We start from the raw sequence: 72,089 nt of genomic DNA, 5'->3' as shown, positions 1-72,089 counted from the left end.
CAGGGGATGAGCTCGTTATGTTTTCACTGCAACCAATTCGGCCACAAGAAGGCCTACTGTCCGGAGTTGGTGAGGGGAGAAGTGAAGGCACATGCTCCAGATGCTTTGAGGATCTCTGATGCTTGAGAGGGCAAGGAAGAAGCCCTAGCAGTGAGGATTTGAGAATTGCAGCTTAAATCGAGAGAGGCAAAGTTTCATCAGATGCTATTGCGGGTATGTTCCATTTTTTTTATTCAAGCCTTATTATCTTTATGCTTATGGTTCGTATGCCACTTTGCATACCGAGAGCCGTGTTTAGGGGATATTCGGGTGAGCCAATTTTGGATTTAGATGTGGGAGGCATCGATCATCATCAGAAACAAGATTAAAGTAGGAAAATATCAACAATCGGTCTAATCTTTGGTGGTATCATCAAGAATTCAAGGAATTTGCAAGATGGGCATGCCGGGTTAGAATGCAGGATATGTAGGGGTTCTTCATGGTTTCAAGCCAATGATGAACGGATTTGATCATGGGTGTAATATCGGTAGTTGTCAAGTTCATACCTTCGTATTGTGATTAGTCGCAGGTTCGCATGGGAATTGCTCTAAGTGCAAGTAGACCGTGGAGTCGGTTGGGTGCCCGTTTCGATATTTGAGATGTTGTTCTTCATCATCCTATAAATCGTCGAGGGCTTGTAGTGGATTCAGTGGAAATTGCTTAAGGATCTTGAGATTTGTTTTGGTATTAGGAATAATCACCTGGTCTTGGAATGTATAAGTGCTAGGCTTGTCTGGTCAAGGAAATCTAACTATTATAAAGCTCAGGTTACCGACTGCTACCATCCATAGTAAATGAACAGTGGTAACATATCACTCTTAAGTAATTGGGAACTCTTGTTCATATAGGTTGTATCAGCCATTGGGATTGTTAGCAAAAATCGAATGGTATCTATTGGCGAACTTTGAGTACATCGATCGTTCGACGGGTGAGTTGTTAAATTGGTGATCCGTCCATTTCGATCAAGAGTTTAGTTGCTCTTGTCATCAGATATGGTTGTGAGATGGTTCGAAAATCCAACAATTATGGTATTGGTAGAGTGCAGTTGAATCCAAATGGGGGAGAACCATTTGGATTATTGGGAACAATTCTAGGTGCGAAACAAGGAGGAGTTTTATACCACAGGCACAAGTGTGGACTAATATTTGCACAAGTAATGAGGATTCAGGTTTATATTTTCCGAATATGTGAAGCATCAGTTGTAGCGCATAGAGGAGATATGATTTGATACAGGTGGAGGGATTATGTTAGAGCTTCTCTACATCTGATAAAGGCTTTGGGGTTCGAAGCATAACCCAAACACCTTATTGGGGTAAAGTTGGATGTGGGTTCGACTCATGATGATTATGGTTGGTATGGTAGATAGACGGTAACCATTGGGTTATGAGCATTCTAACACTCCTAAGTGTACATGCAATCCTAAATACCTTGGATCTATGTTTTCTCTATTATACATGCAAATAAGAATAATCCAATGTATTACCCTATCTAGCATACAATCTTTTGATACTTGGGTAATATAACAAGTTAGAATTCATACCTCTTGATGTAGCTTGACTCCATTAAGCTCGAGAGCCTAGTTCCCCAAGTGTGACACCTCAAATGGTTCACACAACATCATCAACACATGGAATAACCATGAGAAGAAGACACTTCATGCTCTAATCGGCTAGCCCTCATATATGTGTTACTAGTGCCAATTTCTTGAGCCAAATGGGTCCTTATATAGTGTGCACATTAGGGTTACACCATGTAACCCATGACTTTACCCATTCCTTATGCTCCATGGGTTTTAAACTCCATGGAGTATCCATGGGTCACCACATGGGTTAAACCCAACATAAGGAATCATGGATCATAAGCTCACATATATAAGAATGAATGATTTACACAATCAATCCCCATATATTTAATTAGTCTCTTTTGATCACTAAATTAAGTCCAAATTTATTCTTGATCAATACTAATTAAATAACATGATTTCATATTAATATATTAGAACCTATAATATATTAATATGTCACAAATGTCCTCTCCTCACAAATGGTCTATCCAAATGTTCCGATGCCATGCAACCCAATTGGACCATGCCGAGTCGGGTCAAGTACATACCAATTATAGTTATGGACTTAGACACTAATCCAATAGTCTCGTACTTGGATAAGTCTTAAGTTATTATTGAGTATGACTTCAAAACCTATCTGGCAATCGTAGCTCTCAAAATCCATTGTCGAACTCTGACCTTGTCGATGAACTCTGACCTTTGTCAATGACTATTCCATTAGATAAGGTATCATATATTCCTCCATTCTAGATATCATATGGACTGAGACATGGATTATAAATCATTCTCTCTGTCCATTTGTTGTTTCCCGATTTCCGATTTATGACTACCGACTAATTGAACAAATCACATTAGTCCTGGCTTGGCCAAGCACTTCGGGGTGTCATCACTAAATCATCGAGGGGCCCACATATATCGCTTTTATCCCAAAGGTAAAAGGAATGGATAAACTTCGACTCATATGGCTTGTTCTACTACTTGTTGAATCATACACAAAGGCACGTTTTATAACATCGAGTTACCAATGCGGTTTCGTGCAATCAATGTATAACCAACTCATAGTAACAACTCATATCTCTAGGTTTGAAGAATATAAGATATTATCGTCTCATGATCACTCGTGATAAAATCCATGTAGTGATTCCAATGAGTGTGGGTTGAATCCAATACTCGGAACTTATGATCACTCATGAGTCTTGTAGCACCACTTTGTCCAAAATCTTAGACCTCTACAAGCCAACCCATGGCATACTTGATTCATATCTACTTCCAACATATGGCCGACTGTGGATGGTTTGAATAACTTAGTCATTCAGGAAAAACGACCTAGTTGTTCTGGAAGTCAAAACATGCAAAGTGAAACACAAGAATAATCGAATCCAATATGGTCTCAGAACTTATGAATATAAATAACACATCTTTTATTTATCATCATATTGATTACCCATCATTCATTGCATACTGTTTCAAACTATCAACTTTATACTTGAATTAAAACAATATTTGTCCCATGCTCCAAGCATGTACACTATGTTTTTCTAGACACTAGTCATGCCATACACCAAGTATGCATACTAAGTTTGTCTATGATCGTTACTTTGTGAAATAGATAGATTGAACATAATTCCAATGATTCTCATTTCACACTCCCAATTCCTTACTGCAAATGCAAGAATTCCAAATTCCTACCATTTACCTAAATCTATTAGATTCTAAACTTATATGCATTGGTCCTCTTGTAATGATTATGCACAAAGTCACAAAGACTTGTCAACATACATTACATAGTATTCCAATGGAGACCAACTTCATGGAACCGAAGTTTCATATTCAAAGTTCATTGCCTTTGTACATTCTTCTTGAATTAAGTTTCCTAATCTTCCACAGATTTAATGAATAACTTCCACCTAAGGGAACATTTCCATATTCCCCTTTTGACTATTACTCTTGAACAAGAGTTGCCTCTTTTTCAGAATATGTCAATATGGTCCTTCCAAAATTAACACTATACTTCCAACTGTACCTGAGCAACCAATCTTTGGTAAACCTTAGATTGTCCTCGACAATTGTTTAATCCTTTTAGTCATATCCAATTCTAGACCTTTTCCCTTCTTGATGCCCCAGGCATTTGGAAATTTTTAGAAATGATGAATATTATAGCGCATGCAATCGATCCTATATCCGAAGCATATGGGACACGATTCATTATGTCTCACATAAAGACATGATACTAGACCAGTCCTTTTGCTACAATATTTCTATTTTCCAAGTTCTCATAATTCAAATAATGAAAAGGGATGTCGTAATCATAAATAATAGACCCATATATAGAATTTCCTTATGTTGAGCCATTCCAACACAAAATTCATATATATCCTTGACTAAAGATGATTAAAACCTCAATCTAAGCTTTTAGAATTAAAATGAAGTATAATTTCCTCTCCTTTAATTATAGAAAAACAACTTTTCAACCCCTGCAACTCCACGAATTGAAACTTTTGTTTTCTATAATTAACATTGCTAAATTGCAACCTTTATCATAATTATCATTCTCCCGCTAACATGATGATTATTAGCAATACACTCATGCTCTCACTAGCTTTGACATGTACTCAGAAATCAGCTGGACTTCTAGAAATAAATACTTTATTGACTTTCTTACCAAAGTTCAGACTTCTGATACGAGATATTTTGATAAAACTTTATCAATATCACGCACCTTTCCTTAGATAGCTCACCTGTGTGTCTAAAAAATTTTAGAACTATGAAAAAGGGATGTCGTAATCATAGTCTCAATTGTTTAGACTTTTTTCCATTCCTCACAAGTCTATGTTAGTGTGTCGGTTAACCACACATGCTCCACTAACGGCTTTGAGAATACAAATATCACACTTTCCATCTACCTAAAATCTACTTAGTGCAAGCGTTTCCTCACCATCATTTTCATGAATCGGAGTGAAACCTTATGACACTTAGATTTTATGGTGTATGTGTTCCTATCCATGTGAATTTGTCAAAACAATAATCACAAGACACGGTTAATGACAAATCCAAACTCATACGGATTGAACTTGTGCAGTCTTAACTTCTTGCCACCTGGCAGCACAAGGGCATGTCATTGCTTCCAAGTTGTTGTGCAACCAATTGAGAACTCTCAGAACTCATATGCAAAGCCAACTTTCACTGGAATGGGCACAGAAGTAGGAATATGTAAACACGATAGGTTATAAACCTCACATCATGTGCTAGTGTCAAACTACAAACTTTTATTCTTGATTAGATCTTGAAATTCTTCCACGATCTTTAAGAATCCCACTGTCCTTTTGACATATAAGGCTATCTTGCCAAATATTCAAGAGATAGTGCAGATTCTTTATCAAGACAAACACTTCACACAATTGGCCTAAGTTGGTCTTTATTTTATCCAAAACATCACAACTTACCAATTTCAAATGTACAAGAGTATGACACTTTTACTCTTACATTTGACAAGTGTTTTAAACCTTTCTTTAAGATATGTCACTCAACTTACAATCTTGGAGTATGACTCTAAGACTTGTTTTGGAACAAAGTATGACTTATCTTCTTGATTAACCATTCCAACAATTCAAGATTCCTCTTCTTATTCATAAGAATGCACTAAGATTTCCTTAGAGGACTAATTGTGATATGATTTCTAAATCATTAAGATGATCACAAAACCTGATACTAAAGCACTCTCCCATCTTTTCAGATTTAAGAAACTTTTATCCTTTTTCCTAATTTGAATCTTCTCATTCGTTCTGCCATACATCAAAACTTTTCCAATGCCTCAGAATTATACTTAAACTTGTAAGTATAACCATATTTACTAAACTTTAGTAAATCATGACGAATAGTCTTATCAAACTTTTGTGGTGGACTTGATCAATGCACAAGAATGTGTACTTGATCCATTAGTCCTTCACTTGACTCACATATACATGTGAATAAGGAATTAGTCTTAATTTTCCAAAGATGAAAATTCTCATTCATCATACTATACAACTTGCATGATTTCCAAGTTTCTATCCAACTAAAACCTTGGGTGATGAGAATCTTTCCTTATTTAGTAAATTTAGACACTACCACAAATGAAAGGAACAAATCTATTTTCCAATACTGCTATCAATGGAATCATATAAGCAACAATTTTCTACAAACGCCATTTTAAGGATACTTAGAATAAATGAAACCAAAATTTTCCTTTTATTTTAAAAACTTGGCAGAAAAACTTATCCTTACAGTGCAAAAGTATATGGAAGACTTTGTTGTTATCTATTCTTAAGCAATAAAGTAATAGCTCAAAATTCTGATCACCGAATCATGCGATCGAAATCCATTTTAGCGATCAGAATCAGCATATACTTCCTTTAAGTTTCTTTACTTTTCTTTGATTTTTAAAACATCAACATGTGACCCAGTCACATCATGTAACAAGAATCTCATTATAGAAACTTAATAGAGTTAGATAGTGGTCTTTACCTGAAGTAGAGTCAAACTTCTTAACTTGATCAACCTTATGATCTTTCAGGTAAATAGGCAGCTTCGCAATCAATGCCCCTTCCTTTGGAAAAACATATGGACTCTTTGGGAATGGTGCACTGAACTGTCTCAAACTTGCCTTTCTCTTTACCATCTGGTCAACCGAGTTGACTATGGTCAATCCATTTCCTTGGGAAGAGAAAGTTGTTCTAGATACCCTATGTTACCATTTTTAATGTCCATGGAGGTCTGGGAAGTTGATCTTCTTAATCAAATTTGCTCTGCCAATGCTCCAAGTTATTGCTGATTCAACATCACCAAGCAAATAGATAAGATCATTAAGGGTTATGCCATAGTCTATTTCATAGTAGTCCTAGAGGTAACTCACTATGTGACTTAGAAAGTGATTGAACAACAAACTTTCTTAAGACTTTGACACCCAACTCTCCCGGCTTGTCAATATGTGACTTCATCTCCAAGATGTGAGCACACATAGACCTTGCTTGCCATTAGGGCTTGAGTGACCTTGAACTTGTAGGTAAGGGAGAATAATTGGAGGAGGTGGAGGAAGTGAAGTTCCAAGAGATTTAGGAAGATCATAGATGTCTGAACCAGACATCTTTTGGGAGATATTCAAGATAGTTGATTTAAAGTCCTTAATATAACACCCAATATGAAATATTAAGGTTAGGACCCAACACAATACTTTTATAACTTGGAAGAGGGATGCCGTAATCCAAACTATAAAATATTTGAAGGTAGGCGAATGACGATTCACCAATTTCCACCATGAAAACGAAATAATTTAATTAGGTTTTACTTGGATTTGAAACTCCTAGATCTTTTGAGATTCATTGAACTTTCAATGGCATGTTTTAATCTCGAGTGTGCCCTTCAGGTTTTGTGACTAGGATGCTGAGGATCACAAAACAAGGTGTGAAGTAACCATGCAAATTACTTGGTACCCTTAATATTTACCCCTTAATCAATGTACCGGTTAACCACACGCGCTCCACCGATACTATGATAAATATTAAGTTACCCTTTGCCTACCTTGCTAAATCCAGCTAGTGTGCCGGTTAACCACACGCGCTCCACTAACCGAATTAAGCAAAGTGCAAAGTGTAATTTCATGGATTAGCACCTTATTCACATTTTCCTAAAGTAACTAAGATTGAGAATTATAAAAACATTTTAGTTACTTTATATTTATCATTAATACTATTAATGAAGGGAGAATTCTAGTCCTTGCCCTACTCGTTCGGCTAACGACCCTCCACCAGTCAAGGAAGTAGTGGGTGAGAGTCGACACCCATTAAACTGCCATTGTATTGGCGCTAACCTTATACCACCCTTATAGACCGGCTTCGTGAATGAGGTCTACTAACGGTAAGACTGACTTGCTCTTATATATATATATATATATATATATATATATATATATATATATATATATATTGTTGGGTCAAAATATGGTTTATACTTTTCTTTTCTGGGCAATTATATTTTTGTGGAATATTTTATGAGCTTACAGTCTAGTTTACGGTCAGGTCATGTTTACGGTTGAGTTTACGGCCGTAAACACCTTACGGCCGTAAACCTATTTACGGCCCATGTGTTATCCGGCCCATATTCCAAGTATAAATAGAGGTGTTAGGGTGAGGAGTAGAGATTGATGAACAGAAGAGAGTGCACGGTCTAGAGAGAAGAGTGTGTGTTAGTGTGTGTGAATCTCTTGTATCCGGATCATAATTCATATCAATACATACAAGATTCATATTATTCTTCTTCTCCTTCTCTTCTATTTGATCTGATATCATCCGTTTGATTGGGATTTCGCACCATCAAACGGATCTGATTGATAAACAGGCAAATTAGGGACTTACAATTGGTATTAGAGCCAAGTTGTATCAGTCAATTTTGTCAGATTTGGGGCATTATTTGATCTTATTTTCGAAATATTTTTGCGTTTTTGGATAGATCTCGCAAAAATAAGGGGGGTTTGTTCTTCGTGTTTTTCATAAAAAAAGGTTTTTGATCGAGTTTTGGAGCTTCAAAGTCGAAAAAATGTTGTTTTTCACGTAATCGTTGAAGGGTTTTCGGCCGGAGCGTACTGCCGGAAACAGTTCACGGCCGGCGGCGGCGTTTGCGTTTACGGCTAGGGTTCACCGGATTTTAAGGCCGATTGGAGTTCTCGGCCGGAAATAGCTTGCGGCGGCAGTTTCCGGAGTTTGCGGCTCGGTTGGGAGTATACGGCTCGGAACTTGCGCCTCGGCTAAGCAGCAGCTCGTATCAGCGCCTTTATAAAAAATCGGAAAAGGGGGGGGGGGGTGCCGGGATTCGAAACCAGGTCTCCCATTCTTCATTCCTCAACGCCTTACCAGTTGAACCAACCTGAATCTTGTTTCATTACTCACGATTTTAATTGATAAAGACTCACTTTCGCACCTACTTTCGAAAGTTTGACACTTTTAACCCCCAAAATCAATTTCTTTTATTTGTAAAACCTCATTTTCAATAATAATATATATATATATATATATATATATATATATATATATATATAATAAAAAAATAAATTAAAATATAAAAAAAATTATTTTTAACTTTTATTTTTGATTTTTTTTATTTAATATTTTGATTTTGACTTTTAGGTTTGACATTTGATTTTAAACTTTGACTTTTTCGTTTAACTTTTAAAATTTCAAATTTAACTTTTCGGTTTGACTTTTTCAAGTTTGACTTTTGAGTTTGATTTTTTTATTTGACTTTTAAGTTTTATGTTAGCTTCTAGTTGTGTTTTTTAATTGATTTTAAGGTCTACGAGGGACTTGAAAACATGAAAGAGAGTCGTCAGGATATGTTAAGACAAAATTTCAACATTTTTTATTATATCCCTGGAGAAACCCTCGAAAATCAGTTGCAGCGATTTACTACACTTATTACCTAGATGAATATAGCTGGGATCTTCTTGTCTAAATCTGAGATAAACAAAAATCTATTGAATTCACTTCCAAAATTGTGGGATATGGACGTGGCTGACATCAAGAAGACAAAAGATCTCAATCGTCTTAGTTTGGCTGATATAATTGAAGAACTTAACGCTTTGAATTGTCGAAAAACAATGAGTTCAGCAAACCTTCCGGTCAATGAAGTGTCGTGTTCTCATTCATGTGAAGTTTCATGTTCTTAATCATGTGAAGATACGATTAAATTTCTTCAGGAACAAATTGATTTATTAAAAAGGGAAGTTGAGGACCTGAGATATAAAGGATATCAACTCAGGAAAGGACAGAAACCCCTAAAGGCTGAATTAGAAGCAAAAACCAAGGACTTTAGGAAACTTCAGGAAGAGTATAGCAACAAGTGTGAAAATTATGATTATGCTAAGAGACAACTTGTTGCTGTAACTGAAGAACTTGATGCTTTAAAAATTAAGTGTGGAAAAACAGATGTCAGTTTCAAAAATTATACTGCGTCAAGTCAGACAGTCGAGTCCTTATATGAAACCCAATTAAAATTCAAAGAAAATCAAAACAAGAGTCTAGGGTATGATAGTGTTCCTCCTCCTTTCAATCATAACTACACATCCATCCCCATGACAAAGAAAGAAATTGACAGAGAGGCACATCTTTAATATGGAAAACGAGCTAGATTTGTGTCAGGAGGAGTTATTAATATTGAAGATACTAATGTTGCTACTTCATGTGCAGATAAAGTAGCAGAAGATGAGAACAAGGAGAAAACCATTGAACAAACCAACATCTCCTTGAACTCTGAATCTGTTGCTTCGAACTCAACTGCTTCTGATCAACCCGCCGTTGAAAAATACAGGACACCAATTCCAACGCAACAGAGTTCTTGTGGCAAGTGTGCATGTGGGAACAACAAGAAACAAGGCACGGATACGCCACCAGGGGCAGGAAGAAACAACTTCACAGTGAAGAAAAAGACATGTTTTCACTGTGGAACACCTGGACACATTGCCAGAAATTGTCCAAATCGCGCATACGTTCCCTACTATGCACAAGGCTGGCAGAACGCGCCAAGAGGGAGATACTTCAAAAGAAACCCCCCGAGATCACGATCAGACATTGACGACTGGAATGCCAAGAAGGCCAAAAATTCAAATCCCAAGGCCAAGAATCAAACTCCAAAGGCCAACAATCCGAATCCCAAGGGCAAGGAGGGAATGTCGGACAAGAAGTCCAATCCAAGAGATGGTCCCGTGAAGCCAAAATCAAAGTCATCTCAACGGCCGACATCATGTTCAAAAGCAAGTACTGAGACACCCATCGGATCGAAAAAGAAATGGGTTAAACCCAACTACAAATGGGTTCCGAAGGCTCAATCTCCCAAATCAACTAACGATTCTAATAATTCTATGTATTCTGTTTGTGATAAACATGACATGTCATGGGAGAGAGTAACGTGCAAGGATGACAAAGGTCGACCCAGTTTCAAAATGGAATGGGTTCCAAAGACCAATTAATCCTGCTCTGTGTCGGAGCAGCTATGGAGGCATATCATCAGACTTTGGTTTGTTGGTAGTGGCTGTTCCAGGCACATGATAAGAGACATCTCTCAACTGTACAACATTCAGACCTTTGTTGAGAGTATGTGTCCTTTTGCAGGAAAGGAAGAAAGGAAGGGATCACTCATGGGGTTAGTAGTTAACGATGTGAAGAATTTTTGGATCTATTCTGAGATTACGTGTGCTGTTCTCAAACCTTCTGGATGCAAATTCAATCAGTGACTTATGGTTTGAGTTTTCTTCTCTATACTCCTAAGGTTTTCTTAACCTGATTCGCTTTAAAGACTAATTTTTGTTTTAGGATAGTTTAAATTTGCGCATTAACTTTTGTTTCTCTCCTATGCACACATTTAGGGGGAGAAATAAAAACAAAATAAAAAAATTTTAAAAATCCAAAAACATTAGAAAATCAGAAAATAAAAAAAAACAAAAATGTTGGTTATGAAGTGTGCTTGAGGGAGATGTTTTGGGAAGTGATATTATCAAGTGATAACAGGCAACCTGAGTCTGCGTAACGTACCCGAAGTTGAAGGGTCTATGCTCTGGTTTGATGCGTCGGTAGGCACGAAAAATTTTAAATGGACATGACTAGGAAGAGTTGAACTTAGGAAATTTATAGACTTGACAAATCTTGACCCAGTTAGATTCGTTCAGCCTGACAATACGACGCTCGGATAGGTTGAGCAGGGAGATATATATGGGAATCTACTCGTCACATTAATTGAGCTCGTACTTGGAACCGTGGTTTAACTTTTCCTCGATGTGCAGATTCTGTCCTTAATTCCGGTTGGATGGGGCGACTGGTAAATTCCGATAAATTAGGTCTGTAGAATATCATTTTCTTTCTTTCCGTCTGTTAGTCATATGTTGTCTCCTTTGCGTGACCTCCAATCCGACCTGGTACACAACATATGCAACTCTATTTCTCTACAGGTTATATATGTGAAATACTTCTTATCTGTTAGCCATATGTTGTCTCATTTGCGTGACTTCTAATCCAACCTGGTACACAACATATGCAACCTTCTTCCTCTCAACCCCTCTAAAGTAATAAGTAATAGAATTCTGAATCTATCCTCTCTCTGAATGGTTGTCTGCTCACCCGGTGTAAGAAGTACTCTGGAAGTTCTTGATGGCTGGGGCATATCAGGAAGCGGGAAACACGTTCCAGTACAATTAAAATTGAACACTCAAAGATTGTCTATAGATCTCGCCGCTCAATTTAGGTGGACAACAATATCCCTGGTCGTCATCAGATGAATGATCCTTAAGATATAGTATCTAAGGAATTAGGATCAGATATAATTGTCAGGAACTTAAGTTCACCTTGTCTTGTAACAAATAGTATGTCCTAAATAAGTCATAATTTTTCGTGTTTAAGTGGACAACAATACCGACGATCGACTAGACAAAGACGTGAAGATAGAAGGTACCAACAAGTGGATAAAGGCTTTCTAAAAACTTTGATCCCAAATCACTCATAAAGTTAGATATCAATTTTTATTTTTGTTAAATTTGTCACAGTTTCTTCTAATTTAAATATTAGGGGAGGATTAAAAATTAAAAATAATGAAAATAAAAAAAATCAGAAAAATTCAAAAATCAAAGAAAAATCAAAAAAATTAAAAATCCAAAAATAGTGTTATTTCTGTTTTATTTCTTGTTCAGAAAAATCAAAAATCCAAAAATATTTTTTTTTCTGTTTTAATTTGTGTGCTAAGTTTTCTTTTAGTTTTGTTTTGTCTTGAAAAGTGATTTCAGGTATAGATAAGATTCATGGAGTTTGTGTTGAAGATTTCTGAGCCAAGGCTTCATCTGTGACCATCGAAGAATTCGCATTCAAAGGAGCAAGAAATGAAGATTATTCTTTCGACATTTAATCCTTCAACCCCAGAAGCAAGGTGAAGCTGCAATTGAAGATTACGTGACAGATTGCATTGAAGTCTCCTCAATCAGTCTGCTGCTATCCTAAACCTGTTGAAGTGATCTAGAAGTTTAGTTCTCTCTGATGTTCTCTCTGAAGATTCTCAAGCTGTAAGCGGTATCTTTCAAGAATCAGTATGTCAAGCCTTCTCACCCAACGTGCGTTCAATGCCAAATTCTGAAGAAAAGCCCAACCGCTCAAGATGAAGTCATTCATTGAAGATTCATCAAGTTCATCTTGAAGTCGTGAAGAATTTGAAGATTAATGCTGAAGCCAAGTTCACAATGAAGATTATCAAGAAGAGCCAGCTACTTTTTAGGGGGAGCTTGTTGGGTCATTAAGAAAAGAAAGCTATAAACCAAGGGGGAGATTGTTGGGTCAAAATATGGTTTATACTTTGCTTTTCTGGGAAATTATACTTTTGTGTAATATTTTATGAGCTTACAGTCTAGTTTACGGTCAGGTCATGTTTACGGTTGAGTTTAGGGCCGTAAACCCATTTACGGCCCATGTGTTATCCGACCCATATTCCAAGTATAAATAGAGGTGTTAGGGTAAGGAGTAGAAATTGATGAACAGAAGAGAGTGCACGGTCTAGAGAGAAGAGTGTGTGTTAGTGTGTGTGAATCTCTTGTATCCGGATCATAATTCATATCAATACATACAAGATTCATATGATTCTTCTTCTCCTTCTCTTCTATTTGATCTGACATCATCCGTTTGATTGGGATTCCGCACCATCAAACGGATTTGATTGATAAACAGGCAAATTAGGGACTTACATATATACATATATATATATATATATATATATATATATATATATATATATATATATATATATATATATATATATATTATTAACTTATAATATATAAAGTATAAGGGTTGAATTTTAACTTTTAAAATTCTAAGGGCTTAACTTGGAATTAAAGTATTCATAAGGGAAAACTTTTTCAAATTCCAAAACTTGAGGGCAAGTTTTGAAACTATTCAAAACTATTCAATTCCATAACTTATGTGTTTAAAGTAGTTTTAATCCAAAATCTCTTCAAGTTCCATAATTTGAGGACAAGTTATGGAAGACTTTAAACTATTAAAAGAATGTGACTTTTATTTATTCATAACCTATGGAAATATATATGAGTTTGATGAATCTTAAATGTGACTTTTTCAAATAACTTGAGGACAAGTTACAAAAACATATTTTAGAATCAACTCTTAGATTAATTTGGATTGAAAACAACAATTTCACATAACTTTTCTATTAATCTAAGCAACTCATAAGAACAAGATAATTCAAATCAAACTTTTTCATGTAATTAGCCTAATCCTTAAACTAATACAAAACATGAATCTATTGACAATTATCTTTGAAATTGGATTAGAATGAACATTACCACATTAAAAACAAGTTTATAGGTTCAAAAACAGCTTAGGGTAATGATTCTAGTCCAATTCCAGCCATAAAAGTTGAAAATATGTTGTCTGGGGCCCTACTTGTTGAGTGTATGAACCTACTCAACGAGTAGGATGAATTTCTTCATGGACTCGGCGAGTCAATCAGTGGACTCGATGATTCCAGTGCCCAGACAGCCCAAAAATTGATTTTTTCAGCATTTTGCTGCACTTTGCATCAAGTATAATTGAAAACAAGCCTAGGCTCTGATACCACTGTTGGGTTATGAGCATTCTAACACTCGTAAGTGTACATGCAACCCTAAATACCTTGGATATATGTTTTCTCTATTATACATGCAAATATGAATATTCCAAGGTATTACCCTATCTAGCATACAATCTTTTGATACTTGGGTAATATAACAAGTTAGAATTCATACCTCTTAATGTATCTTGACTCCATGAAGCTCGAGAGCCTAGTGCCTCAAGTGTGACACCGCAAATGGTTCACACAACATCACCACCACATGGAATAACCATGAGAAGAAGACAGTTCATGCTTTAATCAGCTAGCCCTCATATATGTGTTACTAGTGCCAATTTCTTGAGCCAAATGGGTCCTTATATAGTGTGCACATTAGGGTTACACCATGTAACCCATGACTTTACCCATTCCTTATGCTCCATGGGTTTTAACCTCCATGGAGTATCCATGGTTCACCACATGGGTTAAACCCAACATAAGGAATCATGGATCATAAGCCCACATATATAAGAATGAATGATTTACACAATCAATCCCCATATATTCAATTAGTCTCTTTTGATCACTAAATTAAGTCCAAATTTATTCTTGATCAATACTAATTAAATAACATGATTTCATATTAATATATTAGAACTTATAATATATTAATATGTCACAAATGTCCTCTCCTCACAAACGGTCTATCCAAATGTTCCGATGTCATGCATCCCAAATGGACCATGTCGAGTCGGGTCAAATACATACCAATTATAGTTATGGACTTAGACACTAATCCAACAGTAAGACCATGGGTTTGGTCCATGACAGTTATGGAAGTGTTGTAAGACTGCGGGGGCAACCGTAGCATTCACAAGGTTGATAGGCAGTTGTGGGAGTGTTGTAAGGCTATGGGGTAGCCGTAGCATTCACAAGGTTGGTAGGATGATATAGGAGTGTTGTAAGGCTATGGGGTAGCCGTAGCATACATAAGGGTGATATGATGTCAAGGAAGTGTTTTAAGCCTGCGAGGGGATTGTAACATTCAATGAATGAGGTAGGCCATTGTGGGAGTGGTTGTTGGACCGAGGAAAGATCAGCACATGCCCAGGTTAAGGCGGACAATATTGATGGAGGACCATTCCTTGATTAGTATGAGGATTATTGGATCTGAGGCAATATGGGGCCTGTACAACACTCGATTAGGTGAGACCTGTGGGCGAGGCCCGTTCGATTGTGCAAGACTGAGTGGGACCCATGGGCGAGGCTCGTTTAGTTATGATAGTGTGGGTGAGACCCGACAGAAATTGGTTGGAATAAGGTATTGGATTACGTTTAGAATGTGATGACTCTGTGGTCAGTGATTGGTATCCATGTGGTGTTTAGGCTAGGGTAGCCCTTATTAGTTAGACTCTTAGTCGGAGCCTTGTAGTGGGACTAGGTGTGAGACTGTCAGTCTCCGCAGTAGATTAAGGATTTTATATTTTATTTTAGTGGAAGGTCGTCATGGAATCATAAGATTTAAGATAGAATGCTAGTGTAAATATTTGGATTCCAGGATGTGAGTTATGTTCTCAGTTGACACAAGGGGTTAAGACTCGCGTTGGGAGTCGCCTTTGTTTATAATGAAGATCTTTTCGACAGTAATGTATGGTTAGAATTTTGTCGGCCAGAAGTGTCAGCTAGATGATTTAGGACCAGAAGGATTTTTTTCAGTTCAGATTGCAGAGATAGGTCCTATTGATAGTAATTTGGAATGGTTTTGTATGTTGGTAAGTCCGATAAGGTTTTAGATTCATGGATTTGAGCTGAGTAGTGATGGTTATCTATTATTTGTTAAGGTTATGGGGAGCAAGCATTCGTTCATCGTCAGTATGTGAGTTCTGCTAAGGATGGGTTCGATTTTTGGAAGGTCATCGTATGTTGGGGTCGACTTTCATTAGGGATATGGAAGAATTGGTCAGATCTTCTGATTTCCTGGAGAGTATCAAGGAGTTGTAACACCCTGTTTCAAATCGTTTCATAATTCGGGGTCGTGACCCGAAAACCAAGTATCATAAGGCTTCGGGATTTAGGGAAAGAGATGTTTAGACCCAATTAGAAGTGGGTAATGTAGATTATGTGATCCAAAAGTTTGGTTTGTGCTTTGGAGCCTAATGGAATAATGGTAAAAGTGATTCTTTAGGCCTTTTCTTTGAATTAAGGATTTTAGTTTGATGTATTTTAAGTCAAAAGTAATTAGTTAGGGTTGTATAGCTCCTCAATACCTTTTCGTGGATATAAAGATCGTCGAAACCGGTGTTGGAACGAAGAAGTTATGACCGTTAGAAGTTAGGAAGGTTTTGGACTTAGTCTAGTACGCTGGGCATACATGAAGTACGTTGGGTATACTAGGGCATCCTTTTGGATTAGGTGTCTAAGTCCATAACTATAATTGGTATGTACTTGAACCGAGAGTAGCATGGTACATTTTGGGTTGCATTCACCAGAACAATCTGATAGGATGGATATTTTAGAAAGAGGAATTATATTATTTAATTAGTATTGCTCAAGAATTAATTTAGTGATCAAAAGAGACTAATTAAATATATAGGGGCTGATTGTGTAAATCAAAGATACATATTGGTTGGGCTAATAATCCGTGATTGATTAGTAATGGGCTAAGCTTATGTAAGTATCCATATAGTGTTAACCCATTACAAGCCCAAGTGTAAGAATTGGGGTTTACACATAACCCTTGGAATTCTACACTATATATATGTAACCCCTTGGCTGGATTTTGGACACACTAGTGATCTTAGAGATACTATAGTCGAATTATTGAGTGCCTCTAACCTCTCTCTTAAGTTCTCCAATTATTGGTGGTGTTTTGTGAACCATTTGAGGCATCATACTTGAGGTGCTAAGCTCTTAAAGGCCAAGTAATTCAAGCTACGACAAGAGGTAACCTTCTAACTAGTTTTTATGATTCATATGTCAAATTGCATGCTAGTTAGGATTCATGCTTTGGAATTTTTTTTATTGTATGTATAACTAGAGAAAACTTAGATCCAAAGCCTTAGGGTTGTATGTGCACCATATGAGTGTTATAATGCTCAAAACCCATCACATCCCTGGACACTGGGTGTACCAGAAGTACGTTGGGTATACGTGATCAATGTCCAAACCCTATTTTTGTGGTTTGAGCCCTATTTAAGCTCCTTAACTTCCCCAAACTCATTCCATTCTCAACATCCACCTCTCTAACATCCTCCATTGAAAACCCTAACCCTAGTTTGATCCTTTTGAGCAAAATAATGTGTTCTTGGTGCATATTGGAGAAGAAGGAGCACTCTGGAAAAGTGTTGGTTTCATCGGAGCTTGTAGATCCAGACTTTGTTCACCTTGATATTTCTTCTAGAGGTATAAAGTTTGAATCTTGACGATGCATTTGTTTGATCTAGCCACTGTTGTAAAAATCCCGACTAGGTCCCGATTAAACTCCGATAAATCCCTAGGCGCTACTCGACCGATTAGAGGGCGCCTAGCGATTAATCCTTGCATACATAATGAGTGAAACATTATAAAACGATGAAATTTAAACATTTTGAAGAAGTTTCATCTCAATGGAAATTATTTGAGGCTTGATTGGTGTTGTATTAATCATATTAACCTATTTTTTTTAGCATATTAGTGGTATTTACGAACTTTGATATGATATTAGTCATATTTACTTTTATTAAATTCAACAAATTAGCAATTAATGGTACCCGATTAATTTCAGCCTAGCCGATTAATCTCTTGACCCCAGTTCACCAACTAGCTAACGTCGAACGTTTTTTGCAACCTTGGATCTAGCTAATGTTGGGTGTTATGAGCTCTTGGTCACTTTAGTGCATAAAGTTTAGATCTTGAAAGTTTGTGACCTTATTATGGATAAAGTTGGAAATTTTATCCATCTAAACATCATATTGATTTAGATCTAAAGGTTGGAGACTTGGACTTAATGGATTAAATTGAAAAGATGTATTTTTGGTCCCTTTAAGACTTAAAGACCAGATCTTGGTTGTTTGGACCATTCTAATGGATAAAGTTGGAAACTTTATCCATTATGGAATTTCTAGGAACCATAAAAGTATGATCTTGGTCCTTTTATTCCTTCCATGCATGAGTTAGTGGTCTTTTGATGAAGTTACAGATTTAGGACTTTGGTTTGGACACCATTAATCCATGCAAATTCATAAAGTCAAGAACTTTATGACTTAGGACATCCCATAAGAATCAGATCTAGAAGTTATGCATGTTGTCTTAAGGAATGAAGAGGTTTGGAGTTGATTTTTGGGCTTCAACGTGGTACGTTGGGCGTACCAAGATGGTACGCGGGGAGTACACACTTAAATGGCTTTTAGGTCATTTTGGGTTTGGGCCTCGTTTTGTTGGGATAAGTATAGGAAGGGTAAAATAGTCTTTTACCCATTGTTATGAGGACATATGAATTAGACCTTGGATTATGGGAAATTATCCTAATTATTAGTTAAGGATAGTTTGGATGTGTTCAGTGTAAAGAACCCGGTACTAGGAGCACGTGTGTGTTCGGTTATCTTGGATTGAGGTGAGTCGCCTCTCAGTGTTTGGCGGGTCGAAGGCACCAATGTCGGCCCATAGATTATTGTTATTTGTATCCTAGCTGTCAGTGGGAATTCTGGATGTGTTGTATGTATACTAGGGGGGCCTGATGTGTGTGTTGGGCGGGGCCCATCACATGTTACTGACATATCTGTACCGCGCGGGGACCGATGAATGTCGGTTAGTGCCTGATGTATGTTTGATATGTATAATATATGGTATTTTGGGGAACTCACTAAGGTTTGTGCTTATGACTTATGTTTATGGTTTTAGGTACTCCCGGTCTGAAATGGAAGGGCCTGATTTGATCGCGGCGCATCCATCCATGTTTCCGCAACTTTATAATTTTGGGATTGTACTATGATTACTGTTTTTATTCTGATATAACTTTGAATGATTGAAAAGGATAATTGGTGTTTCTAATTGAATTAAAAATGAAAATTTTACGTTATAATTTTTGGGATGTTACATAAGTGATCATTTTGACATTATGAAGTAGATAAGCTCTTAATAGGATAAGACAAGTATTAAGAAACTTGTATATGTATATGAATAACCCTAAGAGAAAAGAAGATGGATCAAGATGCTATTGGGGGTTTTCAGGTTACCATTAATTTGTACATGCAGAATTTCACTTAACTCTTAACAGTATAAGCAACCTAAACTGGATGTATGTCTTTTCTCAATTAATAGCAACATACTTATGAAACAAAAACTAAAAACCTTATGAAATCAAATTTCATGAATAGAAACACATACCTTTTGCTTGATTTGAAACAAGCTAACTAAAAGTTGTGTAGTATCCTTGAAAAACTAGCTTTAGAAGTATGGCTGCCTCTAATGCGTCATACCCAAAACTCAAAAACCCTATGATTGAAGGAGAGAGGGAAATAGAGAGAGAGAGCGAGAGAGAGAGAGAGAGTGTGTGTGTGTGTGTTAACGTATCCCTTTAGGAATATGTCAAAGATAATGGGACAATTATCTAAAGAACGACCTAGCTGACGGTCGTTACCTGATGTAAGTACTAGGCCCGGGCCTCGCCCTTCCGGCCTCGTACTTAGGCCCTGACGTTCTGATGCCAATGCCCAAAACATACCAAAACAATACCAACCACTCCCAAAGCGACAAGTGTAGCTCTCAGAGCGCTGCTCTTGTGTGGTTCTGCACTAATAGCAGATAACTGCTAATGGTGCATAATCCGCCAATAGGACGCCCCCATGTCCTAACGACCCAGATAAGACAAAAAGTATTGTTGGGGACATGCTCCCCCGACGACAGGTATACAAGAGATCCTTCTTCTCCAGAAGAAGGGTCGCCCTTTCTTTCTTTCTTTTTTTTTCTCTCTCTCTCTCTCTATATATATATATATATCAATCAAAACCCTAATTCTCTCATATATAAAGTGACTAGACCGTCAGAGTCTCGTTCCGGAACCTCCTTCCACACGACGAATTAATGGGTATTATACAAAACATATAACCCTATGTGTGCTTGCAACCCTAAAAAATTGATTTATGTTTTCTCTAATTGAACATATAACTTGAACAACAAAATAGAAAAACCCTTGATACTAGCATATTTTCGAAATACACAAAATAAGGGTTAAAGGAATCATACCTTAATTGTTATGTAGTAATAACTGTTGGGTTTTGAGCATTCTAACACTCCTAAGTGTACATGCAACCCTAAATACCTTGGATCTATGTTTTCTCTATTATACATACAAATAAGAACTTCCAAGGTATTATCCTAATCTAGCATACAAACACAATGACTATAGCAAGATAGAATACATACCTCTTTGGAGAAGAAAGTCTTCATGAAGCTAGAGTGCCTAGTGCCCCAAGTGTGACACCTCAAATGGAATCACAATCATCAAAACACTTGGAATGACTTGAGAGAATTCTACACTCATCAAAATCGGCTAGCCCTCTCTAGAATCATCTAGTCGCCAATTTTGCCAAGAATAATATCTTTATATAGTGTTACAATTAGGGCAAACCCTAATTGTCATGACTTTCCATTTCCTTGGATCCATGGGTACAAATACACCATGGAGCATCCATGGACCATCCTATGGGTTTTAGCCCAACTTGATTATCCATGGAGCATTAGCCCACTATACAAGTATGGATGATTTACACAATCAACCCATATATTTAATTAGTCTTCTTTTGATCACTTAATTAATCCTAGATTAATTCTTGATCAATACTAATTAAATAATCTTATTATTCTTATTATTAATATACTAGAACTTATAATATATTAATAACCATGAGTGTCTTATTTCTCTCATCCAAGTGCATGATGGTATGCAACCCAAATGGACCATGCCGGGTCGGGTCAGGTCTTACCAAATATAGTTATGGACTTAGACATTAATCCAACAGTCTCCCACTTGGATAAGTCTAAAACTATTATTGCGTATGACTTCAGGAACCAACTGGCAATCGCAGCTCTCAAAAGCTTCCGTCGAACTCTGACCTTGTAGATGAACTCTGACCTTTGTCAGTGACTTGTCCATTAGATAAGGGATCATATATTCCTCCATTCTAGATATCATATGGATTGAGACATGGATTATAATCATTCTCTCTGTCCATTTGTTGTTTCCCGATTTCCGATTTATGACGACTGACTAATTGAACAAATCAAATCAGTCCTGGCCCGGCCGAGCACTTCCATTTGTCATCATCAAATCATCGAGGGGCCCACAGATATCGCTTTTATCCCGAAGGTAAAAGGAACGGATAAACTTCGACTCATATGGCTTGTTCTACTACTTGTTGAATCATACACAAAGGCACGTTTTATAGCACCGAGTTACCAAATGCGTTTTCGTGCTATCAATGTACTATCAACTCATAGTAACAACTCATATCTCTAGGTTTGAAGAATATAAGATATTATCGTCTCATGATCACTCGTGATAAAATCCATGAAGTGATTCCAATGAGCGCGGGTTGAATCCAATACTCAGAACTTATGAGCACTCATGATTGTTGTAGCCTTGTCCAACACCTTAGACCTCTACAACCCATCATGACAGTCTTAATTCATATCTACTTCCAACATATGACCGACTGTGGATAGTTTGAATAACTTAGTCATTCCGGAAGAATAACCCAGTTTATTCGGGAAGTCAAAACATGCAAAATGAAACACAATAATAATTGAATCCAATATGGTATCAACCCTTTGAACATAAATAAAACACCTTTTATTTATCACCATATGATTACACATTATTCATTGTATACTGTTTCAGCTATCAACTTTATTCTTGAATTTAAAACAACAGTTGTCCCATGCTCCAAGCATGTACACTATGTTTTCTTAAACACTAGTCATGCCATACACCAAGTATGCATACTATGTTTGTCTATGATCTTTACTTTGTGAACTAGATCAGTTGAACATAACTTCAATGATTCTCTTTTCACACTCCCAAATCCTTACTGCAAATGCAAGAATTCCAAATTCATGCCATTTACTGGAATCTGTCAGATTCTAAACTTATATGCATTGATCCTCTTGTAATGATTATGCACAAAGTCATAAAGACTTGGCAACAATCATTACAGAGTATTCCAAAGGAGATCAACTCCTTGGAAACATTCTTCTTGCATTAAGTTTCCTTAATCTTACACAGATTGAAAATTCTAACTTTGAAACATTTCCAGATTCCATTTTGACTATCACTTCTGAACAAGAGTTGCCTCCTTACAGATTATGTCAATATGGTCCTTCCAGAATTATCACTATACTTCCAACTGTCCTTGAGCAACCAATCTTTGGTAAACCTTAGATTGTCCTCGACAATTGTTTAATCCTTTTAGTCATATCCAGTTCTAAACCTTTTCCCTTCTTAATGCCCCAGGCATTTGGAAAATTTTAGAACGGATGATTATAGCACATGTAATCGATCCTATATCCGAAGCATATGGGACACGATTCATGATGTCTTACATAAAGACTAAACCAGTCTTTTGCTATAATATTTCCATTTCAATTTGCCAAGTTCTCATAATTCAGATTATGAAAAGGGATGCCGTAATCATAATGGAATTTTAGAACGCAAATAATGGACCCATATACAGAATTTCCTTATGTTGAGCCATTCCAACATGAAATTCATATATATCCTTGACTAAATGATTAAAACCTCACGATCTAACCTTATAGATTTGAGATGAAGCATAATTTCCTCTCCCTTAATTATAGCAAAACAACTTTTCTCAATTGAAATTTTTTGTTTTCTATAATTAACATTGCTAACTTGCAATACTTATCATAATTATCATGCTCCCACTAACATGATGATTATTAGCATAACACTTATGCTCCCACTAGCTTTGACATGTACTCAGAAATCAGCTGGACTTCTAGAAATCAATACTTCATTGACTTTCTTACCAAAGTTCAGATTTCTGATGCTAGATTGTTTTGATAAAACTTTATCAAAATCATACACCTTCCCTTAGATAGCACACTTGTGTGTCTAAACAATTATGAAGAGGTATGCCGTAATCATAATGGTTAGACCTTTTTGCCACTTCTCACAAGTCCAGGTTAGTGTGCCGGTTAACCACACGCGCTCCACTAACGACTTTGAGAATGCAAATATCACAATTGCTATCTAGCTAAAATCTACTTAGTGAAAGTGTTTCCTCACCATCATTTTCATGAATCGGAGAGAAACCTTATGACACTTAGATTTACTGGTGTATGTGTTCTTATCCATGTGAATTGTCAAAATCATAGTCACAAGACAAGGATAATGACAAATCCAAACTCATATGGACTGAACTCAATCTTAATTTCTTGCCACCTGGCAGCTCAAGGGCCTACCATTGCTTCCAAGTTGTTGTGCAACAAATTGAGAACTCTAAGAACTCATATGCAAAACCAACTTTAACTGGAATGGGCACAGAATATGTCAACACAATAGATTATAAACCTCAAATTGTGTGCTAGAGAAGAACTTTAGGTTTTATTCTCGATTAGTTCTTGAGACCTTCAAGACCTTAAAGACTCCCACTGTCCTCTTGACCTATAAGACTCCCTTGTCAAACATCCAAGAGACAGTGTGGATTCTAATCAAGACAAACACTTCACACAATTGGCCTAAGTTGGTCTTTGTTTTATCCAAAACATCACAACTTACCAATTTCAAATGTACAAGAGTAGAAAACTTTTACTCTTACATTTGACAAGTGTTTTAAACCTTCTTTTGAGACATGTCACTCAAGTTACAATCTTGGAGTATGACTCTAAGACTTGTATTGGAACGAAGTATGACTCATCTTCTTGATTTAACCATTTCAACAATTCAAGTTCCTCTTCTTAGTCATAAGAATGCACTAAGATTTCCTTAGAGAACTAATTTTGATATGGTTTCTTAATCATTAAGATGATCACAAAACTGATACTAAAGTACTCTCCCATCTTTTCAGATTTGAGAAACTTTTATCCTTCTGCCTTATTTGATTCTTCTTATCGATCTTTTGTGGTGGACTTAATCAGTGCACAAGAATGTGTACTCGATCCCTTAGTCCTTTACTTGACTCACACATCCATGTGAACAAGTAATTAGTCTTAATTTTTCCAAAACTTGAAAGTTCTCATTCATCATGCTATACAACTTGCATGATTCCAAGTTCCGGTCCACTTGAAACTTGGGTGATGAGAATCTTTCCTTATTTGGTAAATTTAGACATTACCACAAATGAAAGAATCAATTTCATATTTCCACTCTTGCTGTTAATGGAATCTTATAAGCAACAATTTTCTTTCCAAATGCCATTGTAAGGATATTTTAAAATAAATAAAATCAAAAATTTTCTTTTTATTTTAAAACTTTGCGGAAAAACTTATCCTTACAATCCATATGAAAACTTGTTGTTATCTATTCCTAAGCAATATCTCATAACTCCTAAGAAGTAGCTCACGAATCCGATTTTTCAAGCTACGCGATAGAAATCCATCTACGCGATCAGATTCAGCATATTCTTTCTTTAAGTTTCTTCACTTTTCTTTGATTCTTAAACATCACCATGTGACCCAGTCACATCATGTATCAAGAATCTCAGAATAGAAACTTAACAGAGTTAGATAGTGGATTTTACCTGAAGTAGAGTCAAACTTATTGACTTTAACATCCTTAGGTAAATTTGACAGCTTCGCAACCAATGCCCTTTCTTTGGCAATACAAACATATGGACCCTTTGATAATGGTACACGGGACTATCACAGACTTAGCTTTTCTCTTTACCATTTGGTCAACCGAGTTGACTATGGCCGATCCCTATCCACTAGGAAGAGAATGCTTTATTGGATAACCAATGTCATCATTATCAATGTCCATAAAGTTTTAGGAAGTTGATCTTAGCAAATAGATAAGATCATTAAGGGTCTTGTCATAGTCTGTTTCATCGGTGTCCCAAAGGAACTCACTATGTGACTTAGAAAGTGATTGAACCACCAACTTTCTCAAGACTTTGACACCCAACTCTCCCGGCTTGTCAATATGTGACTACATCTCCAAGATGTGATCACACCTAGACCTTGCCTTGCCAATAGGGCTTGAGTGACATTAAACTTTTCAAGAACTTGTGGGTTAGGGAGAATAATTGGAGGAGGAGAAAGAAGTATGATATCTATGGGACATCATCTTCATTATGAAACCTTGTTTCACTAGATTTGGGAAGATCATAAGTGTCTAAACCAGACATCTTTTGGGAGATATTCAAGATAGTTGATCTTAAGTCCTTAATATGACACCCAATATGAAATATTAAGGCTAGGACCCAACAAACTATTTTATAACTTAGAAGAGGTATGCCGTAATCCAAGCTATAAAATATTTGAAGGTAGGTGAATGACGATTCACCAATTTCCACCAAGATAAACGAAATGTATAATTAGGTTTTAATTGGTTTTGAAACTCCTAGATCTTTGAGATTCATTGAACTTTTCAAAGGCATGTTTCAATCTCGAGTGTGCCCTTCAGGTTTTGTGACTGGGATGCCGAGGATCACAAAACAAGGTGTGAAGTAACCATGCAAATCACTTGGTACCCTTAATAAATTACCCCTCAATCGATGTGCCGGTTAACCACACACGCTCCATCGATACTATGATAAATATTAAGTCACCCTTTACCTACCTTGTTAAGTCCAAGTTAGTGTGCCGGTTAACCACACACGCTCCACTAACGACTTAGACAAAGTGTAAAGTGTAATTTCATGGATTAGCACCTTATTCACATTTTTCCTAAGTAACTAAGATTGGGTATTATTAAGAGTTTAGTTACTTAGTATTATCATTAATACTTTTAATGAAGGGAGAATTCTAGTCCTGTCAAACCCGTTCGGCTAACGACCCTCCACCAGTCAAGCAAGCGGTGGGTGAGAGTGGACACCCATTAAGTTGCCATTTTATAGGCAACAACCTTATACCCACCTTATAGACCGGCTTCGTGAATGAGGCGTACTAGCGGTAAGACTGACTTTACTCTTATACATATATATATTATTAACTTATAATATTATAAAGTATAAGGGTTGAATTTTAACTCTTTAAAATTCTAAGGGCTAACTTGGAATTAAAGTATTCATAAGAGAAAACTTTACAAATTCCAAAACTTGAGGGCAAGTTTTGAAACTATTCAAAACTAATTAATTCCATAACTTATGTGTTTAAAGTAGTTTTAATCCAAAAACTCTTCAAGTTCCATAACTTGAGGACAAGTTATGGAAGACTTTAAACTAATAAAAGAACTAACTTTTTCTTTATTTTATAACTTATGGATTTAATTATGGTTACATATTTTTTCTTTAATGAAGTGACTCTTGAACTTCCATAACTTGAGGACAAGTTATGGAGTCATAAAAATTATTCAATGACACAAGACTCTTCATTTTTGTAACCATTGCCAACTTTTATGAGTTTTATGAGTCTTTAATGTGACTCTTCATGTAACTTGAGGACAAGTTACACAAACACATTTTATACTCAACTCTTAGATTAAAATGGATTGAAAACAACTATTTCACTCAACATTTCTATTAATCTAAGCAACTCATAAGAACAAGATAATTCAAATCAAACTTTTTCATGTAATTAGTCTAAACCTTAAACTAATACAAAACATGAATCTATTGACAATTATCTTTGAAAATGGATTAGCATGAACATTACCACACCAAAAACAAGTTTATAAGTTCAAAAACAACTTAGGGTAATGTTCCTAGTCCATTTCAAGCCAAAAACCTCGAATATATGCTGTCTGGGGCTCCTACTCGGCGAGTGGCATCAACCAACTCGGCGAGTTGGATGCATTTTGCCTTGGACTCGGCGAGTCCATTCATGGACTCGGCGAGTCGGCAGGGCAGACAGCATCAAAACTCGATTTTCCAGCTTCTTTTGCAAGTATAACAAGAAAACAAGCCTAGGCTCTGATACCACTGTTGGGTTTTGAGCATTCTAACACTCCTAAGTGTACATGCAACCCTAAATACCTTGGATCTATGTTTTCTCTATTATACATACAAATAAGAACTTCCAAGGTATTATCCTAATCTAGCATACAAACACAATGACTATAGCAAGATAGAATACATACCTCTTTGGAGAAGAAAGTCTTCATGAAGCTAGAGTGCCTAGTGCCCCAAGTGTGACACCTCAAATGGAATCACAATCATCAAAACACTTGGAATGACTTGAGAGAATTCTACACTCATCAAAATCGGCTAGCCCTCTCTAGAATCATCTAGTCGCCAATTTTGCCAAGAATAATATCTTTATATAGTGTTACAATTAGGGCAAACCCTAATTGTCATGACTTTCCATTTCCTTGGATCCATGGGTACAAATACACCATGGAGCATCCATGGACCATCCTATGGGTTTTAGCCCAACTTGATTATCCATGGAGCATTAGCCCACTATACAAGTATGGATGATTTACACAATCAACCCATATATTTAATTAGTCTTCTTTTGATCACTTAATTAATCCTAGATTAATTCTTGATCAATACTAATTAAATAATCTTATTATTCTTATTATTAATATACTAGAACTTATAATATATTAATAACCATGAGTGTCTTATTTCTCTCATCCAAGTGCATGATGGTATGCAACCCAAATGGACCATGCCGGGTCGGGTCAAGTCTTACCAAATATAGTTATGGACTTAGACATTAATCCAACAATAACAATCCAAATACTTATGTTGATGAAGCTTTGAGAGCAAGCGTTACAAATGTCACGCCTCTAGTGGTTCACACCCAACACTAGCAATGGATAATGATTGAGAAGGAGGATAGGGGCTTCAAAATTTCGGCTAGCTCTTTAAGGGAATGAGTGGCCGAAAATTGAAGGGTTTAGGCTGCTTATATAGTACAGTTAGGAAACCCTATATAAACCCCAATTCAAGATAATCTTAAACCAGACACTTATCCATCTTCCTGTTTATCCACCAAAGACCATTCTAGAAACCCTTAGGCCACAAGAAACTGTCCAAGGCCTATGGAGGGTTCTACATTGCCTCTTGCTTAATTATTAAACAATTGCACTTCAGTCCATGCACTTTTAGTTAATTCCTTCAATCCCAAAATTAATTCCAAATAATTTCTGATTAAATATTAATTAAATATTATAATTTCTAATTAATATATTATTTTCATAATATAATAATAAATCGTTTATTTTAATTTATTAATCAAATAATAAATCAAACTCTTTCTCCAAAATCATCATGTCTAGTTGCTAGTTTTGAGGGCAACCCAAAATGACTGTACTATTATCAATTTAAGTATACACCAATTATAGTTATAGGCTTAGATACCCAATCCAACACGACTAACGTCAACTCTTTCTTTGTTGTGATTGTCAGGCTTAACTCAAGTGAAACCACCACAAATGATGTTAAGCTCGAAGACATATAACAACATAGAGAGAATTTTCAGAATTCACTTGTGTGTTAGGAGTGGCCGAAAATTACAAGGGGTTATCTCATTTATATAACTACATGATTATCCCAGAAACCTAGATTTGAACTTAAAATAATTATATTTCAAATTAGTAATTATCTAGTTTTCTTTTATCAGTTGAAGTTTCTAGAAGCTCGATCAAGAGCCTCCAAAACCGTCCAAGGCTAGGAGGATTCTAGATCATCTCTTTTGTTCAATTATTGAACAATTGCAGCTCAGCCATTGCAAATTTCATTAATTCTATTTAACCAAAAAAATATTTTTTTCATAGATCTGAAACCACTACCATCGCTTTTTCGTCTTCGTCTTTCTAGATTTGAGGTGGTTTACGTTTTGAAAACCCTAGCTCCAAACAGCTTTGCAAATCTCCGTTTTCCCATTCTCACTGCCTTCTCCGAAGCTGTCGAACGACTACCAAAACAGATCGAGAGATATCCGTCATCCTTCATCTCCACCTGGAAAAATGGAAAAGAACTCTTGCATTATATGACATCACCGGAGAAGGAAACTCGTGTAGGGAAGGACAAAATTGAGCCACAATTTGTCGGAAACGTGAGCCACAATTCGTCGACGATGATGCAAGGGGCATCCAGACTTATAAATATGTGCAAACTATTTGGAAACCACCATCGCCGTCTGCCAGAAATCGAGCTGGAAAAGGACAACTTGAGAAAGAGGGTGAGTACTGTAGTGTCGAACATATCTAGAAATATCCAACGAGGGTTTTCAGATCGAAGGCGTTCCAACGAAGAGGTACATGTCGTCTTTCAGATATTCCAACGATGATGATGGCGGTTTTCTGGTGAAAATGGTGGCGGTTTCCAGTGATGACGGTGGTTTCCGACAGTAGGGGTGGTTTCCAGCGAAGTATGTGTGTGTGTGTGTGTGTGTGTGAGAGAGAGAGAGAGAGAGAGAGAGAGAGAGAGAGAGAGAGATGGATGGGTGGGGTGGGGTTTGGGTGGGTTTATTAGGAGTAAATTTATTTTTATTTTCTTGTTATTTTTTTAATTCTAAAAATCAGAAAAAGAAATAACAAAAAAATGATATTAATAAGGTCAAATCTATCATTTTGAAAAAAAATCAAAATAGATTAGACAAAAAACATAACAAAATGAAAGTTTTAGACCACGATATTGGTCTAAATCTTTTTGGACAAAAATGACAATTTTCGATATACCACATATTCATTATTGCATTTTTGTTTTTAAATAAAGGACATCTTCGGAAAACTTCTCATATTTCACCCTAATTTACGAAAAATTCAAAACTAAAATTTGTTTACGAACAAGTCGTAATTATTGGTAAAAATGACGATTTGACCATTTTTTCGGTTAATCAGTTTCAATAATGAGACTTTAATGAAATTATAGTAAAATAATGAGACTTTAACAAAACCGGGTAAATATTGAAACCGATAAAATTAAAAAAAAATGATCAAATCGTTATATTTACTGGTAATTAAATTTTTTTATAAATAAATTAAAATAAAATATTAAGATTTTTATCGTACAATTCCTTTGGATAATTAAGATTTTTATCAAACATTTCTCTTTGGATAATTAGCAAAATTATTGAGAAGAGACGCCCACCTTATCGATCTAAACAGGTGTAAGTACGCTTATGTGGTTCATAGCGAGCTCGACTCCCCACATATAAAACCCCTTTTTCTCACTAACATTTAACAGCAGCACTCATCTCATCATCTCACCAACAAATCCAAAACGCACAACCAAAGCAACAACGATGGCGAGCAGCAAACCAACGGAAATCGGCAGCTCCAAAATGTTTGAAGGTTTCAATAAACGATACAAGCATCAATCCCCGACCCTCGGTTGCTCCATGAACTTCCACATCTATTTCCCTCCCTCAACTTCTCCTGATCAAAGATTCCCTGTAAATCTACTTCGCCATATAAGTCAACAACTCGTTGATCCTTATTTTGTTTACATGCTTACATTTTAAAAGTGTTTTAGGTTGTTTACTGCTTATCATTTTATGACATTTGTTATTAGATCGCTGTTTTACTGTTTTGGTTTAGGGTTTTCGATCGTTGGGTTTGTGCCGTTTAGTCATTTTGATCTTAGTTGTTTTTAGATGTTTGGGAAAACAAGAAGTATAATCACTAGGGCTAATAAGCATAGAGGGATGAAAAGGGGATCTATGTTAATATACAAATCCATGCAAGAAAACATATATGTCTGCCTTTAACCACATACACATACATCAACAAATAAGACAAGAGAATACATATTGTTATTTTTAATAAATTTCATCACAAATTTCTTTCCTTGTTTGGGTAAAAGGGTTCTAACAGACTTCAATATTTGGTTATGGTTTAGGTACTATACTGGCTCTCTGGTCTTACTTGCAATGATGAAAACTTCATTATCAAGTCAGGTGCTCAGCGAGTTGCATCAACTGAAGGCATTGCTTTGATTGTTCCAGATACATCTCCAAGTAATTCACCCATTTTTTTTATTTGAAACCTTTTTCATATATCTGGTTTTTACTTAAGATCATGGAAATTACTAGCTCTCTATGTTCTGATATAGGAGGCCTAAATGTGGAGGGGGAAGCAGACAGCTATGATTTTGGTGTTGGTATGTTACAGGAAATCAAAGACTTTATATTAATATTATTAGTTATTAGTTAATGTCTTTGTGTCTCTTCTTTGTCCAAATAATATATAACTACAAACAAAAAGTTTGATTTGAAATGTTTACATTTTTTCAGGTGCTGGATTTTATCTTAATGCTACTGTAGAGAAATGGAAGAACTGGCAAATGTATGACTACATAGTCAAGGAACTTCCACAACTTCTAAGTGATAACTTCCCTCAGCTTGATACATCAAGGGCATCCATAAGTGGTCACTCTATGGGTGGACATGGAGCACTTACAATCTATTTGAAAAACCTAGACAAATACAAGGTATGTTTGATGTTTCATAATCATATGATATTTATTGGGATCATTTTGTTCATCTATTAATTCTTCTTTTTGCAGTCAGTGTCAGCATTTGCACCTATTGTGAATCCCATTAATTGTCCATGGGGTCAAAAGGCATTCACAAACTATCTGGGTGATGATAAGACTGCTTGGGAGGTATATATATATCTTTAAATATAAATTCTTGCATATAGCAACAAGAAACATGTGTTCATAGTCATTGAAATAACTCATAAAATATGCAGGAATACGATGCCACTTGCCTGATTAAAAAGTTCAATGATGTTGCAGCTACCATCATGATTGACCAGGTAGAAGTTTGGAAATTGAAATTGAGCTTTTTCAGTTATCCCCTTAGTCTTATAGATTTGTTTATTATTGTTTGTGTAGGGAGATGATGACAAGTTTTTGCATGAGAATCAGTTGTTGCCAAACAAGTTTGATGAGGCATGTAGGAATGTGAAAGCTCCTCTTTTGTTGCGTATGCAGCCTGGTTATGATCACTCCTATTATTTCATAGCCTCTTTCATTGATGATCACATTCGCCATCATGCTCAAGCTCTTAATCCGTAAGCTTTTAAAGCATATGTTGTTGATGCTTTTATGGACATGATGATAACTTCAAACTTTAGAGAAACTTGTTGTGTGTGTGTGCGCGGGTGTTTCATCTTGTTGTTTTTTTATGAATCGGATGAAGACACAGTGTTTTTTTTACTGAAAGAATTATGCATTGGAAAAGAGTGAACCTGGACCATGTTTATGTAATGGTTGCAGAGTTGTGAACTATAGTCTGATGTTATATGATATTATCCACTTTTTAAATATGATGAGATGTAACGTTTCTTAGAGATGGTAGTTTTTTTTATTATATTGGTAGGTCAAGGGTGGGGAACAGCAGAATTTGATTGATTGGCACTACTTATCATCATGGATGCTGCTTGGATTGCCTTTTAATTAAAGTGTATAACTTTTTAAACAATGTGACTGAGATAAGTTTCTGTTGAATATCAAGTTTGTCTAAATCTAGATTAATAGAAAGCAAAAATAATACAAAAGAAAGAAAAGGGTCATGTATCAGAAAAGAAATGGACAAAATAGTGTCAATCCGATTGGTTTTTGATTCTTATTAAAAGATATAAATATATCCTAATTCAACACGAATCAGTCCAATCAATAAAGATTTTATGCAACAAACGTATGATGTTTTTGTCAACAAATATAGTAGACAAATATGTTGATCACATATGTAATTTTGTTAAAACTTATTGATTTCTCTGTTGTTTGAGTATCACGGTGGGATAAAAGGATAACATGTATTCGTAATAATGTAGAATGTCTAAAAACAATGACATTTTTATTATCACGTAAAACATTCGTAATAGCATCAAAAGACGTATAGGGAAAAAAAAAGGGATAGAAGTGCACATTGTGCCAAGTGACAACATAAAATTTATTTTGAGACACAGGGTCGACAACTGGTTAAAGGGTTCATACGTCAAAAATATTCATACATATTACGAATTGCTAAACGTAAAACATAAATCCGTTGTAGTCTAGTTGGTTAGGATACTCGGCTCTCACCCGAGAGACCCGGGTTCAAGTCCCGGCAACGGAATTGTTTTGTGGAATGGCCACTTTATATTTTTCATTTTTACCATTTTTTGTTCATGCACAATAACTTTATAAATTGATATGAATTTATATACATTTACATACATAAGACTGATATTCATACCTTTTCCGAATTAAAAAGAATAAAATGTTGGCTTTTATATATAATTTGGATAATTACCACATTGATTAAGTAAATGATATTCTATACTCCAAATAAATACTTTGATTTGCCCTCATAACCGTCTTTCCATTATCCATCTATTTAATTATGATTTTGTTATCCCATTTTTGGAGGTGTTGATCTAGTTCATCCAACTGTTTATCTGGGACTCATGCATTAGTAAAGAAATTCAAAACTGATGTGTATTGGTATATTATATGGAATACAAGTAAATGATGTGTAGTTTTTTTCATTAGATGCTGAATTTTTTTTGTTGAGTGATACAAACAAAAAAAGAAAAAAAGAAAAAGCAAAAGTCCAAACAAGAACATTCACCTACCAAATACACAATTGACAATGCCATAATATAACTTTATTCTAAGCAAGAAAACTAAATCCCCTCAGCTTGAAAAAGCATGCCCATCCTGTAATGGCTGAACAGGTACAGCATAAGGAGAATCCCAGTCAGCATCAAATATCTTCTGAAGCTGCCCCACAATTCCCGGATTATACGTCCCAAAACTTACCCCAACTGTCGCATAAAAATAATCCCACATCAAATTACTTGTCCCTATATGTGCACGCGTGTCACTAACCGCATATTTACCATGGTTAACCCTACCAAAACCAGGATACTTATTTCCTGTACTTGTCCCATTAATAACAGCAGCCCCAGTTGAATTATAACCAGGGACCATATAGTATTTTATCTCGATTTTCCCAGCACATTTGTTGTCTGGTGAAGAAGAGCATAGATTATTGGAATAAAGAAGAGATTTTAGATACTGATCTGTGTTTGCTATAAAATGTGACCAGTATGCTACTAGTATCTTCACTTTTGCATGCTTTGAGAAGATGACCTGCATTTTTCAACATAGTTAATAGGGAATGATGCCTTCAATAAGAAAATACAATGTTGTAATAAAAAGAAATGGAACCTCTGATATTGCTGTGGATAATGATGACCAGTAAACTGTTTGTTTTGAGTATTCAGATTGACCAAGCCAATCCATGGTACTGATTCGCACAGTTTCACCATCTTTTACTGATTTAATTGTTTCAATCCATGCCTGTTCATCCGCCTGGTACTTTCCAAATGAGAGCTGCAGTTCATAAATCATGGCATTTATATGAACATATAAATAAAAGCATCAAAGAAACTACAATATACGGAATCAATGAGACCAAAAGATTTTGAACCTCTGGTGGAGCAAAAGAGAGATAGCTTGATTGAGGTTTTGAATTTGAATAATTGCATCCAGGGGTTTGAATTGATGTTTTGAAAGTTGAAGGGTCTGTTAGTAGTGGATAGCCAGATGTGTGTGGAACTTCAACATAAGGAGGAAGAGGTGATCTGTAGAAATATTAATAAAGTTTTGATGAGAATTGTGAAAAATGATAAATGAAATTGGAATTGACGTACCTGCATCTTTGTTTAGATGGTATGAAATGTGACCAACAAGGTACTGTTCTACTGATCTGCCATTGTTGATCCCATATCATTCGTGTGTAATCAGAAGAATTCAAAGATCCGAGTTTCCATAAGTTATTATAGAAGATTTCAACCTTTTTGGCTATTTCTGGACAGTTAACAAGATATATTCCAACTTCCTTCACCTATAGAAATCAAACATAAATACAACCCAATAACTTATTTAAAAATATCACAACAAATTCGTGGCTTATTAGAAGTTACCTGAGTGAGAGATTTCCAGTCATTGTTAGCAGATCCAATATAAACATCTCTAGAATCTGATATCCAAACTTTAGCATGGAGCACACCTGATTCAAACCAATCCTTAATCAATAAGGTTACATTCTGTACATTTGGCCTCCCTGAAGCAAGCGCGGAGGGTTCTTCTGTGTAATCAGGATATACTCCTGAATGCTGCAAAAGCCTGTAAAAAAGTAGAAGAAATTATAGATAAGACCGATGTTGACGTAAGCAATAAAATATACCTAACATTGACATCACGATCAGCAGCGTCTTCAATGGATTTATATACACTTGAGCCATCACCAGAACCAAAATTCTTCATGCTTTCTTCAGAGTATCCATAATCTCCAGAACGAGGATCATTAGGTTGTGCGATTAGTTGCCAGTACTGTGCCATTATGTCCAATTTGTCCGAAGAGTTTCCAGCTAACCATCTAAACACGTCCGCTGATCATATGCATTAAATCATAAATGTGCTAAGTTAAACAAATTGAATTTACTGGTGAGAGGATAAATGACGAATATGAGGAAACATAACGGATTCTCAGTGGCAAAGCGATGCGATTGTTACAGATTTCGATAGTGAATTATTACGAACAATCTGACGATTACATAGAACAATCCGTAATTAAAATTTGATACCAGAAATGCTAATTTTCCAATTTCAAAAATCAGAAGTGAAATCGAATTGATACGTGCGTAATCAACGAATCTACCTGATGAAAACAAGGCGTGATAGACGACTTACCGGTGGATAGAACGCCGGGAACGAGAGAGAGCTGAGGCATGTCAGTGGGAATGGATTGGACAAGCCAAGCTTTGCACTGATCATGATGGAACTCTGGCTTTACTGCTAGCAACACAAACCGATTGCTACTACTCAACAACAAGAGCAACAATGAAATCAAAATCAGAAATGCTTGTTTCATTGTGGCTTGGATAGGGTTTCTGGTTTACTCAAGAAGTCATAAATGGAATATCATCTTGTTGACTTTTCACACCAACGTTCAACCCGGAACGAATCTCGTTTCGTTTTGAAAACGAACTTTAATAAATTAACAAACTACTATTAAAAATAACTGGAAAACTGTAATTCAATAGACAAAATTGCAAGAATGGTCCTATGGTTAGGTGGAAATTGCCACTTTGGGCAAAAAAAGGTTTGTGCTAGCACTCGTGGTCCATAGGTTTTCATTTTGTTGCGAGTTTGGTCCATTTGTCTTGATTTTTTTTTATAAAATGACGATTTTACCCTTTGTTTTTTTCTTTTTTCAGTTTTTTTATTATAAAAATTAAAAAAGGAAAAAGAAAAAAGAAAGTTGCCCTCCTCTCTCTCTCTCTCTCTCTCTCTCTCTCTCGTTCTTGATTTTGATCTCCGACGAAGAAAGGAGGTTGCCGACCACCACCTTCGCAGCCCCTCCCTGCCTCCCTCCGGTTGTGCAGGACCACCAAACACCCATCCCTTCACCCTCCTATCTCCAACAAATCGACCCCAGTTGTCTCCCCCTCGATTTTCAGTTGTGAAACGCTCCCATCATCTTCTTCTTGAACTTGTTCCTCACCTGCACCACCACTCTACCATTCAAGACCACTAAGTTTTGGAAAATCAAGAAAAAAAATCAAGATTTTGAGATTAAAAAAAAAATCAGAACTAATATTCCTCCACCAGCACCGACTCAACCTCCAAATCGACCACCATCTGAACCCTTAGTCTTAATCTTGCCATCGCAGATCCACCTGCAACTTGAGAACCAGAAGCAGAAAGAGGAAAAAACTCTAAAAAAACGATTATCATTGTAAACCATTTGTGTGTATATGTGTTCAACCCTCCAAACACATACACACACCCACACACACACAAAATTCCTTTTATCACATCAAGATTCAAGAACAAAAATCGGACATAGAAATCGACCAATCGAAGCTATCCTGAAACTCTTAACCTATTCAATTTGCTAGAGGTGGTGGTGACGAATCAGATCTGAAAACCAAGCTGAGAAATAATCCCATCTTCGGGAGGCTGTCAAACTCCGGCAGATTGCCATGACCACCACTACCTTTACCACCGGACTTCTTTTCCTCCATCGGCAGCTCAATGGTTACAGAAAGAGAACAGAGAGGTCGGCGTCGTGGTTTTTTATAGGGGAAAGGTTGGTCTGCAAATTTTGTTTCTGATTGAAGAAAGAAATTAGGAACAATAAATCTAATTGGATCTGTTATATTGTTTTCTTATACTGATTGAAGAAAGAAATCAAAAGGGTGTTCTATTAATTGAAGAACCCTAAATCTAACTGTATTTTTCGATTTCTTTCTGGGGATGATGAAGAAGTTGTAGGTGAAGGATTTTGAATAAGAAAATGAAGGTATGTGGGTTCTGATGAAAAACAACGAAGAGAGAGAGAGAGAGAGAGAGAGAGAGAGAGAGAGAGAGAGAGAGAGAGAGAGAGAGAGAGAGAGAGAGAGAGAGAGAGAGAGAGAGAGAGAGAGGCAACTTTCTTTTTTCTTTTTCCTTTTTTAATTTTTATAATAAAAAAACTGAAAAAAAAAAACAAAGGGTAAAATCGTCATTTTATAAAAAAACTCAAGACAAATGGACCAAACTCGCAACAAAATGAAAACCTGTGGACCACGAGTGCTAGCACAAACCTTTTTGGCCCAAAGTGGCAATTTCCACCTAACCACAGGACCATTCTTGCAATTTTGTCAATTCAATAATTGAGCTGCTTTTACAAAACTACATTGTTGAAGAAAAACTGAAAGGTTTTATTTTTTATTTATTTATTTATTTATTAGAACCGAGCTAAATCATATTTAATACACATCAATTTTACAATATATATGTTCTTTATTTGATTAGCTATTTAAGTTTTTCCGGATCATCATTACACTCCAATTAGCTCTGTTTCGACTTCAATAAGTTTACGTATTCGATTGCTGTTTTGTTACTTTATAAATTTGGAACCCATAAAAAAGCACAATCGCTTTGTTGAGGCTACAAGCAGATTATTTTTGTTTGATTTTCAATTGCGAAAAGTACCAAATGAAACTGAACCGTGTCATCATATTTTGTTATTATATCTAGCAACGTGATATACCTTTTTAATCTATATACGGTTATTTTTTTTAATCCTTTAAGGTAACCAACTATCTATTATTCAAGATGTTGAGGCTATCCCACTTAAATACCTTACTAATAATAAGATCATAGGTTCTATCCCAGGCATACACTAACCCGTCGTTCCAAAAAAAATCTATTATTCCATGTAAAATTTTGCAATAATGCTAGGACCATTTTACATGCATAATTAGAAAGACTTCTACACCGTAAATTAGTTCATCATTGTTTTTTTCATGCATTGCATCAGGGGTAGTTTTTACAGGGTCGCAGTGTGGCACCGACAACACCTATTTTTTTCTGTTTGCGGTGGAAAAAAATTGATTTTTAACTATTTTTCATGTATCGACAACATCTATTTCATCTCGACAACACCTACTATTTATTTCTGCGTCCGCCCCTATATTTCATATAATTTTGGGAAATATACTTAACACCTCAATGTTTATGGATGAGATAATTAATCAACATCCATGACATTATATGCAATGATGTATAATGATAGCAGAAAACGATCTAAACCACATACTAATCAAAATCTACCAAGTCCTGGATGTTACGAAGTTCAATAGCCATAGAGATGACATACATTATGTTCGTAGATATTTTATATCTTAAATGTAAATACCTAAGGTTCTTTTCTCCTCCCATAATCTAATCCTTATGTGCTCATGATTTCACGATACTCAAAATTTGTGCTTGCATCGAGCACTAATAGTCTTCACTTTTGTCTTGTACCTTACATACATGTTAGAAATGGAGTATGTGAGACATAATTCACTTAAATGAATACCACAAATTATCGTGAACTTGGACCGAACATATCGACTCAATAACGACTCATCACCTTCTAGTATTTAATATGTGTAGGGGATATTGTTGTATTTCTCTTATTTCTTCATTCCTTTATTGTATATTTTGTATCTATTTATAGATACCTCCTGATGTCATATGGATTCACTCAATTCATTTTACTGTCATGGTATAGAGCCTTAAAGCTCTCCCCATTCATCTTCTGCTTTCTCTCCCTGCCCCTCTCGCTTCCGTCCTTTCTTCTTCCTCTGTTCTTCCCTCTTCCTTCCATGGCCAGCACCCATGATGCTTCAATCACGCTGAATACTTTTTTGCACATGATAACAATTAAACTCAATTCCACAAATACTTGTTATGGAAGAATCAGATGAACCCTATCTTAACCTATCAATACTTGATCTCGTATGTCGATGGATCCCTCCCGTGCCCACCCAACACCATCACCGTTGAAAACAAAGCAGTCGTGAACCCTGAATTCACATCCTAGGTCAGTACCAATCAATTAAGCATCATCAGTCTGCAAGCTTCGTTATCAGAAGAAGCTATCACCACTATCGTGGGTATGACTACCGCTAGACAAATATGGGTTGCCATTGAAAAAGATTATGGTAACTCATCAATTGAAAGGGTTCATAACCTCCCTGGTCAGCTTCGTTTGATTCAGAAAGGAGCCAAATCTGTTGCAGAATCCGGTCGTGCCTTCAAAGCCCTGTGTGATCAGTTGGCTGCGATAATGTTGATGGGTTTTGAGCATAATAACATCATATGTATCATGCAACCCTAATTGCTTTGGATCTAAGTTTTTCACTAATTGAACATGTAATTTGAATTCCAAAGCAAAACCCAAAATCTAGCATATATAATTCAAAACTTACATATGAAAAGGGTTTAGAAGATTACCTTGCTTGTTATATAGTAATAACAAGAATTCCTTTGTTGATCTTGACTCTTGAAAGCTTAGTGCGTCAAGTGTTGCACCTCTAATGGCTCACAAACACTTGTAGCAAGAGGATGAGAGGAGAGAGGAGGGAATATGAAAAAAATCAGCTAGGGTTTCTATGCTCTTAGCATTGGCCGAAAACCCTAGGTCTTGGGGTCTTTAAATAGGTGAGGCTACTAGGGTTTTCAGGTGGAAACCCTAATTTCCTTCTTAGGCCTTAAGTAGCCCATGGACTACTCCTCTAGGAGCCTTGGATGAAATCTATAGGGCCTCCCTATAGTTTTTCATCCACTCCATTCTAAAGGAGTCCAGCAGCCCAGTTTTGCAACTATCAATGATTTACAAAACAACCCTTATTCTTTTAAGCGGTTCCTTTAATCACAAAATTAATTCCAAATTAATTTCCGATTAAATATTAATTAAATAATATGATTTCTAATTAATATATTACTTTCATAATATATATTAATAAATTTTTTATTAACCTCTCTCTCTCTCTCTCCATATGTCATCCTGTCAAGTTGCTAAAGTGAAGGCAACCCAACAAGACCATGCTACTATCAAATCAAGTACATACCAATTTTAGTTATGGCCTTACACACCTAATCCAACAGTCTCCCACTTGGATAAGTCTAATAACTATAATTGCGAGTACGACTTTAGAATATGATTAGCAATCGTAGCTCTCAAAAGCTGCTGTCGAACTTTGACCTAGTCAGTTGTGTGCCCTTAAGATAAGGGATCATATAATCCTCCGTTCTACAAGATATCGTGTGGACAAATGATTTGGAACATAAACATTCTCATTGTCCAACTGTTTGTTTCCCGATTTCTGAGTTGTATGAAAAAGAACTTAATTAAACACATCAACTTAGTCCTGAATGGGTCCGACACATAAGTCAATAAAAAATCATCGAGGGGCCCAAGATATCGCTTTTACCCCTTGAGGCAAAAGGAGCATATAAACTTTGACTTATACGCTTGTACTATTTACTCATCAATCATACACAACAATACGTTTTATAACATCAAGTTACTGATGCGTTTACGCATTATCAATGCACAACCAACTCGTAAACAACAACTCATATATCTCAGTTTAAAGACTATACGATATTATCATCTCATAATTACTCGTGATAAATTCCATGAAGTAATTCAAATAAGCGTGGGTTTAATCCAATACTCAAATCTCCATTTCAGAAGTACTCATGAACGTTGCAAAAAACCATTGCTATGTCTAAAACACTTAGACAATCTACAAACCAATTCATGACAGTCTTAATTCACTACTTACTTCCAAAGTATGATCGACTGTGGATATTCTAATAATCCAATTATTCAGGAAGTAAAACATGCAAATGTGAAACACAAAAAAAAAAATTGACAATAGATAATAAAAAATTATTTATAAATAAATCTCCATTATATAATCATCAAATGTCAATTACATTTATATTGTTACAAGTTTCTAAATGTCTATCTAATCGCTAAAACTAATATCACCCTTCAGACCGATGCTCCTCGCATGCTGAACGTGCTTGATCCTACTCAGACCCTTTGTGAGGGGATCTGCAGGATTCTCTTTTGATGATACCCTCTTGGGGATGATGAATCCTTCTTCTACCCTATGTATGATGAAATGATATTTTCCGTCGATATGTCTAGATCTTCCATAATCCCTAGGTTCCTTGGTCAAGGAAACCACTTCTTCATTATCAAAGAAAATATCCATGGTCTCCAATGAATTTCTTCAACCATATAGCCTCCTTTGACGCTTTGCTCGTAGCTATATACTCTGACTCACATCTTGAATCAGCCACAGTCTCCTGCTTGGAACTTTTCAAAGTTACTGCTCTTCCATTGAGTGTAAACACCCAACCCAACTAAGAACGGAAGTTGTTTCGGTCTGTTTGAAAACTAGCGTCACTATAACCAGTGACTCTTAAGTCATCACTGCCTCTAAGCATAAGGACCCAGTTCTTTGTTCTTCGTAGATACTTAAGAATGCTCTTAACTGCTATCCAGTGAGCTTTACCCGGGTTCCCTTGATATCGGCTGACCATGCTCAAAGCAAAAGCCACATCATGCCGAGTACATGTTATAGCATACATGATCGATCCAACGGTGGAAGCATATGGAATCCGACTCATTTCTGCCATCTCGACATTGGTACTCGGATTCTGAGTCTTACTCAACTTGGTATTGCTCTGGATAGGCAACTCACCTTTCTTGGAATTCTCCATGCTAAAACCTTTTAACACTTTATCTAAGTAAGTACTTTGACTATGTCTAATTAGTCTTTTAATCCTATTTCTTAGAATCCTTATTCCCAGAATATAAGCAGTCTCTCCTAGATCCTTCATAGCGAAACACTTTCCAAGCCAGGACTTAACTTCTTGCAAGGTTAGAATGTCGTTTCCTATGAGTAGTATGTCATCAACATACAACACTAGAAAGCTACTATACTCCCACTAGTTTTGACATATACACAAGACTCATCCTCACTTCTAGAGAAACCAAATCTTTGACTTTCTCATCGAAGCAAAGATTCTATCTGTGAGAGGCTTGTTTCAATCCATAGATTGATTTCTCAAGCTTACACACTCTATTGGGGTATTTAGCATCAACAAAACCTTCAGGCTGACTCATGTAAACATCTTCATCCAGCTTTCCATTAAGGAAAGTGGTTTTGACATCCAGCTACCAGATTTCATAATCATGAAACACAATGATGGATAATATAACCCTAATAGATTTGATCTTAGCCACTGGTGAGAAGGTCTCATCATAGTCAACCCCTGGGGTTTGAGTAAAGCCCTTCGCAACCAGTAGTGCCTTGAACATGTGTACCTTTCCATCAATTTCGGTCTTCTTCTTGAAGATCCATTTGCACCCAACTATCTTACGACCTGGTACATTGTTAACCAAGCTCCAAACTTGATTTTCATACACGGACTGGATCTAGCTGTCTATTGCCTCTTTCAACTTAGCAGACTCAGGGCCCGCCATGGCTTCCTTGTAGTTAGAAGGCTCATCCAAATTTATCAGTGTACTATCACTGATAAACGTATCACCATCTATAGTAATATGAAAACCATAAAACTCTAGTTTCATTCTAACTTGAGTGGAATGCCTAAGAGTTAATGACTCGTCAATTGGTTCAACATGAATTTCTTCCTCGGGTTGAGTGCTAGTATTATAGGTTCCTTCACCGCTTGACTCTTGAATTTCTTCAAGATCAATTACGCTCCCACTTTCCTCTTCACATATGATTTCCCTCTTGTGAAAAAATCCCCTTCGTGCTACGAAGACCACGTTCTCACTAGGTCTGTAGAACAAGTACCCAAAGGACTTCTGTGGGTAGTCGATGAAAATACATCGCTCACTTCGAGGTTCAAGCTTGTCATGAGTCTCTCACATAACGAAAGCTTCACAACCCGAAACCTTGATATGTGCCAACGCGGGAACCTTCCCTGTCCACATCTTGTGAGGTGTTTTGGAAACCTTCTTTGAAGGGACTATATTAAGGATATGGGCGACACTCTCTATGACATACCCCCAAAATGAGATTTGTAGCGAAGCTTGACTCAACATGGAATGAACCATGTCCAACAAGGTTCGATTACACCTCTCAGCCACACCATTAAGTTGTGGTGTCCTAGGAGGTGTCAATTGTGAAACAATTCCACATTCCTTGAGGTAGTCATGGAACTCGATACTAAGATACTCACCACCCCTATCGGATCCAAGCATCTTGATCTTCCTGTCCAATTGATTATCGACTTCGTGTTTAAACTCTTTGAACTTTTCAAAATTTTCTAACTTATGCTTGATTAAGTAGATATGTCCATATCTGCTATATCATCGGTAAAAGTCACATAAAACCGAATCACATCCCTTGTGGTGGATCTAAAGGGCCTACACACATCGATGTGTATGAGATCCAACAATTCCTCACCTCTTTCACACAAACCTGTGAAAGGTGATTTAGTCATCTTTCCAAGCAAATAAGACTCGCATGTATCACCCGACCTTAGGTCAAATGATTCAAACACTCCATCCTTTTGGAGTTGGGCAATGTGCTTGTTGTTGATATGTTCAAGACGACAATGCCACAAGCATGCTTTATCTAAACCATTAGACGAATCAATCTGTAACACCCTATTTCCTAAATTGTCTACAAACATCACAGTTTCATATACACCATCACAAGGCAATGCTTCAAAATAAAATACACCATTATAATAAGTATTAATAGAACCAATTTCATTATTAAATGATAATCTAAAACCTTGTCTGTACAAACCATGAAAGGAAATAATATTCCTCGTCATTTCTGACGAGTAGCAACCATTATTTAAGTCTAAACATAATCTACTACTAAGCTTTAAAGAATAAACGCCGATCTTGGTAACAAGTGACGATCTCCTATTCCCATTATCGGGTTCGTCTTCCCAAGCTCCACATCCTCACTTCTTTTTAGTCCCTGCAAGTCAGAGTAGATGTGAAAACCACATCCTATATCAAGGACCCAAGAATTAGAACGTGATGAGTTTTTAGACAAAATAATGTAAAGCCGAGGTAGGCTTGATCTTGCCATCCTTGATATCCTGCAGGTACTTGGGGAAACTTCTCTTCTAATGCCCATTGTCTTGACAGTAGAAGCACGTTGCTTCTTTTCGATCTGAGGCAGGAGGGGCGTTAGCACTGGATTTTTCTTTGGATCCACTAGAGGACCCTTCATGTGACTTTCCCTTCCAATTTGACTTTGAGGGAGCTTTCCTCTTTTTCCCCTTTCCTTTTCAAAAAGCCAGGACTAGATCAACAACAGGAGTAGGAGTGGATTCAATAATTTTCCCTTTCAATCCACTTTCAACAGTTCTCAGCAAGCCTTGAAGTTTACTCAATGTGACTTCCTCATTGCTCGTATGATAAGTCATTTTGAACTGATCATAACTAGGAGGCAAAGAGTTCAGGACTATGTCAATATGTAACACCGTAAAATTTAAAACAATTTTTCATTTAATTTTTAATAAAACATTTCATTATTAAATCTTCCAAAAGTCAAATATCCAATGTTTCCACAAAATACATAACATAATCCTTAACCCAAGATCTCAAAAACATGACATCTGCAAGTGTGTACTGATCAAGCCGGCGCTTTCCCGCGATCCTCGCTAGTACCTGAAACACATAACACATAACACTGTAAGCACGAATGCTTAATGAGTTCCCCAAAATACCACATACTACACATACGCCTTTCCAGGCCATAGGATCTTCCGATCCAAGTGTCTCAGGGGATTTCCATCCCAGACTCTGTTGACTTTCCGGTCCATATCATCTTGACCTTCCGGTCCACATCATACTCATATCACATAACATATCACATTTAACTTACATCACATATACATCATACACATAAGACCTTTCAGTCACACATAATTACCCCATCGGGTAAGGCATAGTGAGAAGACTCACCTCGCTGATGTCGGATAATCACTCGTGCCCAATCTCCTGACCTATCATCCTCCTATATCATAAGTACAACTCTCATTAATACTTTCCTGACTTTGTTTGATTAATACTATCATGTCAACACTAGTCAACCCTGGTCAACAGTCAACCTTTGACTCGACTCGTCGAGTGCCTTCGGGCAACTCGGTGAGTTCCATCGCGTACTCACGTCCTCTAGATCCCTTCTGACTCATCAAGTCATTCCCTAACCCGGCGAGTCACCAACTGTGTGATTTACAGGGAAACCCTAACCCTACTCGTCGAGTCTGTTCTTGGACTCGGCGAGTCCATCCCATGCACAAACCAAACTGACCTCCTGAGGTCAGATCTGTTCCATTAATCCATAGATCCGACCTTCCCAAGCATTATAATCACGTAAAGTCCATATCTTGATGCACAAACAACATCTATTTGATCCTATATGATGTTTTAGCCCCAATTATCATAACCCATGGTCAAAACCCCCATTGATCTTCATAAAGCTTGATGAGTAAGGCTCTCTGGACCTCTATGGATCTAGATCTAAAGCCTCATCACAAATAGGGACTAAGTGGACATCAAATCTAACCAATAAAGGGTCCAAGAAGCCCTAAATCCATATGATCATCATAACAACAGAAGGGGAGCCAAATTATTACCTCAAATGTGATGCTCTGAGCTCCAAATCCACAGAATGTCCACCTCCTTTGCTTCCTCTTGGCTAGAACCTCCTTTTCCTTGCTAAACAATACTTCAAAGGTCAACAATGGCTTCTTATCTCTCCCAAAACGCTCAAGCACTCTAGGGTTTCTCTCAATGGACTGATAGACGCAAATGACAGCCCTAAGGGCCTTTAAATAGGTCTCAAACCCGAGAGATTAGGGTTTCGTTAAATAGCGCGGACTCGCAAAGTCCACCCATGAACTCGCCGAGTCCGGTCATCAATCCGGATGAGAATTCGCGACCCTACTTGGCGAGTCTAAGCACCAACTCGCCGAGTCCCTCCACAAACTCCAAAATAAATGAATAAAATAATATACCTGGGAATCCGGATGTTACAATTCTCCCCCACTAGAATCAGACTCCGTCCTCGAAGTCTTACTCTGCAAACAACTCTGGATGCTGCTCACGCATCTCACGCTACAGCTCCCAAGTTAAATCCGACCCCTTCCGATGCTGTAACTGGACCTGCACCAGAGGCACTTCCTTGTTCCTCAGAACTTTGATCTTCGATCCCTAATAGCCACCGGTCTCTCAACATAGTTCAGGCTCGCATCCACCTGAATATCCTCTAATGGTACCACTGTCGACTCGTCGGCTATACACTTTCTCAGCTGAGATACATGGAAGGTGTCATGAATCTAACCCATGCAAACTGTGCTTAGAAAACACCACTCCAAACCCCCATCCAATCCTACATCAAAGCCCAACATCGATCCACACGTCTAGCCCAACAACCGATTTCTCCTCTAGCTCCTCATCCCTTTTCTCTCAACATTGTGTGAATCCTCCCAACCCTGTTCCTGCTCCATCACCTCTGCCACCTCCAATATCAACCCATCCTATGACCACACGAGCCAAGGCAAACATTTTTGTGACATCCCCAAATTCACGATCATTCTAAAAATTTTATTTTTGTTTATTTGAAAATCAAAGTATTCATTTTAAAGAATAATATTGCGGAATTTGTTCCCATTAAACAAGATAAATATATTATCAAAGAATTTCCAAAGAAATGTATTTTATTTATATTAAAACTTTGGGATGTCATCGTCAATACAGAAACATAAGCATAAATAGACCTTACATTCATTTACATTAATGATTTACATCTCATTTAATCTCTCAGTGCAATGTAGCTTCGTATCGACACATGTGATACAAATAAACTGAGTGGGTCAGGTTTGGAAACCTGGTGAGTACATAGGGTTTCAACCCACAATAATATAGTTTATTTGTTTCTTCACATATTTCATGTCAAACAATGAACCTGATTACCCATTCCCATTTTCTTCATTTAATCTTCCCTAAAGATTTATCCTAAGGGTCATCTCTTACATCGTATTTACCTTTTATCTCCTTACATCCTATTTCCTTATATGTTTGTTCCTACGGACTATTCCTAAGGATCATCGCCTACATCACATAGACAGTACTGATTCGAGGATTACTCCCTTAATACGTGTCTAGTAAGGGTTATGGTATCATCAAATGAATACGTAAGCAACAACTTCAGGTTAGTTACCTGTTTTTTCTGATTTATGTGTGGCAGAACTTCATGAGTCGCTAGGTCACTAAAAGTGTCAGGAGAATTTTATTATAAAATGATTGTAGGTAGTCAGAGTTCAGGGATTCATTAGAGGATGGGAAGTAGAATGATTAATTGATGGATTGGAATTTTATCATCTATGGAAAGGATTATACCCTTTCAGTTTTTCCGACTTCACAGGAGTGAGCAGGCTGGTGACCCCAGGGTCAGGTGGTATTTCAAGTTGGGGTTCATTTGTCGTAGGGGTTAGCGGCAGTATTTCAGCACAGGTAAGCGCAGGTGATTCGATGTGGCATGAGTATCTTGCGAGGCAAGTTAGGTACCATATTCTTGGGTAGACCGGGTGTCGGATTGTCATTTCTATAACAATAAGGGACTAGTTAATGTCACCTGGGATTGAAGGGGAGAATTGAGAATTCTTAGATGGGAAATCAACCATTGATGGTTTTGTCTATTACTATCCGGATAACGATTTCTAGAGAGGTGGTGCGATCAAGCAGGAGGTAAGGGTTTCCCCAAGTATAGATATAGAGGCGATCTTTTTGAGTATATCTGTAGGTGTTCAAGGTAGAATTGGGGGTTTGGTTCGAATTACGTGTATGGTTCAATCGATTTTACAGTCTGTGAATTGAATCGAGAGTTCGAACCCCAAGTGGGGGAGAGCTGGTTATTTATGGAAAGGGCACCAGGATGGGTTCAAGGTTTTTCTCAACAGACCTAGGGTGGCACGGATAGACTGAAGGCCAACGGGGCGTACCAGTCAGGCCGAAGGCCCGGAGAACGATCCAGACATACTGAAGGCCCTGAGAGGCGATCCAGACATGCTGAAGGTTCTCAAAGTGGTCCAGATAGGCTGAAGGCCTGATGAGGCGGTCCAGTCATGCTAAAGACTTTGGATGTATTTTGTTAGGTCTACGTTTTGGTATTAAGCATGCTGCTTTATGATGATAACCAGTGGAACTGGATGTTTTTTGTGCTCATTGGTTATCACCTATGGAATGCCCTTAGGGACCGTTAGTGGTCATGAGGGAGAGCCTGAAAAATCTTGTGCTGTAACTTGTTCTATAAGGGAATTGTGCACGGTAGGGTTTCAGAGTCCGAATTAGATCAAGAGTTCGAGTGTTTTCCCTCTGAGGATTGTATGCGACGCTGTTTATGAAAGAATTGCTTGGGTAGAAAACCATGCGGGGCTCAGTAGTATTGGGGAATGTCGTCGAGGTGTGTGTTATCGGAAGCGTTCCAGTGATAGGCTATGAGTCTAATGATCGTAAAGATTCATTACTTTTGCTTATGGTGTTCTCGGGATTGACGCGTTGATGGGGGCCTGGCGAGTCGTAAGTCTATTAGTTAGATAAAGGAATCAAGAAGGACTGAGGGGAGTATCAGTTAGGTATTAGAATGAATCTGGGGAATGTTTGCCCCGTATTCCTGCATGTTCGCAAGTTGTTGTGAAGGATCGGATGTAATGTGGAAGTTCTTGGTTGATCATCTTCTTTCATCGCTCCGGAGATTGGTAATGGCATGGTAAAGAGTCAAAGGTTATACTAACGTTTTGGTGTATCATATGGATTCGAATTGTGAAATGTTCGCTATTGACATGTTTTAGGGTCTTTTCTGCATGATTTGTGGTAGTTTCGATCAGAAACTGGGGATGGATTCATGGACGGCCATTTCGAGATGGCTTATAGTGGAAACTTGTGTCGAGGATCGCAAGTGTATCCATGTGAGGCATGTACTCTGGAGGTTAGTAAGGTAAATCGGGGAAAACTTTTTGGTTTGTGGGGTGAATTGTGAGCTGTAGGCGAAATGTATGATATTATCTACGGGGAATCGAGGGTTACTGGGTTAGAGCATCCCTGTCTTTCAGGTTTTGAGAACTGGGTTATATCTTTCTCCTGATTATCTATGGCAACACATCGTGTTGGGAGGGTTGAGGCATTCCTGCTCTATGCAGTAGGCCAAGATACCTAGTGCGGGCCGACGGTAAGTCGTAGGTATGGAGACTCAGGATGAGCAGTAGGGTTGAGGCAGTAGGCTAATATACCTGGTGCGGGCTGACTATAACTTGTAGGCACGGAAACCCAAGATCAGTAATAGGGTTGAGGCAGTAAGCCAAGATACCCGGTGAGGTTCGACTGTAAGTCGTAGGCACGAAGGCCAGGAGGAGTGGTGGGGTTGAGGCGGTAGACCGACAAACCCTAAAGATTTCAATTCGGTGGTTGATTGGATTCGACATATTGATATTCCATCCCGAGGATGATTAGGCCAGTCATAGGTGTTCGTGGTTATGCGTTAGCAATTAACTGTTACTGTATGTAGATTCGGGAGTTGAAGGAAGCATTATCCTGTCAGCACAATAATGGTTCTTCTCCTATTTTGCTTCTCGTAGTCCATGTTATCTCTGAAAATTCGGTCATTGAATGAGTTCCCTTGAAAGAATATATAATCTCTTCTCCAACAAAGGATTATCGGCAGCCGCGTATGATACATGATTGTGTTTTGGGAAGGACTCCAGGTTTTCAGGGTGTGATCCGCTTCAGGAAGAAAGGAATTTGGGTTCCCGATATATCGGTTCATTTTGGATTTTGCCAAGGTTAGCAAGGCAGCGTATCAACTGGTTCTCCCGGAGGAGCTCAGCTAGATCCATAACACTTCCTATGTCTTGCAGTTGCGAAAGTGCGTGTCGGGCGAGGATGCCGTGACATCATTGGGTGATCTTCAAGAGGATGAGCGCCTAAACTACATTGAGAGGCCAGTGGCCGTCTTGGAACGAGAGGTAAAAGTTCTGCATAGCAAGGAGGCACCTTTGGTAAAGGTACAAGTGGCAACATCGGAGGGGATCCGAGTAGGTTTGGGAGTCGGAGGCTGGAATGCTAAAGCATTGTTCGGATTTGTCCACTGCAGCAGGCTTCGAGGACGAAGCCTAGTTCAAGTAGGGGAGAGTTGTAACATCCCGATTTATAGGAAAAAGATTTTAGATATTTGCATGTAATTAAAGAAGCCTACTCGACGAGTTGGAGGCCCCAACTTGTCATTTCGAGATTAGTCAACCCACATGAATTATGTGGTCTACTCGACGAGTCGGAGGACCCCAACTCAACGAGTTGGAGCTGAATGGGAAAACCCTAATTATTAGGGTTTACACCATATTTAAAGGACATAACCCGCATCTTTTGGCCTCCTTTATCACCTCATTACCTAGAGAAGGAAACCCTAGTCGTTCTTTACCATTCCTTTTGTGCTTGTGAAGCTAAGAGAGTGTTTTTGGTGCATTTGTTGAAGAATTTTGAAGGTGGAAAAGCTGGGAACGGGAAGGAGCTTGTAGATCCAGCATCTACATCGTTTTGGCTACCATTTGAAGGTAACAAGCTGCTACCTTGATCATTCTAGCGTTAGATCTCCTTATTCTTGGGTTTAAGGCCATTTTTAGCATATTAGTGGGTCATTTCGGGTATTGGGCATGATCTAAAGTTGTAACTTCAGAAATGGACTCCTCTAAGTCCTTATAGTCATAAAGTTATTGAATTTATCAAGTTTTGTCCCTTCTCTTTGGCTTAAACCTCTCCCTTAGCTTGGTTTTGGCGTTTAGGACCTTACATGCACGTAAAGTTTGCAACTTTACGTGGAAACCATACCGTAAGAGGCTAGATCTGCAATTTGGAGCCTTGGTCTTGCTTAAAAGCGTCTGAATGATAAATGGACTAAAGGGACTCAATGATTTGCATGGTCAACTCAATGATTCAGATGAAGATTACTTGTATTGGTTCTGCATGGACTCGGTGAGTCAGTAAGATGACTCGATGAGTTAGTTAGGGTTTTTCTCGACATTTGGACACCGCATGGACTCAACGAGTTGTTTGGAAACTCGATGAGTCAACTAGGGTTTTCAAGATTTCTTGAGTTTTGGAAGGACTTGACGAGTCAATGGGGTACACTCGACGAGTTCGGTCAACATGGTCTGTTGACCTTGACTATTGAATTTGACTTTGACTTTGACCAAGGGTTGACCAATTTGACTTCTAGGGGTAATTTAGTAATTTGGGAATTTATGGAAGTGAATCATTGGTGGATGTAGGTGTTTGAGTGGGAGTTGTATTTGGAGGAGTTTGACATTATCATCCCGAGCTACTTGTGAGGTGAGTTGTCCTCACTATACCAATAGGGTCGAAGGCACGAATGTCGACCCTTTTTGGATTTGTATATGGGTTTATTTCACGATATGCTTATTGATTTACATCCTGGTAGTTAGGACGGTGATATACTTAGTGACATGGTAGGTCGGTATCCTGGTATGTAGGACAATGCTATGTTGGTGAACGGTTAGGTCGATATTGTAACGACCCAAAAATCAAGGGTAAAGATTTCATTTTTAATATAATCAAACATTGATACCGTTTATTTCAAACATTTCAATTCATCATTAAGTATAACATTTATCAGAGTTCATCCCAAAATCATTCATTGCGGAATCTTAGGTGTGTGCGCTGCAATCCTTCCGAGCCCTTTTTTTCCAACCGATGAAACCTGAAACCAAAACTGTAAACCGTAAGCACGAAGCTTAGTGAGTTCCCCAGAGCATACCCCACACACGATCCACATATCATATTAGTTATAAAAGCTACCTCTACCATATAACACATAGCAAATTAGCTATAAAAGCTACCTCTACCATATACCACATATCATACTAGCTATAAAAGCTATCTCTATCACATACCACATATCCTACTAGCTATAAAAGCTATCTCTACCATTAGCCAAAAAGGCTATCTCTACCATTAGCCATAAAGGCTATCTTTACCATTAGCCCCAAAGGCTATCTCTACTAATAGCCACAAAGGCTATCTCTACCATTAGCTGTAAAAGCTATCTCTACCACGTATCACTGCATAAATATGTGACACACCTCTACACAAAAAGTATACCAACTATCATAAAATGGGCCGACCTTGGTACCATTGGTATGGTGAGAAAACTCACCTCGCACTTCAGAAGCTTCCCCCATGAATACTTTAGCTGCTGCCTCGCCATATTCCCAAGCTATCACTTCATCAAGCTGAGAATGAGTCCCAAAAGCCAGATCCACAAGCTCCTCCTTGATTCCCATCTTTGCAACAAGTTCCATCTTCTTGAAATGCACCAAAAACCACCCAAAATGCACCTACAAAGCTCACAACACTCTTGGATGAAGCTACCATTCGAAATTAGGGTTTAAGACTCTAGGAATGAAAGGGAGGCGCACCCCCTCGGACTTAAGGTGCTTTAAATAGTGAGCCAACCCTAAAAATTAGGGTTTTGGAGATCCTGGACGTACGTGGGGCGTAATCCCCGTACACTGGGCGTACGTCTTTGGCACCCGCGATTCATTATTCAACACTATGTTGGGTGTACTCCAGATTACGCTGGGCGAACTCACCTGGATGCCACCTTGCATGCATGGGCTGAAATGAAAAATTTTCCATTCAGGGACCAATTCTGCCAACAACTTCGAAGTACTATAACTTCTTCGTTCTAAGTCCGTTTCTGACGAACTTTATATCCACGAAAAAGTGGCATGAAGCCCTACGCTCCTGGCTACACCCCAAGCCTTAAAACATTTCGAATAAAACCCGAGACCCATAACAGACCGAATCATCAGATTACACTTATACCCTTGGCCTCCGAAGACACAATCGAACACTTTCAAAACCGAGTGTTATAGGTATCCTGGTTATAGGATGTTGCTATGATTAGTGATTTGTTATATCGGTTTAATTATTATATATGCTTGCGTTTTATATTTATGTGCACATGATTGTTTGATTTATGGGTTGGGTTGAGGCGGACCTGCTTTGTTCTGAAGGCCAACATACCTAGGGTGGACCGGATAGACTGCAGGCCCGGGAGGGCATACTAGTCAGGACAAAGGCCCGACGAGCGGTACGGATAGGCTGAAGGACCTGAGAGGCGGTCCAGATGTGCCGATGGCTCGGAGAGTGGTCCGGATAGACTCATGGCCCTGCGAGGCGGTCCAGTCAGGCTGATGACTCATTATGCATGCTGTTTGTTTATATGATATTGATATGGTTTGTATGACGTTGACATTTTGGAAGAACTCACTAAGCTTCGGGCTTATAGTTGTTGATTATGTTTCAGGTACCTCTGATGATCGCGGGAAATCGAAGTCATGATCGTGCACCTCCTTATGTTTTTATGATTTGATTCTGAGATACTCTGACATTAAACTATTTTGAAAACATATTTGTAATAATTATTGGTTTTTGAATGATTTAAAAACTTTTAAATTGACTTGATTTTTATGGGTGTTACACATCACCCATCTCTCATCACCCGTCGCTACCTAATATATATTTATAAGTATATAAATACGTATACAGGTTAAATCACGTAAACATGTATAAATCGTTCATCTAGCATAAATACCAGGAACACAGATAATATGCACGCATAACACGTAATTTATATTAAATACTTCATATCTATGTGTAATATGAAAGTAACTATGCACTCACTTGTTAAAGTGATGACTTGAAATTTGGACAACGATTCGTTTCTAACAATCGTCTTTTTCTTCGACGAAACCTAACATTATTATTGCTAAGTTTTAGTCTAATATTTATTAGGACTAATTAGCTCAAAGTCTACGAGACTTATTGTTTTATAAGTGTTAAACAATATTTTTCAACCACTATGTACAGACAGGGACCATACATGAAACACCGGAGGGCAGGACCATTTTGGTATTTAAGCACTTTTGAAACCCAATAACCCTATGCGACCTTTCAAACCAGATTCCCCGTACCGTGAGTAGTTAAAAGATATTATAATAACACTTTTTATAATTTATACTTACCACATATATAGGTCTTATAGGTTCATAATAACGATAATGAACTTAAATATAAGTTTACTTAAAGAAGGGTAATCACAACTCACTTACAAGGGGGTTTTAGCTAGGAGTTGGGCTCTGCACGGGCAGAACTTCGTCGCTGAATCTTTTTAAAAAGATTTTTGTAGCACTTTAGCGCTCACCTTACTATACTAAAACTACAGAAAGAGAAGTCGAATCACGAGGGACCGAAATGCTCGGGGGGATAAGAAGAGAAAGACTCTTGAATCAAGAGAATGGTGCAAGAAGTATGAGAGCCTAGAGCCTCTTATTTATAGTACTTGAATTTTCAAAAACCACCATCTATAGTTACTTAAATGACTAAACACCCTTTATAATACTATTTTAAATAGATTTAACGATATCTGTACTAAACTAATGTCGAAAGTACTCAACATAACGACCGCATCGTAGATACCTTTATAATGATATATATATATATATATATATATATATATATATATATGTGTGTGTGTGTGTGTGTGTGTGTGTGTGTGTGTTGACGCACTTATTTTTACGATTTACGGACGATTCGACTGATTTATCATATTATAATAATCATGAAACACATATTATTCATATAATTCTTCTTTATTACGTTAAATATGTTACAATTGTTAACCCTAACTATTACTTTGACTAAGATTATTTATCCTAGATATTCTTCTATAAAAAAATAATGTTTAACGCTTGTTATATCTTAATTGATGAGCCTGAATCTACTGATGTTAAAATTTTACTGGCACACTCATACAATATTGCGGTACCATGATCGGTAACTAAAGTGGGAAGAACATATCAACTCATCATAGGATCATCTAGTCCAAGGTTTCACCGTTGTCGAAAACTTATAGACAACTACTTAATGTCATTATATTCATATTTTTATTGAAACTCATAACTTTTGATGCACCCATGCGACACATAATATAGTATTTTCATATATGTCTATGTTTATATATATAATGGTTACAAAAATCAGAATTAATCGCTTGACGTTTTCCAACCGATTATGATTAATGTGTTTGACGAAACTAGGGATTAATCCGTCTTGACGGATTTAATCGGTCAACAAAAGTAAAACAAAGTCAATAAAAGTAAAAAAAAAGTAAAAAAAAATAATAAAAAATTAAACTTTTTTTTACTCCAAAGTTTTCAAAATTTCAAATATTATACCAAAATGTTTATATTTTTGTATTTTTGTATTTTCAAATTACAAATTCTCTTATTTTCTAATTTTGAAGTACTTATTTTTCTTAAAATATATTAATCTTTGATTAATTTTAATATTTTATTAATAATGTATGGTCGCTGATTAATCAACGATTAATTCCCGTCAAAACCGATTAATCCCTTAACACTAGTCGACCGTCGTGCTACCGTCGAACGATTTTTACAACCTTGATATATATATATATATATATATATATATATATATATATATATATATATATATATATATATATATATATATATATATATATGAACAAAACACTAAAATATGCCAACATCAACAATTCTTTTATTGAAAGTAAAAATCATTTGTTTTAAAGGAACTTAGAGCCAAAAACTCACTACAACACTCTATCACTCATTACAACAATCGTCACTACAACACTATAACCTATATTGGAGAGAACACAAAGAGTGTATGTATGAGTAATCAGTGAATAATGAGCTCATAGGCACAAAAACTACATTATATACTACATATCTCAACCGAGTACGGGCAAGACCCACATGTCGTCTAAAGCTTAGAAGAAGTGAGTAGTCCTAAGATCTTCAAGACTTGACAAATTCTACCATGCTGCAACAATCCTTTTCAAAAAAATATTGGACACATTTGTAAACAATGTTTTATATTTAAATAAATTAAATATAAACAAAAGGATATAGAAAATGCGGAGTTTGACTAGGAGAAATGTCTCATATTTCAACCCCCCTACACACACAAACTGATCATTATTGCATAAAAGGATCTATCAACCCCATCTGATTACATAAATAATCATGCTGACCATAAGTTAACCCTTTAGTTAAAATATCTGAAACATTCTCTTCGAAAGCAATTCTAACAACACGAACTACCTCCTTTGAGACCTTTCCCTTATATAGTGAGTATCAACATCAAAGTGCTTTGTTTTTTTCGTGAAAAATGAATTCAACACCAACTTAATGGCATAATCATTATCACAATATATAATTTGGAGCAGGTGTAAGATCTTTTATTCCAACATCAAATAAAACCTTTAAGACCCAAATAAGCTCACAAGTAATTGAGCCAAGACCCTTGTATTCTGATTCAGTGGAAGAACGAGAAACAATATTTTGTTTCTTGCTTTTCCACGAAATTAATTTTTTTACCAAGAAACACGACATAACTTGTTACAAACATACGTGACACCAGGAACTTTGCCCTGTCAGCAACAACAAAGCCTTTTAAAGACAAACAATAATATTTTGTAATACTAATGCCTTTACTAGGATTATTTTTCAAAAACGCAATAACCTAAGAGCAACCCTCAAATGAGATTTTTTTGGGGCTATATGCATAAATTGACTAAGAACCTAAACAATATAGGATATGTCAAGTCTGGTTATAGCTAAATAGATCAATTTTCCAAAGAGTTTTTGAAAATCATTAACATTTGTTAACAAGGAATCAAATTTGTCAACACCATATGTTGTTATAACAATATTAGAATCAAGATTTGTTTTATTAGTATTGCACTCAATCATTCCAAATTCATGTAACAATTTCAAACAACACTTTCTTTGAGACAAACAAATTCCATTATCAACATTTATAACCTCAATTCCAAGGTAAAGTTTTAACTTCCCTAAATCCTTATTGATTTTAAAAAATCTTTAACTTTGTTAATTTCACCCAAATTATTTCGAATCAAAATGATATCATCAACATAAATTAATAACACAACAACGGTATCATTTATGTTTATAACAAATAAAGAAAAATCATTTATACTTTGAAAAAATCCAAAATAAAAAAGAAATGAGCATAACTTTTCATTCCACTTTCTTGGAGCATATTTTAGACCATATAGAGATTTTAACAACTTACAAACTCTTTTGTCCCCTTTGGAATGATATCCAATAGGCAGACTTATATAAACATATTCAACGTAATCACCATACAGATAAACATTGTTAATATCAAACCGACATAAAGACTAATTTGAACTAATACTAAGAGTAATAACAATTCTAATTGTCACCATTTTGGCAACTGGAGAAAAAGTCTCCTCATAGTGTATTCCCTCTTGCTCATTGTAATCTTAAGCCACCGATCTGGATTTATATCTCTTAACCTCTCCATTTGACTTGTATTTAATTTTATACACCCACCTACATTCTATAGGGTTTCTATTAGGATGTAAATCAGTCATTATCAAAGTATGATTCCTATATAATGCCTCCATTTTCTCATTCGTGGATTTGACCCAATTTGGATCATTTGCAACCTCAAAACAAGTTTGTGGTTCAAAATTTTAATTAGATTTGAAACAAAACATTTATTTTTAGAATCAAGAAAAGCATATCTAACATTTCTTTCTATACCATATTTGTACTTTCCCTCAATTATATAATCATTCAAATTTTGAGGTAGTTTAAATTCACGACTAGACCGCCTATTTCCTATAGAATGACGTTCAAGTACAACAAGTAAGGACATAGAATTAGACAAGTGCATACTTCAAATTTTATTAAGTCTAGCAATTGATCCATTTGGATGATCAACTTTAAGATTTAACTTAGAAATATCCACAGTATTAACTAACTGTGATTCAGCAGTAGTCATATGTTGACTTGCTCATGAATCAGTAACCCAATTATTATTACTAGGAGACACATTATTACAAGAAATTCCTACCATATTGGCATTAGAAGACATCTCATCAGCAAATTGTTTCTCATTCAGAAGGGAGATGATTTTAGAATATTGATCAGAAGTAAGAAAAAAGTTTATCAACCTTATCCACAGAGCATGTAGAAGTGTTAGAAGACTCATTCTCAATGGTATGACCTTTGAGACCACAATGCTTGCATTGAAAAATCTGATTTCTACCTTTAGATTTCCTAGTGTCACTAACTTTACCAATAAAAACCAGAAGATTAAGTTCTATTAGATGATACAGTTACAAAAAATTTCTCTAGAAACAATTGAAAAAGCAGTTTTCACATTAGGCAAAGGTTCAAGAAGCAAAATATGACTCTTAACCTGACTAAAGGAGTTATCTAAATCATTGAGAAACTACATTAAATTCATTAACTTTGAATGATTATTAAACTAGCAGCTTCACGAGTACAATCAGTCAAATTAGTAAGACCATCAAATTCCTTCAAAAAGCATCAAATAATTAGCAACACTTAAGCCACTTTAAGTAAGAGAATTAATACGCTGATGTAAGTTAAACACAACCGAACCATCATAAGTATCAAAAAGTTCAGTCCAAACATCAAGAGCAAATTTAGAACAAGCATGCCCAACACATATAGACATAGATAGAGATCCTAAGATCCAAGAATGCTATAGCATTTACTTTATCCCACTAAAGTGATTTAACATGATTATCCTTCATTTTAACAAAAGTACCATCAACAAATCCAATTTTATTTCGAGCCTTCATAGCTTTTGTCATAGAGCTCCTCCATATCCTAAAAATTTTAGTTCCAAGAAGTTTAAAACTAATAATAGTGGTAACAATATTGTTATGCAAATAAAGAGGATCATCAAAATCATTAGTTTCATTCTTATTAGACGATTCACCAGTGTTAAGAGTACTACCAGTCATATTAACAAGACAAGAAACTTAAGAACATAAGATATACACAAAAAAACACTCACATAGAAGCATAAATAAATCAACCCAGGATAAACCCAAACACAAAACAAGCATGCAAAACCTATAGTGATTCCACAAAAAGCTCTGCAAGCATCAATGTAGACTCATTAGATCAACAAAATTAAACACTGAAGCAGAAAGGCATTCAGTTACCCTGGATCACCTCCATTTGTAGAACTCGTTTACACAAGTTTAGCGATGATCGCAGAAACTTAGCATTGGCTGTTAGGATAACAATAGTTAACCTAGATGTTTATTACTAAACACTGTGACAAAGGATTACTGGAGATGACAATGTCAACAAAAAGGATTGCATAACGATCGATAGCCTTCGATATTAAGAACAGACCCAAGGAGACACAAAAACCCTCAATCGAGCAGGAGACTTACAGAAAAACATAGAAACCCTAAATCAACCAAAAACCAACATATCTACATCTAGATGCGAAATAATAAAAAATCAAGAACAAGCAGTACCTCGATCTGATACCATGAATAAAACACTAAAATACGACAACATCAACAATTATTTTATTGCAAGTGAGAATCAGTTAGTTTTGAAGGAACTTACAATTGAAAACTCACTACAACACTCAATAACTCATTATAAAAATCCTCACTAAAACACTCAACCTATAGTACTCTCAATTTAATTAAGAAATGAATAGAAATTACAAACATAAGAACAATGACCGAAAGCTTAGGAGGAAACCCTAAAAATGGAGAGAAAACGAAGAGTGTATGTGTGAGTAATTAGTGAAAATGAGCTCATATGCACACAAACTACATTATATGCTACGAATCTCAACTGGGTACAGGTAAGACCTGTGTGCCATCTGAAGTTTAGAAGAAGCGAGTCGTAATCCAAATATCTTTAAGACTTGAATAATTCTACCCTCATGCAACAATTCTTTACAAACAAATATTGGATACATTTGTAAACAACATTTTATACTTACATAAATTAAATATAAATAACAAAAACATATATAAAAAAAGGATATAGACAATGAGGAGTTTGACAAGGATATATATATATATATATATATATATATATATATATATATATATATATATATATATATATATATATATATGTGTGTGTGTGTGTGTGTGTGTTGTAAATTGTAATCAATACGAAGAATAAAATATGAGCAAAAACATAATCTTGGATTTCATAGAGATGTAAAATTAATAAAACATAATGAATATTTCTACAAATTTTAACTTTTACATATAAAATGTTATCCAAGAGTTGACCATTCTTCTTATTGTTCGCTAGGTAAATCAAATTGCAAAATTGACCTTTCTCCAGATAACTGAATTGGCCTTGAATTTTCTTGAAATTCCTAAAAGAGAAACAAAAAAATTAACAAGTCATTTTATATTCTTATAATTATAATATCAAATATTTTTATCCGTCCCTAATGATCATTAACTATTTAGGTTATGTTTGGTAGACTAGCTTAAAAGTTAGCGGATAGCTAAACAAAGCTATTTGATAGCTTAAAAACTAGTTGTTAGCTGAAAAACTAGTTGCTAGTTTATAAGATAACTGATAAAAATTGACATTTGGTAAAAACTTAGCTGGAAGATATAAAATGATATAAAAAGATATTTAGAAGAATATGCTTTTTATAATTAATTAAAGATATATTCGATAATTTTTTAAAAAACTTCTTATAAACTAGTTTAAATAGCTTTATAAAGCTAACGTCTTAATAAATTAGTTTGTCAGCTACCTTTTGGTTTATCAAATATAATAATATAAAATAACTCGAAAAATAAGCTAGTTGTAGCATGTCTAGGACAACCTTATTCCATTTCTAGTTAATCAAATTTTGATTGATATACTTTTTTCAGATTTCAGAGAAAATGTTAATTCCATTTTCGAAATTTAAAGTCAAAATGAAGACTCTTTATAACTTTAGTATATGACATATATTTTTTTTAACATCAACCTACCCCAAGGTTGAAATATGTATAATTCAAACATGGGTTAACTAAATTAACCAATTGTCATGTTAAAATCATAAAATTTCACTAGTTGTTATAAGCATGAACTTTTATAATATTTTATCAATGGTCCTCACTCCCAACTACAAGAATATGAATTTCTTTTCTTATTGCAACATTGACATCAATTTCGTGTGTAAAAAATATGAATTTTTAAGGATATTTCTAGTGTAGGAGACCATGGAAAAAGCAATTCTGTGAATGAAATGCATTTTGAATATTAGGTAATTAGGCGAATGCCCGCACGTTGCGTAGAAACACCTATATAGTTGAAATCTTTACAAATATATGTTTTTTTTAAATATAACAATAACATTGTTAAATTTGATATATCATAATTCGTATACTAAATTGATATAATATATTGATTATTTTGAATTATATGATAATATATACATCTATTATAATTATATAATCTCAACCGTTTAAATGACTTCTACCCGCGAGTTATTCATGAATAAAATTAAATATAATATATGGCTTAATGTTATTTATAGTTTTTGTTATTGTTAATTAATTTTCTAAAATTTATTTTTTTAACGTTTTAATTTATATCATTATAATTATTTAAAATAACAGACATTGTTTTTTGATTTTAAGGGTAACAATATAATCATTTATATAGAGTTATTTTTAACATGTTATTGTAAGTTATTTTAAGCTACTTATTTGAAAACTTTTAATGATTATACAAATATCTTTAAGAAATATTATAGTTAAACTGATATTATAATTTAGTTTTTGCGTTTAGCATTACAATTTACCATTTTTAACTATTCACAAAATATATTCTTTGGATTTTTTTAAATGGAACTCAAATTTATATTTAAGTTGACATTGTAATGTTATATTTAAATTAACAGTTTAAGTATTTTGTCTAACTGTTCCAAAGTTGTAATTTTAATTGATAATAGTTTACATACAACAACATATTAAATCTAATAAATTAAGTATAATATGTTAAAAAGTTAAAAACATAACTTTATAATAAAGTAGAAGTAAATATATTATTTTAATATTGAAATTTAGTTTATTTATGATTACACTTTAGGTTTGATATTTATTTAACCTTATTAACCAAATTGTAATCATTATTAGAAATACACTATAATTTATCACTTTTAACTGCTTACAAAATATTATTTGAATGGTTTATGTTAAACTAAAATTTTATATTTAAGTTGGTCCCGTAATTTTATATTTAAGTTTATAATTTAAATATTTTATAGAAATTGTTCAAAAATTGTAACTTTAAAATGATAATGATTTACATCCAACAATATATTAAAACTAATAAATTAAGTATAACATGTAAAAAGTTAAAAAAAACATAATTTTATAAGGAAACTAAATATATTCTTTTAATATTGAAATTTAGTTTATATATGATTATACTTTAGGTTTGATATTTATTTAATTTTATTAACCAACTTATAATCATTATTAGAAAAAAATTGAAAAGTCATGGGAGTTTCAGATGAATCTGGTGAAAAGAAAAATAAATGAGAATTTCAAATGAATATGGTGAAAGAAAAAATACATCCTCTATAATATAGTATGATTATTAGTGATATATATTGTTCAAGACTCGTCATTTATGACGTACGTAACCTGCTTCTGCTTTTGGTTTTTAGTGATTAGCCCCAAAAGAACATCTTAATCAAGCTTAAAAACAGTTAAATCTAAACTTTTATTTATAATGACCCAATTAATATATCACATGCATAATGCATTACCTATTTGCACATATACAAATTGGCGATATGTACATGCATGTTTTAGATATATTTAAGTCAAATGCAAAATGAAAAGCAAGACTTACACGTTCGAGATCTTCTTTAGTCATTTGGATTTGGTCTTGTGAAATTGTTTTCGCCTTTTCTGCGATTGTCCAAGTGACACCCTCCGTACATGGAGGAGTTGTAAGCGAACCGATATATCTGAAATACTTTGTGCCCCCACACTTTATATTACTTGCACTTATTGTCCCTACATCAATCCCTTTGGTATCAGTAAGCCCCTTCATCTTGTCTGCCAGCTGCATCGATTAATTAAACCAGTGAATCATATATTTGTCTTTATACTTAGATAGTTAGATTTCAGCTAGAAAAGCATACATACATACATACATACAGAGAGAGAGAGAGAGAGAGAGAGAGAGAGAGAGAGAGAGAGAGAGAGAGAGAGAGAGAGAGAGAGAGAGAGAGAGAGAGAGAGAGAGAGAGAGAGAGAGAGAGAGAGAGAGAGAGAGAGAGTTAAATACGCTTTGAATTAGGGGATCAGGTTGTCCAATGGTGTAAAGGCTGGCCATAACTGCCAGTTCTTCCTTTTCGCTGCTATGAACCAAATGTAGTTCGGCATCAAACCTATATAAAGAAAGCATGCATACGCATATTAAAGCAGTTAAATTTTGGAGAGTTCTGTGCAAAAAAAAGAAAAAAAAACGTACGTGAGCATAGCATGCTACAAAACACGTACTACCTTTTCCCATCAATAGTATGCTCAGAGGGAAAATGCCAATGAGAATGAACTAGGTTGTAATTTACGCCATTTATTGATATTCCTCCGGCATCTCCTTGCCATTCTATCTGAAAAATTAGAAAACTTGAAACAATAACAATATATAATGATGACGGTAACATGTAAATATGTAAACAAGAGCTAGGACTGAGTTTATATACATTAAGAAAGAAGCCTATATTGACAAGTTTAGCAGGTGCGTCCTTATAAGCCATTTTCAAGTCGGGTGGTTGCATTTGTGCTTGTTTGGTGTCGATATTAAGAGGAGACTGAAATTTTCCGATCTCACAAGTTTTCCAGTCCGGCCTAAGACTTCCCCATTTCGCTGGTTCATTTGGAGCCCCGGCTGCATACCCGAATTGCTTGTCTACGTCCGCTGTTAAATAAGTGCATGGCCGGTTGTCAGTTTCAGATTTGCATGCATGCAGTTAACAAGATGTGTATATATTGACGTATAAGAAGAAAATGTATATTATAATTATAAAGAAGAATAAGAAAATCGTATATATCCGGTCATTACACATTTTGATTTTTAAGACATAATTGTGTTTGGGTTTCTTGTTAGACTCAGTATAGACGTATATATTAATTGTACCCTCTCTCAACCCTATATATGGATAATAACTAAACGTTAAATAAAAGTGCATATTATTAATCTATGGATAACAACGCGATCAAACCTTGTTTCTTGGGTGTTTCAAAAGATTTTAATAAAACATTTTCTAAAAAAAATCTATATACTCTACAAAATTGTTACAACATATTTGCATTTCAAGACCCAAAGAAGTCATTTCAAAGTTTTCCAAGAACTGTGATCAACAAGGCCTGGGGCAAGGCGACGCCATTGGTAATTAAAAAGCAGGTGATTCTTGATGATGGAGCTCTGGAAGAGAAAGAACAACGTAATGTTATTCAGGTGGCCGGAGTGTTCTTTTCGTTTATTTACATCTAGCTGTCTTCTTAATCTCTAAACACACATATATACCAACTTAGGAATTTCCTTTCACGTCTGGCATTAAAGCCATCGAGGCATCGACACCCATGTGTTTTGACCAAATTAATGGTACGTAATTATTGAACATTTTACTCAAATAAAACAGAAATATACAATAGACCATACCCAATCTTCTCGATGCATTTACACTGCATATCGAGATGAAGGAAAGCAATGAAAGGAGGGCAAGTGATAAGAGATTAGGGTTTGTCATGGTGGGTTTGGATTTGAAGAGAGGTTTCATATGAATTGCGTTCGTGAATTATAAGCTTACAAGTATTTATATATGGATCTGAGAGAATAGCGGGATCCTCTAACTGAATGAATATCCTTGCGTTCAGGTTCAAATTTTGTAAACCTTATTTTTACTATGTTTGGCAAATTAATGATAGACAACCAAGAAAACCTCCAATCGTTGTTTTCTCTTTTCTGACATATTTTATTTCAATTTTTTACCAAACCCAAAACAATTATATATATTTATATATTAGCCGTCTACCCGCGCAATGCGACGGACGTCAATAACTTTGTTTCAGCAATTAGTTTAATTTCGATGAATAGTTTTTAAACGAAAGTTAAAAACTTCGATAAATAGATTTCTTGCGAAGATTTGTTTCATTACGGAAACATATAAAAATCTAGAAATAACACAATGAAGTAGATCTAGCTATGTGCATTGTTGGGTTAAAAATAAAAAATTATTATTATCTTTCGTCAAAAATAAATGTACGATTTTTAGTTTCAAAATATTTTGTATATTGTTTTCTTTTAACATATAAGTTGCATTATTATTTTGTGTTAAAAATAAAATTATATTATTGTTTTGGGTAAAAAGCATATAGGTAGTTTCTTATTAAAATCAAAATATGTCTAAATTTTCGAGGTTTTTTTTTTTTTTTTTTTTGTTTTTTTTTTTTTAAATAATAGGACAAATTACACATCTAGTCCTTTTACAGGATTTTTTTTTTATATTATCCATATTTTTCTATTTTTTTTTTGTGGTATACATATTAAATTATAATAGGAAGACTTTGTATTTAATAATTTATGGGGTATTAATCAATATAGTATTATTAAAATAGTTGGTTTCCGATTAATTATTGGACATGTTTGATTTTTATTGTCAAAAATTATTAATCATTCAGTTTGTTTTTATTTAAGACTTACTTTCTTGTTATGTTAAATATTTTCAAATATAAAAATAATAATAAAAAACATGTAAAATGCATAGTTTTATTTTCTTCATATTGAAATTATTTTTTGATAATTTTTATTTTCAGATTTGATATAAATGACGTGTATATATGTATAATAATTTTTATTACCACTTTATTTAAAAATTAGAAGTTTTAAATTTCAAAAAAGAAAAGGAATAACTTTGTTGGTCATTTTCACTTTATATTAATAATCTATATTAATAACTAACTTAGTACTTTTGTGTATTTTGTATAATAAAGATAAATATTATAATCAATATTATTTGACATATTTTAATTTATTATCCATGTATTAACCTCAATAATAAAAGCGAAATTGTAACCTTCAATTTTAAATTTTGAATCGCCGTTTAGGATTTAAAATTTTTCACAATATATGGGACACGTTTTTTATTTGGTACTATAGATAAAGATTTATTAACTTTATTTTAGGCATAATATATTTTTAGTTTGAATCTTTGTCTATCTTTTCCACCTAAATAAGGTTAAGTTATAAATTTAATATTATTTTATTGGTTGTTACTTGTACAATTGGCTAAATCGTTTGGACGTCTTAAGAAAATAATATTATTATATTGAGGTTATTTTTAGAAACAGTGAGATTTCCTTTATAATGTATTATATATATATATATATATATATATATATATATATATATATACACACACACACACACACACACACACACACACTAGATCTGTACCCGCGCAAAGCGGCGACGAGAAATAACTCTTCGGGCGAATAATTTTCTTACAAAAAAATAATTATTTGATTTTATTATTATTTATTATTAAAAAAAATTATCAGTTTTAAATAAAATATTTATGTTTATACCTTATATTTATATTGCATGTTTATATATTTGATTAAATTAATTTATATATCTAAATATGCTTTAATATGCTTTATATATATATATATATATATATATATATATATATATATATATATATATATATATATATATATAGATATATAGACAAAATTGCAAAAATTGTCTCTGTGGTATTCATTTTTTTGGGGTTTTAGTCCAAACCACAACTTTTTTGGATTGGTGGCCATTTTGAGTTAGTTTCGTTGTGTTTTTGGTTTCTCAGAAAACTAAGACCCTTCTGATATATTTTTTTAATGATTTTTGCTATTTAATTTGAAGTATTATTAATAAAAATTATGGGGCCTACATTCTCTCTCTCTCTCTCTCTCTCTCTCTCTCTCTCTTTTTCTCATTTCCGACACCCATTTCTTCCTATTTCTTTTACTCGGTCCTTCAACACCTTGCATTCAACAAATCCATAGATTCCATTCACTTGAAATCTTGGATATGAGCTCAAATTGTATGTTTGGTTCTGTCCCAAATGACATTTCAATATTACAAAAGCTTCATACTTTAACATTGGATGGAAATTTCTTCAATGAATCTATCCCTGACTGGTTCGAATCGTTATCAAATCTTACCTTTTTGATCTTAAATATCAACAAATTAACAGGTCATTTTCCTTCGTCAATTACCAAGATCACAACAGTTCTGAACTTCCATTGTTGCCTAAAGGAGTGATTACAATTCTTTCAAGCAATAACTCGTTTTCGGGTAACATTCCTAAACAATTTGGAAAACTTAACAAGCTTTATCATCTCGACTTGTCATCCAACTCACTAATTGGAACACCCCCATCTACTTTATTCGTTCTGCCAAACATCACCTATCTCAATCTAGCATCCAATATGTTAAGTGTGTCTCTTCCGAATTCAATCAAATTTGGAAAAAAATTGGGTTTGTTGATATTTCCAGTAATTTAATCGCTCCCTTCTTTTGCTATTCACTCAGGAAATGAACTAAATTCTTTTGCACAAAGGGTGGATGAACCAATTTAATAGAAAAACTCCATTGATTGATTAGAGATAACAAGAACAAAATCGGATTTTGAATAAGGAAACGATTCGGGGAACCTTCTTGAAATCTAAATAACCACTGAAAAGGTGAGTGACATTCCAGATTTGTAAGAAAGGGGCGGTGAGGAGCTGATGGTGAGCTTTATATATATATATATATATATATATATATATATATATATATATATATATATATATATGTGTGTGTGTGTGTGTATGTGTGTGTGTGATTTGAGCATGAGTAAGGATGATTGCACAAACCTTGATTTCTGATCGTGATGTTGGTGGTTGATTTGTGGTAGCCGGAAGGATATATAGTGGTGAGGAGTTGGGTTTTATGAAGAAGACAAGGATATTGAAGAAGATGATGGTGGGTTGTATCTTTAGGTATTGAAACGAGAAAGAGAGAGAGAGAGAGAGAGAGAGAGAGAGAGAGAGAGAGAGAAAGGGAGGGGGAGGGAGCTCCCTTCTTGTTTTTTAATTAGTAAAATAAATAAAATAGTAGTATTAGATTTAAAAAGAAAGAAAAAATGGAAAATAAGTACCCCAAGGGTATTACAGTCATTTCACTATTCGGAGGGACCAAAATCGCAACGAAACTAGGTCAAAAGGACTACAAATCCAAAAAAGTCATGGTTTGGACTAAAACCCCAAAAAAATGCATACCATAGGGACCATTTTTGCAATTTTGCCATATATATATAAATGCAAAAATGGTCCCTGTGGTTTGCCATTTTTTGTGGATATGGTCCAAACCTTTTAAAAATTAGATTTTGGTCCTTATTGAGAGGTTTTTATATGGAACAAGTCCCTAGAGTTAACTTCCGTTTGTTTGTGGCTGTTAAACCCCTCATGTGCACAAGAGGGCATAAATGTCTTTTTACTTGAGGGACCACTTTTACAATTCCTGAACTAATATATGGAGACTTCCCCAACGTTCAAGTTCTTCCCCAAACGTTGTTCTCTAACTTTCAAGTTGCTCTTCCTTCTCTCTTCTCTCTTTGTTATCGATCGTCTTGTTAGTTAATCACACAGTGGTTCTAAGTTTTTGTGGTAAGTTTGATGTTGTTAAATTCTCATGGACACCGAAGAACCCAAGCAGACGTTTCTATGATTGCCCTTAAAAGGTAAAGAAATCTGTTTGCACCTATTTGGATTTTTAATCTAATAACATTTGTTTTTCCCCTTTTTGACGGATTCTGCTTGTCGCTTCATCGTATGGGTTGATTCCCCCATGTGTGAAAGGTCTAAAGTCATTATTCTTGGACTATTTAGAAATATGAACCGAATGCAAGCTTGGTGCACAACTCTAAAGATTCCGTTGTTGGCTAGTTGGGTGTTTTTTGTGATTTTGTTCATATGGTCTGTTTAGGTTTAGGTATTAGGGAAATGGGTTGGGTTTTTTTGTTGAATATCGATAAAAGTGTGGTTTTTTGGTGGATTAATGGTTTTTGGTACTTTGACCTAGGTTCTTTGTAGTTGTTTGTAAGGTCAAAGTAAGTTGTTTATGTAGTAACTGAATTCCTGATATAAATGTGAATTTTATGGAATTACTTTACAAGAAAGGTTAATTTGAATAATTAACTTCAATTACATAATACACAACAATAACCAAAAACCATAATAACCAAGGCCGCAACTACATAATACACTACAAACACATCAACCAAACTGTCAACCATATGGTGCAATCACATTATCCCAAAATATGCAACCATATATATGTTCTAATACTTATCATACTAATGAAAACCAAAATAACCATAAGTCATAAGTTTTATAACATCAAAACACTTCCAAAAGTAGCAAATAACATCTGTCAAAACAAACACAACCTTGATCTTCAACTTCCACCTAACTTGGCAACCCACCTTCATCCACCTCCTAGACATTTTCTTGTCCTTGAGTTGTGACCTTTGTTTTTGCATTTTGCACATGTTACACGGACATATTTCCTTGTTAATTTTTGAACTCCATCAGGACCAACTTTATAGCCTTCTTCCTGACTTACACCATGATTACCACTCTAACTTTGACTCCCTCTTTGACTCTGACTCAATTTTTCATCCTCACTTTTCTTCCTCTTCTTTGTAGGCCTACCTGGTTGCTTATGATGTATTGGAGGGATAAGTGTGGTGGGACACAAACCTTTAGGCCACATTATTCTCCCTTTTATGGGCTCTACCTTATAGGAATATGCATTCTTCCATGTATCCAACCATTATACCTTATTGAACCACCTATAAATGTCACCAACATCCTCTGAGTTCTTGGTCATTTCATAAAGGGTTGCAATGGCATGTTTACATGGGATGCCTATTAGCTCCCACTACCGACAAGTACATGTGTTGTTCCTAACATCTACAACATGTTTATCTTGCCATTCCCTAGTGACTTGGTATTTCTCACCCCCATTCCACCTAGCAATGTAATGTGATGCATGAGACTTGTTTACATCCAATATGGTTGTTGCAGTAGGTGTAAAAGGCCCTTTTGCCTTGTCCATCACCTTCATAACATTACAGATTCTCTTTATCAAGTATTTTCTAATATACTCCAAACAACCTATGGTAGGCTTATCTCTTCCCTCTATTATCTTGCTTTTAAATACCTCACGAAGGTTGTTTAACAATATATCAGAGATTGCTCTGCCAGTTAAAAAGAACAACATACTGTTTAAAGTACAAGTCCACATTTAACATATAGTAATTTACTTTAAGTTATGTACCTGTGAAATGGCTTCTTACCTAGTGTTTTGGAGGAATCTTTCTAAGCCATTCATATTCCTCTTTGTCATAGTTGCTAAATTCTCTCATACAATGTTCAAATTCATGTATAGTGGTTGCAGTTGCATATCTCCATAAATGATCCTTGTACTCTTTCAATTTCCATTTCACTCTTATGTTCTGATGTATGTGCCTGAGATAATACCTGTGCTGAACACATGGGAATAGTTGGGCTATTGTTGGTATTAAACCCTACAACAATAACAATAATTAAGTATTTAGTTTATATAATAATAATTAATTAATAATACAAGTTAGAAAGAGATACCTTTTTTCGATCTATAATAAAACTAAAGTTTGAGTTTGAACCAAGATCCAAGTCTTCTCCTAAACACTACAAGAACCGTATTCAACTACTTTTGTTCCCTGTCTGAACAATGGCATAAGCAAGGTGGTAAATGCCATTGTTAGAGTCTAACCCAACTGTTGTTAGAACCTGCCCAGGAAATGGTCCTTTCATATGCGCACCATCGAAACCCAAAAGATCCCTGAGGCCAGCCTTAAAACCTTTTTTCAGAGGACCTAAGCAAATGTAGATTCTTTTAAACCTCCTAGTTGGGTTTGATGGGTTATGTTCACTGTAAACATCAATCTTGACAGTTGTGTCAACATTGGTTGCTTGCAATTCAAGAACATAGTCCCTCAAGATCTCATATTGTTTCGTATAGTCACCTTTCACGATCTTAGTTGCAATGTCATTGGCCCTGAATACTTTGTCAATAGAAACACCAACCTCGAAGTCCTTTTGAAGTTGTTCCTGCAATGCTCGAAGAGGAATCCCTAGATTCATGTCGATTTGGTCCATGATTCGCTTGGATATAAAAGTAGCAGTGCAAGCTCTAATCTTCCTACTTTGAAGGCAAGTATGCTTGTCATTTAATGTCCTTACAAACCAGGGAGATTCTGTGTTTGACCTAGAAGCATGAAGGAACCAACTACAGTTGACTTTATCTGAATTTACCTCTTTGCCCTTGCTTTTACTTTTGGTATTAAGGCCCACCACCCTACTTGCATTCAT

General features: G+C 35.6%; 3 protein-coding genes and 1 non-coding gene across 4 annotated transcripts; 2 read left to right on the top strand and 2 right to left on the bottom strand.

The window, feature by feature from the left end:
• Positions 1-30,473: 30,473 nt before the first annotated feature.
• On the top strand, positions 30,474-32,789 carry SFGH (S-formylglutathione hydrolase). Its single transcript, XM_079016160.1, has 8 exons — positions 30,474-30,712; positions 31,159-31,276; positions 31,372-31,419; positions 31,553-31,749; positions 31,825-31,923; positions 32,013-32,078; positions 32,158-32,336; positions 32,645-32,789. The coding sequence occupies exons 1-8, from the start codon at positions 30,563-30,565 to the stop codon at positions 32,670-32,672; spliced, it is 885 nt and encodes a 294-aa protein (XP_078872286.1). The 5' UTR covers positions 30,474-30,562; the 3' UTR covers positions 32,673-32,789.
• Positions 32,790-33,309: 520 nt separating this feature from the next.
• TRNAE-CUC (transfer RNA glutamic acid (anticodon CUC)) lies at positions 33,310-33,382 on the top strand. The gene has a single exon. It is a non-coding gene; the product is annotated as a tRNA-Glu (tRNA).
• A 383-nt stretch (positions 33,383-33,765) lies between these two features.
• LOC145069851 (uncharacterized) lies at positions 33,766-36,290 on the bottom strand. Its single transcript, XM_079016793.1, has 7 exons — positions 36,007-36,290; positions 35,501-35,705; positions 35,238-35,439; positions 34,965-35,158; positions 34,742-34,895; positions 34,480-34,644; positions 33,766-34,401 (listed from the first exon to the last, which is right to left on the bottom strand). Exons 1-7 carry the CDS (start codon positions 36,185-36,187, stop codon positions 33,943-33,945), a joined length of 1,560 nt encoding a protein of 519 aa, XP_078872919.1. The 5' UTR covers positions 36,188-36,290; the 3' UTR covers positions 33,766-33,942.
• A 24,516-nt stretch (positions 36,291-60,806) lies between these two features.
• On the bottom strand, positions 60,807-65,444 carry LOC145070018 (alpha carbonic anhydrase 4-like). The gene is made up of 6 exons (XM_079016936.1): positions 65,305-65,444; positions 64,346-64,560; positions 64,146-64,252; positions 63,928-64,030; positions 63,487-63,702; positions 60,807-60,997 (listed from the first exon to the last, which is right to left on the bottom strand). The coding sequence occupies exons 1-6, from the start codon at positions 65,420-65,422 to the stop codon at positions 60,917-60,919; spliced, it is 840 nt and encodes a 279-aa protein (XP_078873062.1). The 5' UTR covers positions 65,423-65,444; the 3' UTR covers positions 60,807-60,916.
• Between the last annotated feature and the right edge of the window lie 6,645 nt (positions 65,445-72,089).

This window comes from Lactuca serriola, chromosome 8 (assembly GCF_051521515.1).
Source record: "Lactuca serriola cultivar US96UC23 chromosome 8, Lser_US96UC23_V15, whole genome shotgun sequence".
Classification (NCBI taxonomy): Eukaryota; Viridiplantae; Streptophyta; class Magnoliopsida; order Asterales; family Asteraceae; genus Lactuca; species Lactuca serriola.
This window is presented reverse-complemented; position numbering and strand designations above follow the sequence as displayed.

Bases quoted from the DNA above. Each gene is read 5' to 3' on its own strand.
- SFGH (XM_079016160.1), top strand. From the start codon at position 30,563: ATGGCGAGCAGCAAACCAACGGAAATCGGCAGCTCCAAAATGTTTGAA. The intron at 31,277-31,371 runs GTAATTCACCCA...GTTCTGATATAG, and splicing joins TGTTCCAGATACATCTCCAA to GAGGCCTAAATGTGGAGGGG. The intron at 31,924-32,012 runs GTATATATATAT...TAAAATATGCAG, and splicing joins ATGATAAGACTGCTTGGGAG to GAATACGATGCCACTTGCCT.
- LOC145069851 (XM_079016793.1), bottom strand. From the start codon at position 36,187: ATGAAACAAGCATTTCTGATTTTGATTTCATTGTTGCTCTTGTTGTTG. The intron at 34,896-34,964 runs GTACGTCAATTC...ATATTTCTACAG, and splicing joins CCATCTAAACAAAGATGCAG to ATCACCTCTTCCTCCTTATG. The intron at 34,645-34,741 runs GTTCAAAATCTT...TATGAACTGCAG, and splicing joins TCTCTTTTGCTCCACCAGAG to CTCTCATTTGGAAAGTACCA.
- LOC145070018 (XM_079016936.1), bottom strand. From the start codon at position 65,422: ATGAAACCTCTCTTCAAATCCAAACCCACCATGACAAACCCTAATCTC. The intron at 64,253-64,345 runs GTATATAAACTC...CTAATTTTTCAG, and splicing joins ATATAGGCTTCTTTCTTAAT to ATAGAATGGCAAGGAGATGC. The intron at 64,031-64,145 runs GTAGTACGTGTT...TTCTTTATATAG, and splicing joins CATACTATTGATGGGAAAAG to GTTTGATGCCGAACTACATT.